The following is a 71,303-nucleotide window of genomic DNA, read 5'->3' as shown; positions in this document are numbered from 1 at the left end:
CCTCCCTTCCCTTCCCTTCCCCTCCTCTCCTTTCCCTTCCCCTCCCCTCCCTTCCCTTCCCCTCCCTTCCCCTCCCTTCTCTCCTTCACTCTGTGCAAATATTGAAATACTGGTGGAGGAGGTAGAAAAGAGAAGAACATAGATAGATAGATGGATAGATATACACAAAACATATGCAATGTAATTTCTTGGTAATAAGTACTAATTACTAGGGAAATTTTTTTAAAGACACATAGGAAGTAACATTTGAGTTGAATTTTGAGAGCTAAGAATTCATTTCTTTGAGTACATCTTATTTGTGCCTTTTCTGTTTATACCACAGGCAGACACTAGGATTCTAAGAAGCAGAGAGAGGTAGGGAGAGAATTTCATCCTTGAGCACAAAAGACAAGAGATGGAAATACACACACACACACACACACACACAATGGTAAATAGAACAGTTTTGATTGGCAAATAATATTTGTCAGGGCAAAATAATTTAGAAAGAATGATAGCTTGAGTCTAGATCATGAGGGCCTTTAAATGCTAAGTAGAGGAATTTGTATTTTGATCCTAGATGCAATCCATGGGCTTCTGAAGCTTCTTTATCAGTGATGTGATACTGCCATACCTATGTTTTAGTAATGTCAGTTTGTAGTTATGTGAAAGACAATTTGGAGAGGGCAGAAATTGGATTCAGGGAGACTAAGTGCAATACTCCAGGTAAGAGGTGATGATGTCCTGAAATAGGGTGGCAGATGTGTGATTTGAGAGACAGCTATGAGAAATATTATGGACATAGAAATGATAGGGGTTTGCAGATGACTTGATATGGGGAGAAGGCAAATGAGAGAAAGGTCAAAGATACATCCTGTGTTACTTGAAGGACAGTAGTATTCCACAAAGAAACAGAAAAGTCAGGATGAAAGATGTGTTTTGGAGGAAAAATAATTGAGATCTGTTTGGATAATGAAAAGGAAATACTCATGAGATACTGACAGAGATGTCCAATAAGCAGTTAGTGAAGTGGGTCTAAAGCTCATAAGGGAAATGAAGGCTGGATAGAAAGATTTAGGGCATCAGCATAAAGATGATAATAACCATAAGAGTTGTTGAGAGAGTAGAGGGAAAAGATAAGAAAGACAGAGACAGAACTTTGCCTTTACTAACACAGAAGATAGACAGGATTCAGCAAAGGATAATACGAAAGAATATTTAGACCAGGTGTAAAATTAAGAGAAAACAGTTTTAAGAAAACATAGAAAGGTTAGAGAATATACAGTTGACGTGTTAACTAATAGAGCCAAATGCTACAAAAAGTTTAAAAAATAAAGGATGAGAGTTGAGAAAGACTATTGATTTAAAAAATACATTTTGATGTTTTTGTTTTTATAAGAGTAATTCCCCACCTTTTATAATAATTAAGTAAAAATATCAGATATAGAAACCGTGTTTTACATTCTGCAACATTGTGTTCCAGGATTCCTATATCGCTAAGCCTTTAGGGAGTAGATTTGTTTCATTTTCTTCTTTAGGACCGTATTGCATTATTTTGTTACTCAGAAAAAGTTTCCTTTTGTGGTCTCTTCATTTATAGTGTTGTGTACTCAACATTAATCTATCCATGTTTCTCTGAATTCCTAATATTCGTTTCTTATTTCAAGATAATGTTACATTAATTCATCTACCATAGTTTTTATATTCCCCTTCTGGTTCTGTTGCTGGCTTTCAAGACATCACCACCGTGCCTCAGCTGCCATGTGACCTTAGGGCAGGGCTGGTGAGCTTTTTCCCAGTTTGAATGCCTGGAGAACAAATTCAAGCTGTCAGTGAGCCCAGGGATTACTGGAAAGAATGAAGGGAGAAACCGCTTGCTTTGGACCACTGGACAGAGGGATGGGGCACGCAAAAATGTCTTTGGGAGCTGGGAAGAGGGGGATTGGAGAGCTCCCCAAGTGACAGCTACACAGGTGTGCTTTGCCAACGAGTTCTTAGGGTTTCCTTCACCACCGGGACCTCTTCACCCTGGAATATCAAGGTACCCTGTTCAACTCCTCTTCCATTGGTGTGTTGCTCCTGGGATCTTCATTTTGGGAAGATTCCCAGGTTTGCCAATATTCATTGCCTTCCCATTATCCTTCTGACTTTCTAAGCCTTACTACCATTCTTCAGTTGCCATCTTACCCTGGATTCTCCTCAGCTTCTATAACCTAGTCACTTTGGAACATCTATCTTCCCTTGTGATCTTCTAAAACTAGAAGTGAGTTGTTCCTAGGATATTTATTTTATGGAGAGGACCAAGATGGCCATCCTTTATTCACTTCTTAGCTTTATTTCTAACTTTCCAGGATTCAGCACCTTGTTCTTCATGGGTACTTTCCCGCCTTACCTGCATTTCAGTTCTTTTTGGTGGTTGTCTTGCATAATTAGATTGTAAGATCTTTAAGGGCAGGGTCTATTTTTCTTTAGGCTTGTGTTTGTAATGCCATCACTGAGCATAGTGATTGGCATATCTTAAATGCTTAATAAATGTTTATTGCTTTGACTTTTTAACTATTCACTTTTAACAGGCATCAACTTGTTTCCAATTCTTTGCTACCATGGAGATGGTAGCAAACACTTCCTCAATTTTCTCACATAATTCCAAAATTTTATTCAGAATAGTTGAACTTTTTCTTAGTTCCACCAGTGGTACATCCATTAAAACACAGTCAGGATTGAGCTTGATGAATTATCTGAAAGTTTAACAACTTTTTAGCAGCTCTTGACCAGGACTTCTAGTGGAACTTAAAGTAAAAAAGTTGATTTGGTCTTTTTATTTTAGTTCATCTATTTCTAAGAGTTTAATACAGAGTAATCTTTGTCCTTTGCTCTTATGATTCTAGGATGAACCACAAAACTTGGCTGGTATTGCTAAGAGATTCCTTCATAACTGAGTAGCAGTTAAACTCATTTTCAGTTTGTTCGAATTTTTAGCTTAATTAAGCTTCATTTTTATTTATGATTTATACTTTGTTCCTGACTATATTTCTTTAGGATTCTTGGATATCAATACAGGCTCTGCCCAATGAGAATTAACAGACATCTATCTGCCTGTGTACATAGCATAGTTTCAGAAGTTCCTCAATAACTCACATGCTCCCCAATTTCCTACTCTCAACTATGGCATGGTGCTTTTCTACCCATCTTGGATTTTCCATCACAAGATATTCTTTAATATTAGATAAAAAAGGGTGATCACTGACTCCCAAAGGTCATTTAAACAAAAACATATGTTACTACAGTGAGAAGAAATGGTCACCAGAATGAAACTCTCTATCCCACCTTAATATATCAGCATACTTTTTCATAGATCAGATTATGTGATTAGGTAATTATTTTCTGAAAAATCAAACATCAAGGCCAAGAAGAAATCAGAAATCAAATAAATATTGCTGGAAGTTTGGGAGAATGAGAAGGTTGTCTTTATAGGTTGCCTGAATGAATCTGAGGTAGGCTATTTTGTACAGAATGAAGCTCTGTGGTTACACTACGTTATGGACCAGTTTTTTTCTCTATTACCATTTCACAATGCATTAAATTTATCCAAAGGAAGGCTAAGTTCTTTATTGTCTATATTTCTTCCTATTTCCCAGTTCAGTTAGACCTAGTCATTCTGCTATCTACACCTATATGCTCTTCAGTGTGTTTGTAGTTCTTATTCTTACTTGGATTGTTAAGTGAAAGAGAGATCCTGCTTAATTGGTAATGGTGGTTGGCAGGGATTTGGTGTAACCCAGCATGGCAGGGATGTCTCTTAAAGGCAAGAAAACAAAGATGGTGACTCTTTCTAGCCTAGGCCAGTACAAATCCTATCTGACTACATTTCAGTTTAATGAAGGTTTGTTCAGGAAACAGTAGGAAAGGAAATAGGTTGCAGGTGAGTCCTTATCTCTATAGGATTTAACTCAATCCCCTCCAAACTGACTTTTCAGCAGTTTCTTCTTTGCCCGGCTGCTCTCTCTTCTCTCTCTACCTAGGAAATCCCCTGCTATCTGTCTATTCCTAAACTAAACCCACACAAGTATTCAAGTCTTTAGGATAGAAGTAGCTTGGCATAGAAAAATGGAGTGCAGAGCGGCCAGGTCCACCTCTCTCCCTGAGGTAACTGTGGTAGTTCGATCAACTCCCTCCCTCAGCTTTGGTCTTCTAGGTTTTAGTAGGGTTCAGGTCTTGATAGAACAACTCACAGAAATGGCTCAGAAGTTTGGCAAGAGGTCAGAGCTGGCTCAAGGAGAAGCTTTCACTCCAGAGGCACACCTCCAAATCCCCTTTGCTCGCTGTTAGAACCCTCAGCACCCTCCTTTTTGGGATTCCAAATGGGTTGGCCTCTCACTCCATAAATTCACAACATTCTGTGACCTTCTATATCTCTTTGAAAAATTCCTCCTTTACAGGACTATATTTTATGTATGTATGTATGTATGTATGTATAAAATATGTATGAAAAAGACGTTCTTTTGGATTGATTCTTTGGATGATTGGTTTAGCATTTTTGCAATAGTTCTTCATGTGACCAGATAATAGAGAGAAGTATACCTGGGACAAAGCATGCCTGGGACAAAGAAGACATCTAATGTCAGATAAATTGATATTTCAAAGAAGGTATGTGGTGTTAGCCAAATGCATGTATCATAGAAGATATGCAGTATTGGCCACCAGATATTTTAATATTCTTCAATTCTTACCCAAACCTAACCAGTTAGACTTTGAAAAGAAGTATGATTAGAATTATGAAGGTAGATGGATGGTTAACGGGAAGGGGACCATTTTGGCCCTCTTCCCACTTGGTGTCACATTTAGGCTTTTTGTAAAAGAAGAAATTATTGCATACCTAACTATCTCATTTAAATTAACTTTGATGTTTAAATGTCTGTGCCTCAAGCTCTTTGAGGGAATGAAATCATAAATAAATCTAATGAAAACATAAAATACATATATATTCTATTAGTAAATCTAAAAAGGATGGTCCCAACCTCTGGGTCACAGTTTCCCAGGGGTCCAGAGAGTTATTAAAAGGGGTCCATCAATTCTTTGTCCCATTTTCTAAACTTGGGAAGCTGAAACTATGGGAAGGAAAACTGTGAATCAAGTTTATGTATTTCTGCGTACTGAAATGGAGCAGACAGTGGTTGAAATGTGACAGGAGAGGGAGTGACAGTTGGAGTGAGAGACGAGGATTGTGGGAGAAATGGCGAACTGAAGGGTCTTTTCCCTCTGAACTCGGTGGAGTGTGGAGCAAAAGACCTGGAGCTCTAGATCCCAACAGGGTGGAAAAGCCTTGTGGCATTTCTTCCTTAGCCGCCATTGGAGGAAGAACTAACAACAAAAGTGGCTGAGAAGGGGCTGATCCCTTAACTTCAGGGGGTCACCCTGAAGATCCTTTCATTCCCTTGACCTTCCCAAGAAGGACACTTGCCATGTGTTAAGGTAGGATAGAGACTGATTAGATTAGACCAGTGGTTCCCAAACTTTTTTGGCCTACCGCCTCCTTTCCAGAAAAAATATTGCTTAGAGCCTCCTGGAAATTATGAAACTATTTATTGAACTCCGAATGGAATGTAATACAAAAAAAGTGTGGCCATCACCGCCTCCCTGGATCTCTACAGCACCCACCAGGGGGCAGTAGCGCCCATTTTGGGAATCACTGGATTAGAAGGAGATAGATCAGTTGGAGCTGAGCCATCTTGGCTCAGCTGAAGAAAACAAAAAAAAACAGTAGGGTCTCCTCTTCCCTCAAACCTATCCCGTTTCTAAATTTACTGTAATTATTAAACTACTTGAGAAATAGAGAATCACAGTCAGATTCATATTGGAGGAAGAACAAAGAACTAGAGGCTGATGGCTAAGCACACCATTAGCCTAGGCCAGTGATAGGCAAACTATGGCCTGCAGGCCAGATTTGGCAGGGGGGGGGCCTGAAATGTTCTATCTGGCCAGGTGACATTATTCCTAATCTGATTAATACAATGAGTAATATACAATACAATGAAACTTTGAAAGAATTGCCATAGAAACAGACTGACAGATATGAGCATTTACTTTCTTTTGGTACCCTCTTTAAAAAGTTTGCCCATCACCTGCCTAGGCCAAATAACAAGAGCCAACGGTAACAGTCTGTGTGTCAGACAAGGGGAACACCTGGCATTCAACTATTAGTCAATCTTTGCCAAGTAATCTCCTCTAATCCCCAGAAGTTTAATCAAAAACACTGGTCCTGTTATCCTTAACCTAATCTTACCCAGGGGTACCTCTCTTGTGGGTGTTTGTGAGGGAAATTCAAAAGCAACCTCTCAGCCACAGCGGGTATTCCTCCATTTTACCTCTTTGGCCCTCCAGCCCTGCACCTCCTCCATTTCCTTTTCCCAACCCATCTTTATCACAATACCTTTCAAACTTTACAAAACACAACATCATTATTAAATGTCTCTATAACACATTAGTGCACAATTCAGTCTATAGATTTAATAAATATGTCTCTACATGTAAGAATCCCAATTTTTCAAATGTATATAGATGCATAGTGCTTAATTAAATAGAAAATTATCTAAAAGTGTTGTAGAAGTCATAGCAGCTTTTGTAATCATATATTAGTCAAGAATGGATAAGATCATACATGTCAAAAACCAATTAATTCACAAACATAGATCGAATGCCTAGTGTCAGTCACTGTGTTAGCCACTGGGGATACAGACTTCCAAATGAAAGTTTCTGGTCTCAGTGAACCCATAGGATAAGACAATATGTACAAAAATAAGTATATGCAGAATAAATACCAGGCTGTTCAGCAATGAAAGGTACTAACATTTGAGAGAACAGGAGTCTTCTTAAAGAGATGTATTTGAATTATGTGCTAAAGTATGTAAAAGCGTCAGCATTTCTATATATTTCCAACACATCTCAGCAGCAAGAGTTAGAAAGAGAAACACCATTTAAAATCACCCTAGACAATATAAAATACTTAGGAATCTATCTACCAAAACAAACACAGGAATTATTTGACAACAACTACAAAACACTTTCCAAACAATTAAAACTAGATCTAATCAATTGGAAAAAAACATTGCTCATTGGTAGGATGAGCTATATTATGGGGAAAACCAGGGGAGTTAACTAAAATATTATTTTGTGGCCTCATTGGCCACAATGAGGGAGACAGGAATGCCAGAAGGCAGGACCAAACAAGGTAGGGAGACTGGGTTTAACTGCTAAGGAGGTATCTGTTAACAGAAGTGGCAGTTAGGCCCCGTCACTCTGCACCATCTAGGCAAGGGGCCTATGGAAGCTAGCAGGCAAATGGCAAGAGTTTATGACAATTTTAATTAAGGAAACTATGGTAAAGGATGGGAATAGGGGTTTCTACACTTTCATACTAAGGGCAAACCACAGGGTAAGGGGAGGGACTTATCTACACTGAACTGAGACCTAAGCCAGGCAGGGCCCAGAGAATAGAATAGCAGGACTGAAGTGGGAATCCTCACAGCAGAGTCCAGACTCACTCCAGTGATGTTCCAGCTCCTCCAGGACCACCAGCAATGCTATTTCAGGTGGCTAGATTCTGGGAGCTAACCTAGCCCAAGTTAACCTGCAACTCAGGTTGGGATTAATAGTCTCTATCAAAATCTCCCACAAGTAGATGTCAGTCTTCCTTCAGGATCTCTGGAAATCTGAGGTCTCCTAAGGTCAGCTGCAACTTGTCCCAACCACCATGGAGTCCATCTCAGAGAGCAAAGCTCATTTCCTTCTTCCCCATTCCATTTGGAATTCTCCAGTCCTTCCTGTTAGGTCTCCTAACTATTAACTAAATAATCTTCCTCACAACAGCTAACATAATAAAAATTACCATTCTACCCAAATTAACTTACTTATTTAGTGCCATACCTATCAAACTACCAAAAAACTTTTTTACTGAATTAGAAAAAACTATAACAAAGTTAATTTGGAAGAACAAAAGAGGAAGGTGACCTAGTAGTACCAGATCTTAAACTGTACTATAAAGCAGCAGTCATCAAAACAATATGGTACTGGTGAAGAGACAGAAGGGAGGATCAGTGGAATAGACTTGAGGTAAGTGACCTCAGCAAGACAGTCTATGATAAACTCAAAGAACCCATATTTTTTGACAAAAACCCACTATTTGACAAAAACTGCTGGGAAAATTGGAAAACAATATGAGAGAGATTGGGTCTAGATCAACATCTCACATCCTATACTAAGATAAATTCAGAATGGATGAATGACTTGAATATAAAGAAGGAAACTATAAGTAAAATAGGAGAGCACAGAATAGTATACTTGTCAGACCTCTGGGAAAGGAAAGATTTTAAAAACAATCAAGAGTTCAAAAAAATCTCAAAATGTAAAATAAATGATTTTGATTACATTAAACTAAAAAGTTTTTGTACAAACAAAACCAATGCTACCAAAATTAGAAGGGGATCAACAAATTGGGAAAAAATCTTTATAACAAAAACCTCTGACAAAGGTCTAACTACTCAAATATATAAGCAGCTAAGTTAATTGTACAAAAAAGCAAACCATTCCCCAATTGATAAATGGGCAAGGGTCATGAATAGGCAATTTTCAGATAAAGAAATCAAAACTATCAATAAGCACATGAGAAAATGTTCTAAATCTCTAATAATTAGAGAAATGCAAATCAAAACAACTCTGAGGTACTACCTTAGACCTAGCAGATTGGCTAACATGACGGCAAAGGAAAGTGGTGAATGTTGGAGGGGATGTTGCAAAATTGGGGCATTGATGCATTGCTGGTAGAGTTGTGAATTGATTCAACCATTCTGGATGGCAATTTGGAACTATGTCCAAAGGGCTTTAAAGACTGCCCTTTGATCCAGCCATACCACTGCTGGGTTTGTACCCCAAAGAGATCATAGTTTGACTTGTACAAAAATATTTGTAGCCGCATTCTTTGTAGAGGCAAAAAATTGGAAAATGAGGGTATGCCCTTCAATTGGGGAATAGCCGAACAAACTGTGGTATCTGCTGGTGATGGAATACTATTGTGCTCAAAGAAAAATGAACTGGAGGAATTCCATGTGACCTGGAATGACTTCCAGGAATTGATGCAGAGAGAAAGAAGCAGAACCAGGAGAACATTATACACAGAGACTGATACACTGTGGTAAAATTGAATGTAATGGACTCCTGTACTAGCAGCAATGCAATGCCCTAGAACAATTCTAAGGGACTTATGAAAAAGAATGCTACCCACATTCAGAGGAAAAACTATGACAGTAAAAACACAGAAGAAAAGCAATTGCTTGAACACGTAGGTTGATGTGGATATGAATTTGGATGTAGGCTCTAAATGATCATCCCAATTATCAATAATATGGGAAAAGGTCTTGATCAAGGACACATGTAAAAACCAGAGGAAATGCACGTTGGCTGCGGAGGGTGGGGGATGTGTGTGGGTGGAGGGGAGAGTAAGAACATGAATCATGTAACCATGGAAAAATTTTAAGAAAGTAAAAAAATCAATAAAAAATTAAAAAAATAAAAAAGAATACTAGTAAAAAGAGAAAAATATGAAGTATATAAAAGATCCAATGAGATGAAAATTAGTAGATTGTTCATTCCAGGCCAAGGCAAAAGGCATAGAGAAGGAGATAATGTTCTGTGTGGGTTGCAGGGAGATGGCCAGTTTGTTTAAATCCTGCATAATATGGGAACACTTGTGAAAATATGGCCTTGCCTCCTTATTGACTTCTGGCCTCTGATGCTTCCTTCTCTCTCCCCTATTTCCCAGGGACAATGGTTAGGGACTCTTTTCCCAGTCTAGGTCACTCATCTACCTTTTGTCAGCTTCTCTTCTAGGAAGCCTTGAGTTGGGAAGACTGAGACAGCCTGAGAATCCTTTGTTTGTGTGCTCTTGTATGTATGCAGGGTGGGGAGGGGGAAAGGTTATTAGTAGCACATATTACCTGAAAATAGGATGTGTGTGGTGTTTTTCTTTCCATGTTCAAGTGAAAATGTATACTACAGCCCAAAATAAGCTGGAGCGTATATTGAATCTGGAAAAGTGAGTTGGAATCAGATTATAAAAGGCTTTAAAAAACAAATAGAAATGTTTGTATTTTATCCTAGAGGCAATAGGGATCCACTTGAGTTTATTGAACAGGAAAGTGACATGGTCAGAGTAGCAATTAGGAAAATCACTTTGGCTATTGTGTTGAAGAAGGATTAGAATAAGGAAGAGACCTGAGGAAGTGAGATCAATTAGAAGCCACTGCAATCAGTAGTCAAAGTGAGAGGTAATAAGTTCCTGAACTAAGGTGATCTTGTGTAAATAGTGAAGAGGAGATAGATGCAAAAGATGTGGAAAGATTTACTCTGTCAAATAATACCAACCTGTGGGCTGCATTCTCCTACAAATATGCACAACATACTGGCAAAGAGCAATTTCAATCTTAAAGTACAAATGCAGTGATACCCGCAAGCAGAGAATGCATGTGGCAAAGGCATAACACAAGCCCTATGTTGGAAGTCCTTCTCTCTGAAATTCCTAAGTATAGTCTTGGTCGCCAAAAGTCAGTGTTATGCAGATACTTCTACTTCTAATGTTCTGGTGAGCACTGCATTTACTGACACCATTCAGTTCCACTTGCTAGTGAGACATCTTGATCTTCTGATCTGCCTGGATATGCCTCCCTCCACATTACTGCTAGGTCACTTAGTAAAACCAATACAAAAGAGAGAGAGGTGGCTATGTGTTTACAGCTGCCATTGGTTGGGTAGGAGTCAAGGGCATCCATTCTTTCTCTACTTAGCTTCAAGAAATGCAGCTAGAGTAGTCCTGTCTCACAGTTGCAAAGGAATGAGATTGAAGAAGAAGCAAATTGCACCTTACAGATACCCACTGTGTTCTGGCTCAGGAAAACCTGAATCACCAGGTCTTTTGGCCCTGTGGCCAATAGGAAAAAAAAACGCTTTTGTCATCATATACTTTAAGTCCCTTAGTCACACATGGCTATAAAACCAGCTTCCTACCTCTTCCCTCCCCTATCCACATTTAATGGAACTAAGCAGGGGATATCTGCACATGTTCCAAGGACTGGTGATTGAGCACACCCAGAGGTAAAGAGCTCCATTACGAATCTATTTATGGTTCTAGAATTAAAAACACACAAAGGAATGTCTCTAATGGGATGCTTACCCTCAACTACTTTTATATGTAAATTTTAATTTGAAAATTATATCCAGTCTAACTCAAGGGGATTTGAAAGTTTTCTGTGGATATAGAAACCACCTAAAATGTTTAAAGTTTCCAAATTTGCTTAGGGAAGGGAAGTAGTTGGCATAAAGTGAGGACATGGTATAGTTTGTCTGACTTTCTTTAATTTAGGATGTTTGAAACATGTTAGAAATTAAACTAAATATTGCTGAAACAATATTGATGCTATACTTTTAGATTGATGAATTTGGAGACCTATGAGAATTATCTAATTCTAATTCTCATTCTAATTATCCTCATTTTAATCATGGTAACCTCATAACCCTTTAGCATAGATTTAAAACTTCAAAAAGCCTCTGCCAGTAAAATTTCAGTTGAAAGCTTTTCTGGCAGCCTCCCCCTAAGTATTTATCAACATTGCTATTACATGCAGTGTTTGGAGGCAAAAATTATGAAATAGACTATTCAGATAATTATTTAGTCCTTAAAATGAAATATCTGTTATAAGACTTCCCCTGAAACTTGTTTGAAATGAGCTTGGAATCTACAAGAAGCATTTCCTCATTAGAGAGAATTTCTTGATTAGGTTATAAATCAATAAAAAGTTTAAAGGCCCTATTTGTGACTTGGACTTCTAACTTTAGAAAGGCATTGAGTTTTTCTAAAATTTCCTTATCCTAGATCATTTCTCCATCTGATAAATATTTTGGCTTTTGCTAACATTCAAGGATACGTTCCTGATAAATGTTTAATAAATAGATCTCTGGGGGGAAAAGCGTACATGATACACTTTTAAGTTTAATTTGTGTTTTAAGCATTTTCTCCCTGACCTTTTAAAGTTTAGACAATTAACAAAACAACAAATCAAGACTTGATTTATAGCATTTTTCTATCCAAAATGTAAATGCTCACATCAAAAATTTAATAATCACAATAATCTTTAGCCTGAGCTTGCTTCAGGACACCTCTAATTACCCTAATTTATTGTGAAGGAGAAATTGTTTTGCTACTGAGGTAAGGGATGAGTGGAGCCTGTAGTTCTCTAAAGATTGTGTCAGATATGCCCAATATTAAATGTAGCCTAAACATAGCATAAACTTTTCCCAGAAAATAATCCAATATATTCATCATTGCTATTGCTCTACTTATGCCACAGGCGGTGTTAGACATTTTATAACAATTATTTTTTAAAAGCATATAGTTCTTAGTCCAAAAAAGGTTAAAGGTAGTATCTTAGAGTAGAAAGAACACTTGATTTCTAGTTTGTGAGCTGGGTTTGAATTCTGGTTTTGATGCTTACTCTCTGTGTGGTTACATAGCTTTCAGGTGGGGCTGGGGGGTGGGAGGGAGGGGAGGATTCAGAAATATACCCTCTTAGGGGCTTAATGGTCCATAGAAAGATTATTTGATTTAGTTAGAAAATCTGGATCTATATCCTGATTGTGATAATATGAAGCTGTGCGATATTGGGTGAGTCATTTAGGCTTTCTAGACTAATTTTCTTCAGCTATAAATGACTACATTGGATCATATGATCTTTAAGATTTATTCTAAATATACATGGTGTGGCTTGTAAAATTATAGATATAGAGTTAGAAGGGACATTAGAGTTTCACTAGTCTGATTTCATTTTATAGTTGAAGAAACCGAGGCCAAGGGAAGTGGCAGAGTTGAAATTTGATCACTTTGTAGAAGCAAATGCCTATATGCATATATTGTGGTATAAATTCTACAATGATCTTTAATAAAAGTAGAACATAGAAAAATAATAAAGAGAAAGCAACACATTTCAAAATGAATGGGGCAAAGTTTTATTTGAAACAAATCTTATTTGAAGCAAATTTCTTATAATAGTGTTGAAATTTTGCTAGGAAGTTAGGGAGTTGAAATATATTTATTGAATATTATTTATTTCATATCAAAGATGTTCTAGACACTATGTCTATATACCTGTCCTTCTACCCTTGTATGCTACTTGGGCTCTCATACCTCATTTCAAGTGTAACTTAAGACTAGGAACTAACTTTTATTCATTGCCTGGCTAAACTATGTCAGAGGATAAATGGAATATTTCCCAGGGGCACCTTTAGTTATCTTGTACTGCTTGCACATTTTTGTGGAAAGAGGGTAGCTGCTGCTCCTACATGGTACTCCCTACATGTTGAACCCTGGATAATAACCTGCTTTGCTTACTTTTAATACTGGCTCTACCTGCAGCATAATTTTTATACTTATGAATTAGCTTTAATGTCTTGACTAAGGCTAAGCTTAGAAGAGGATTAATACAGTTCATGATCTTGCCTTAAGGGATTCTCGGTCCCCAGAACTGGAGATTGTACCCAGTTCTTAAGTTGGTCAAAAAGGAGACTTAGAAGCAGAAACCTGTATTTTTCATGTACTGTTGGTTCAAACATATTTCTCATCATCATGGGAAGAAATTGCTACTTTGTTTTTTGTTTGTTTTTGAGACTGGATAAATCTTGACTAGACTCGGGGTATATTGGCTGCTCACAACCCAAACCTAACAATGATCAGTATGGAAACTTTGGTGTACTCCCTTTCTGAACATTTTGTGGCTCCTAGCTTCTGGGAGCTCACCATATTGATGTCAGATTTAGTGCCCAATACAGCCCAGAACTTCTTGACTTAAACAATCCACCAACCTCAGTCTCATACCTAGTAGGGAACTCCTTCTAATATACTAATGGACAACTTTAAAGAGGAATAACTTTCTTATTTAAATGTTCTAAATCTGGATCATTTCCCCCCTGTTATAAGTGTTATTCTTATCAAGTTTTTCTTTATCTTATCTATTCTAGGTACATATACAATATATTTTCATTGATTAAGGAAAATGGATGAATGGCATAGAAAAGAGAAGCTCAATTCTAATCAGAGGGTGATTTAGGACTGACATGGAATTTAGAATGAAAACAAAAATTTATATAGTACTTATTATCTATCAGGCACCATACAAGGTATTTTGCAATAATCTCAATTCATCTTTACAACAACCATGGGAAGTATATGCTATTATACCCAATTTAAAGACAAGAAAATTGAAGCAAACAGAGATTAAGTTATTTGCCCTGGGTCATATGGTTAGTAAGTGGCTGAAGCAAGATTTGAATTTGTTCTTTCTAACTCTAGGCCCAAATCTTTACTGCTATCACTTAGCTGCCTGTAATATGCTACCTAGAAAGACCTATGTAGCAAAACTAACTCCTAAAATGAGCAAGATTAGTATGGAATGACTTTTGTGTATAGTCTTTTCTCTTTCATTTTTCTTTTACTTGTGAATCAAAACTTTGAACTTTTGCTTCAATAAATGATGCTGGAGATCTACATGGATCATGGTAATGAGCTAAAAAAGAAACTGTAGGTTAACAATTTTGCTTATACATGGCAGATTTATTTTCATATAAAAAGGAAAATAATTGTTTATTTCATTTAGGTTTCACTAAAAAACTCCTTAAAATTGACAGAATTTGTTAGTTTTTATGTGCTCTTTTTATGAGTCACACCAATTTTGACATAAAATTAAGTTTCAGTGGAGAAAAAGCTTGTAACAAAAATATGAATAGTGGCTGCTGAACCCATGTTCAGAGACTCCATTATGGTATCTGCAAAGACCCCCTTTTCTACTATCGAGGGAAAAGTATACATAATTGCAACTTAATTGCAGAGTTATATGTAAAACTGAAATGATGTCCAGTGATGGATAATGAAAAGCATGACTCATGGAGCCAAGCAATCTAGAATTTTCACAATAACTGGCAGGAAGCCTTCTTGAGGAGTCTCGGCAAATAGCAATTTATCCCCTCTGTCCATTTTCAAATTCTGTACTGCCTCATTTGAGAATCATGCTGCTATTTGCACAGATTGGAAAAATAATTGACAGCCCTATTGAACTAAGGACTGCAAGCATCATTTTCATACTATACTCTAGTTTGACTTTGAAGATTCTGAAAGAAATTATTCATTAGTGATGTTTTTGGTATCAGGGAATACTGGAGTCATGTCATAATGATGTCCTCAGGGTCTTGGAAGCAGGACTTTGCTACAGATGAAACAGTCCTGTAATGTAGTCCTTCAGTACTTCCAGCAGTGAAGTTTTTTTGGCTAGGATTCAAAATGGGCTCAAATGAATGCTCTAAGGAAGTGTTCCAGAAAGCTCTCAGTTTGTGAAGAGATTCTACTGCCTTCCTTATACCAGAATCCTTATATTTTCCATAGCAAAGTTCCTTACCACAGAGTAAATTCAGATAATGAATAGGTTTAAAAATCATCAATTGGCCTTTTATTTCACCCAGAATTTCTTTAATTGAATATGCCTTCTTATTCTATCATGTTGGGTTCAATTGAGGTGATTGGCTGTGAATGCATTGTCATACAGTTTGCCCAGGCATAATCTGGACACAAGCAAATAGCAGTGAGGGGCTAAGTTTTATCACTTTCTATATCACTGTCAGCAACAAACTTATTTAAAGCATCTGTGTTAAAGCTACTGTACTAGACACTGAGGATACCAAGAAGCTTAATAAATGGTATCTGGAATAAATTATAATCTAATAGGATTACAACAAAATTGGAAAGACTAAACATAAAAGACAAAATGAATAAAAATACAAAGGAATGTTTGTTAAATGATGTAACAGAAAAAAATTGAATTAGACAAATACCACAAATCAGATAAGGTCCTACATCTCCTTATTTTCACTTCAAAGCATTAATTTTGGACCCATTGGGAAACTTCATAATTTTTCAAGATCCAATCAGCTCTATTACTCACATCTCATCAGTAACCTCTGACACTTTTTTAGAGAGTAAAGTCATAGATTCCTCCCTTCTAGGAAAGGGAAAAGAACTTATATCTCCTCATATATCTCTTCATTTCCCACTTAGCTATACTCATTTTGTACTTTTTTGGTTTGGAGAATCTATCTATGTATACCCCTGCCCCCTTGCTTTTCTGGCTTGTACTCTTTTTTGCTATGTCCCGAGGGTGAATCTCATAGTTCATCCACAGGGTGGGCATCATGAACTGAAAAGGTGAAAAGGAAAGGACTTTCTTTCTTTGCTCTCTCTTTTACCTCAGCTCTAAGAAATGGACATGGAGGTGTTTTGTTGTTTAATTTGTCCTCAGGTTTTGGTGCCCTTGAAGCTATGGAGCTTTGGTGCTAGTCAGGGTATTCATTATCTCCATTTTATAGATGAAGAAACTGATGGTTATAGAGGTTAAATACCTTGCCTGATATAAAATAATATCAGAATCATAGCTCATGTCCTCTCATCTTTAATGTTCTTGCTTCTATACTATACTTTGACTGATTCAAGCTCATTCAATACTAAACTACAAAATAAGTTTGCTTTTATTTTCATCTGTGGTTTTGACCACACATCTCTGATTTTCTCATTTAATACGTTTTCTTGATGCTGGAGGCATCACTAAAGCCTCTGCCCCTATTCTGGTGCTAACTCTTACTAATGCTTCAAGACATAGTTCACTGTCGCTACTTGATTTAACACCTTATTTTTCTCCTTGTAACACTGCTATTGCAGCTATCTGAGATGTCTTAACACCTTCCCCTAAGGTTAAATCCAGCCTTCAATTCATTTGCAAACATAGGTTAGCACTTTAACTGTAGAGCAAGGTTATTCTCAGGTATTTCCATTCACTGACTTTGATTAGAACAAATCTATAGAGCAGGGATTCTTAACTTTTTGTGTCATGGACCTTTGGATAGTCTATTAATGCCTATAGACTTCTTCTTAGGATAATGTTAATAACATTAAAAATAAAATATATCAAATTAAAAAGGAAAACAATTATTATAATATATAACCAAATATATCTTTTAGTTTATGAACACTTGGTAGACTCCTACTATAAACATAAAATACTGCCAAGCTTACTATAGCTACTATTAATAATAGCCAAAATTTACAAGAGATTTTTGCATCTCCCCAAGGATCATTGTGTTCAAAAGGAGATCAATTGAACAATATTGTAAACTAAAATGAGCTTAAGATTTAGAAATGTACTGTGTTCAAAGCACAGTAGGCTCCAAGGTCACAACAAACACATACGTTAAATAGTCCCTTCCCTCAAAGAATTTATACCCTATTGAAAAAATGTATACAAGTAAATAAATACAAATAGTACAATTTTGAAGAGTGAGAGAGTGCTAATAGGGCAAACCAGGAAACATCTTGTGCAGGAATTGACAACTGAAGAGAGCTTTGAAGGGACCTGGAAATAAAACTTGAAATTATCAGAGACATACTGGAACTCAGAATGTCTGACTTTGTAACTGGTATACCACAGCACATTGACAAAAGATGAAAAGAGGAATTTGGAATTATTGGAATGTAATGAATTGTAGCAATGTTTCTTTCAGATTTTGGTTGGCCTGAGTATGGAGAGGTCAGAACAAATATTAAAGATTTTTTGACAATAATAGCTGATACTATTCTCAAGGGAAAAAATGGAGAGATATATACTAAATGATAATACAATCAGATGGAATTAAAATTGATTAGATGGATGGACTCTAAGAATAGCTGTTACTAGCTCACTGTAAACATTGCAGGAAATTTCTAGTGGAGTACAACAGAGATGTTCTTGGCCTTATGCTATTTATTTTTTTAATTGATGATTTGAATAAAGCATTATATGCTTATCAAGTTTGCAGATGACATGAAGCTGACACAATAGATGTCAGTTCAGGATCCAGGATAGGGCCTTGGTCTGACTATCTTTAGATAAAATTCAATAGAGATAAATGTGTCTTACAATTGGGTACAGAAATTAAACTTTATAATCATAAGATGGGGAGGCATTTCTATAGAACAGTTGTGTAGAAAACAACACAAACACATCTGATAACTTTAGTGTTCTGGAATCTCCATTTGTCAAAAGTGTGATTTAGTAGCCAAAACAACTCATGGTCTTGATCTTCAGTATGAAATTCATAGAATATGGAAGATATAGTTTCATGGCACTGTACCCTCATAAGACCTTATCTGAAGTATTGTGCTTAATATTAAACCAATAGTTTAAGAAGGGCCTTGATAAGCTATATAATGTCCAGAGGAAGGCAATTAGGATTATGATGGGCATAGAGACCAAGGCATATGAAGACTGATTGAAAAAAATGAACATGTTTAGCTAGAGAAAGAGAAGATTTAAGGTATATGTAGAGGTGATGGGTATTTTGAAGAGTTGAAGTATTGGACTTATTTTGTTTAATCCCAGGGGACAAAATCTGAAGCAATGTGTAAATGTTAGGAAGAGATAAATTTGTATATGTTATTGAGAAAAAATGCCCTTACATTACAAAAAGATGTCCAAAAGTGCAATGACTTGCCTCATCCTAAGAATTTGTTTTGTTTTGGATTAGTTGGCTGTTGAGGTCCCTGTCAATTCTCAAATTCTGTTATTCCTTCCCTACACACTCATATACAGGGAAAAAGGAAAAGGCTTTTAGTTGGAAAATTGGGAAAGCTTGAACCTAAGCTATTCAACTTCAGAGACTGGAAATTATGATATTTATGGAATGGTTGGCATGTTAGTCACATCCTAAATTTATTAGATCTGTGGGGGAACTTTTTGTTTTAAATAATTTAGCCAGGAGCTATAAATCTCATCTTGGAAATTTTTAAGAATCTTAAGTAGCCCGGGGAATACGAGAAGAGATCCTGAAAGAGATACTTTGATCATAAGAAAAAGTTTTTTTTTCTTTGGATTTTCTAAAAACACCTAGAGAAATACTATAGATGTACTTTAGGAAGCATGGCAGAACCTAATCTGTGTATAGATAGCTATGAATGCCAGCTAAGTGTGGAGATTAAAATTAATATTCAATAACTCCAAATTATAATATTTACAAAGATTTATTAATATTTAACTAGAGAGCTAGAGAACACAGGGAACATTCCCCACTCACCTCAAATGGAAGAGAAATGGCGTGACAGAACAAACCCAAATTAGATACAGACCGAATAATGATGCACATATATGAAAGGCAAAAGGAATTATTGTTAATACAGAAAGGAAGTTTGAGTAACATAGTTTTAGGGATTCAAAATAATTTTAACTATACACTCCCTCTTGTCATCCTTTGGGAGATTAGTCTCCCTAGTGGATCATTTAAACATAACTAACATAACTTTAACTAGAGAAAGATACAATATTAAGGTTTCTAAAGGGAAATTACAACAACTTGGTGGTAAAAGGGAAATAAATGAGAAAAAGAACAAAACCAATGTTAGGTGCATTGACAATAAGCCAATTAGGGGGCAGTCCCCTTTGGCATAAGTGTCCATTCAAAATAAATGCATTCAACCCCCCAAAGTTCAAGTTAAACATATCTTGAAGTTCACTCTTAATCTTCTGGTGCAGCATGTGGTCTCTGCAGGCATCTTCATGGAGCCTTCTGTATACTGGGAGGTAGTCTTCTGTTCTAAATTAGAGTCAAATTAAAATAAAAATTCACAGCAATAACATATTCCCCCTCGAGGACAATAATAACACAATCTCCCCTGAAGAAGAAACAGTGATACATATAGGAACCACACAGGGATAGATACATGGTCAAGTCATAAGGTATATTGAATCAATTATCAAAAACATCAAAGAATCCAAAGAAATTTAAAAAAATAACCTCCAACAGAAATATAGAATATCAAAAACATGAAAAAATTCTAGGAAAAAGAAAAAAATATCACAAAGTAGAAATGTTTATGGGATCCATGTCCCATAAGCTTTGCAACAACAATCAATCACTAACCCAATTTAGCAGCCTGGACTACAGTAAGTTGTCACATCATGAAAGAAATAGAAAAAGAGACTAGATCTTGAAACAAATGGGAAATAGCATTTCCTGGTTCAATCCTTTTCTTTGATCCTTTTCTTCACTTTTCGGGACAATGGAGCCAGAAAAATAGATGTTGTGTACTTGATATAGAGTGTGGTACAAGGAAATCTACATCTTAACATATGTCAAGCATCACAACCTCGAGTCTCACAAGTGATCAAGTCTTTGCCCTCTTTTGCTCTTTAGAATGTCATCAATCCTCATAGGATTCGTTTGGTTTCTTTTAACATTTTGTGCTCATTTGGCACTTTGCAGGTCAGCTTCTGTGCTCCTCTGTGGTTCCCTTCTCCTTGGATTCCACATATTCATGGAGCAAAAGTCTCACAATATTTAAATAACAAGAGGCAGATTTCCATAGTCCACCCCTTTTTGGTTATGCATTTATATGCAAAGTTAAGGATTCCTCAGGGAAATCAGCAGAAAAGTGGCAGAAGCAGGGAGCTGGGGATTTGGCAGGAAAAAACTGTGCTGGAGGATTCAGTGGGGGAGCTGGGAAGCTTAGCTCCCCAGGGGATCTGGAGGGAAGGAAGAGGTAGAGGAAATGATGGAGAGAGAAGAAGGGAGAACAGGAAAGATGAGTGGGACAAGGAATCCAAAAGGCAGTAGATGGAGTGGGAACCCGGAGGGGTTTCCCGCCTTTTGCATGGGCAGGAAGCCTGGGAGATTGTTGGCGGGGAAGGGGAAGGTCTCTTACGTGTAGGTTAGGTTCTGGGGTCCCTTTGTAAAGTCACTAAAATGTGGAGATTAAAATTAATATTCAATAACTCCAAATATAATATTTATAAAGATTTATTAATATTTAATTAGAGAGCTAGAGAACATGAGGAACATTCCCTACTTATCTCATGTGGAAGAGAGAGGGCATGGCAGAGAGAACCCAAATTACATACAAACTGTAATGACCCACATATAGGAAAGGCAAAAGGAATTGTGGGTAATGCAGAAAGGAAGTTTGGGTAGTGTAGTTTTAGGGATTCAAGATAATTATAACTATACATAAGTGAGAATCTGGAAATGCTAGACTTTACAGCAGAGTAAGAGGAACAACTGTCTGCTTAGCAACATTATGAAATCAGGCTTTACAGGAACACCATGATGACCTTGCTAGAAGATGCCAGCATTATCAAAGTCACAAGTTATCCCTCCACACATATATTTCCTAGCCACACATATTCCCTATAGGCATGCTTTGCTTCTCCTTGTGTGTTCCCTACGTACATCCATCACTCCCTATGATGTTACATTTACAAAGCACCTTAAGTTTAGAGAGGAGATATTTTTGTTGCTACTTTGCTTCCTATGCCATTTAATTAATTAAATTCCTTTGCTTTTAGCCAGATAGGTCCCCTGTTTTATTAGTAAAGTAAATGGATCAGTAGGGGCTTGTGAGTAGCAGTGTCAGAGATGCAGAATGGTGGATTAAGTAGGTCTTGGGGTAGCCATACCCTAGAAGACCTGCCATGTTATATTTTGGGTCCTCTAGAGAGTTAAAAATATGCATACTTCTTGTTATATTTCATTTGTTGAAATAACAAAAGACTATTAAAGCATGGATAGCTGTTTTTCTTTTAACGTTCTCTAGTATCCTGATTTCTTCTGGAAGATATTGATGTGATTATAATAAAAGGAATAACTAAGACAATATTTTTCTATATCTTAGTTACATGTTTATTAATATTTCCCAGGGAAAATACTTGTATTGGATCTATAGAATGGATAAATCCATAATTCTGAAATCATTATTGCTTAATAATTGAGATTCAAGATTAATTTTTATGCTGTGCCCATGAAGGTAATTAGCTGATCAGTTGATTTTTTTTTTACACAAATACTGATAAAACAGAAGTCCGTGGTTTGGAAGGAATGTTTGGAAACCCTCTTCTGAAAAAAAAAAGTCTTTTCTCCAGTCTGATGTTTAGAATTTTATTAATATAACCATCAACAGAAACAATGCTAAGTGATCAGCATGCTGACCATGAGGTTGTTGGAATATGTTCATCATTCTTATGTTTAATGGAAAAGGAATATATATTGTATGGCTTCATTTTAATTTTAAGTGGACTTTTCCATAATTCCCTCTAATGATTCTAGGAACATACACTGATAGAACTTCTGAGGGTAGGATGTGGTTGCTAGCACATCAGGCTGTTTATTTGCTTGAAGTGATATTGATCTGCCTGCTGTGGGCAATCCTAAATTGGATGCAAAGAATTCTGTAAATGTTCCTTCCTATCTCGTATTGTTAGAGACTATTACTTTCAGCACTGGTTGAAAGTAACAGGAGGTAGACTTTTAGTTTTCCATAATGGTTTTTAATTTTATTATGCAGTTATTGAGGTGGCATTCTGATGTGTTCATGCTGAAAGACAATTCACATACCTTAGACTTCTCTATCAGCAGTTTGAGAATAACAAAAAAAATCTGGAAATGCACCTTTAAAATGCCAATTTCTCCAGTTAACCTCAGGTTTGTAGCCTCTAAACTACAAGTGGCTCATCTGTACTCTGTAATATTCTCATCTAAGGGAGAGGTATGTTATCTAGGACCCTGATTCAATGGAATTGCCATGAGCTGAATCAAAGTACTTACTATTCTTTATATCAGATTAGTTAGGGCAGTTTCAGAGCTGAGAAGCTGTAGATTTAATTCCAGCTTCAATTTCAATAACTTTATTGGCATTACACGTTACAAATAGGTTTTCAGAGTTAACACATTAAGTATCGGTGTCTAGGGACAGATTTTGTATCACAAATCTTCATGTCCCATTACTGAACTTTTTTTTTTTACCTTCTGATTCAGTCAGAGTTGGAAATTGTTCTACTTCAAAAGGGCTGTTTAACTGCCTCTCTTTTCTCTCAGTGTATAACTATATCGTCCTTCAGTTTCTAGATGGTGGTCTCTTTTGATTTCAATTATTTGAAGTGGTATAGAAGATATTAGGAAAAATACTTCAAGGAAAGCAAGATAAAAATTCAAGATTAAGAATTGAGAAAATGTACCTCCCTCCTTTTTATCACAGAGAAAGCGGGCTATAACTATGGAATATTATATACACCTTCAGCTAATGTGTTGTTTAGTTTTGCTGAATGCTTTTTTCTCTCTCTTTTTGAATCTTTATAAGAACAGACAGTTAGAGGAGTAGGGAAAGGGAAGAATATATTCAGATATTATGGTGAACTAAAAAATAAATTAAAAAAGAACCAGATTTATGCTTTCTTCATTTATTTATTTGAGGGATAAAGAGAATAGTGGAGAGAGTGACAAAAACAAATATACTCATGAATGATAGAAACTTTTATGCTATTTTCTTTCCCCCCCATTCATTGCATTTGTATTATTTCCAGTTATTTTGACATTACAAAGTTTCCATGAATATTTTCATACATACAGTTTTTTATCTTCTAAATAATGACCATATGGTCTAATCCTATGGCCTAATCATATGATCCTAATGGAATCACTAGGTCTAAAAAGAAAAAAACAAATTCATAGCTTTAGCAATGTACTGTTAGACTTGTTTCTCCATGTTTCCATCAGCATTTAATTTGATCACTTTAACTCATCTGATTCTCAGTTAGCACACATTATTACAACCATACTAAGCTAGATTGGTTCTTAGGTAGTAGATATACTCTGTCGCCAGAACCATACAATTTCCAAAGCCAAGGCTTTTCAGCTTGATCATACCAGTGGAGTTTTTGCTTCAGTACCACAACCCCTTAGGGATGCAGGATTATCTCCATAATATGATAAGTATTAAAGGAAGACTTTTGCAGAATATATTTCTGCTCTCTAAACCATTGTTGGCCCAACAGAAACTGCTTGGATCAAACACACACTTAATCTTAGATCTACTACTAACCTCATGCAGGGGTGTGTGTGTGTTCTCCAGATATCTATCATATTTAACTTATTTTAAGATTTGATTCTTCTTCTTAACTTCTTTATTGATTTTTTTAAATTCACATAGTTACAAAATGGAAAAATTAACATCATCCACTATTATTAGTTTGTTATCTATTTCCATCTGAATCTCATTTAGTTTTTCCTTTAAAAATATGGATACTATAACACTTGGTATATACAGGCCCAATAATGATAATGCTTCATCATCCATAATATCCCTACCCCTAACATAGTATATTTACCTTATTCATTCCTTTCAATTTTATTTATTTTAGTCTTTACTCTGTCAGAGATTATGACTGATCTCCCTGATTTCTCTGGATCAGATGATACATAGTATAGTCTGTTCTTGCCCTTCATCTTTGCTTTATATATGCCTCTTATTTTCAGTGTGTTTCTTGTTGCCAACACATTGACAGGTCCTGGGTTTTGATCCTTTCTGCTATCTATTTTCTTCTCAGGGTTGAATTTGTCCCAACACTTTCAATGTCATAGTCACTAGCTATGCATTCCCATCTACTCAGTTCCTCCTCACTGTCTGTCCCCCTCTTACTTTACTTACACCATATGCCTCCTCAGATGCCCATTTTCCTTTGTCCAATACATGTCCAATTCATACTCCTTCCCCCAAATTCTCCCTTATCCTCTTCTTTTGCTCTTCTAGTTCCAAATTGGTCCACCTTTCCAAAGATCCTTCCCTGCTCCCTTCCACCTTACTTTTTAATTGTTTTTCTATCAACCTTTATAAAAATCTCTTCTTTATCTCCACAACCATGCCCTTTGTCATATGAGTTTGATTCTAAAAAATTCCTCCCCATCTTGTCCTGAGTTCCTCCCTAACCTGTCACCTGCTACTTCTTGATACATACGCCTCTTCTCAATCCCTTATCCCATCCGCTTCCCTCCTGTTCTTATTTATATTAAGAAAAAATTTCCCTTCTAATTGCTTATGTTGTTGTCTCTTTATCCAAGGTCTGATGAGAGTAGCCCTTCACTCCCTTCTCCCCTTCTCTGAGGTAGTTCTTCTACTCATTCCTCCTCCATATGAGATACCCATTTAACCTTACCTCCTTCTGGTCTATTCCCCTACTATTTTGTCTTATTATATTATGCTTATCACAATCTCAAGCTTTCCACCATATATGGCCCTTCAAAATATCCAAGCAATGATGCGGTTCTCAGGAACCACAGATGACATTTATCCATACAAGAATCAAACACTTTAACCTTGTGGGTTAACTATGATTATCTTTCATTACTTTTGCATATTTCTTATAGATCGTTTTTCTGCTGAGTTCTGCGGAGGAATAGTTGAAATCCCTTAGTTCATTAAATATTCATTTTTTACCTTTTATAATTATGCTCATCTGTGCTGGATGTTTTCCTAGTTTGTTAGCCTAGTTCTTTTGCTCTTTGAAATGCTATGTTCCATGTCCTGTGTTCTTTTAGTATTGTGGCTGCTAAATCTTATGTATTGACTAGTTCCATAGTATTTAAATTGTCTTTTTATTGTTCCTTGTAGCATTTTTCTTCTTAAATAGGGATTTATAGAACTTAGCAATGATGTTCCTGCACATTTTCATCTTTGGCTCCCTTTGAGGTGGTGTTGGTGCGTTCTTTCAATTTCTGTTTTACCATCTGATTAAAGAATTTATGGGCAGTTTAACTTGATGATTCATTGGAGGATGGTGTCTAATCTCTTTTTTTAATCCTAACTTTTTGGGAGTTCAACTATTCTTATAGTGTCTCTTGATCTATTTTCCAGGTCAGTTGTTTTTGTGATAATATGTTTCATATTTTCATCTATTATTTCATTCTTTTAATTTTACTTTATTTCTGCTTGTCTTAGGAAATCATTAGCTTTCCTTTGTCTAATTATAGTTCTTATTTATTCCATGAGGTTCTATATCTCTTTTTCCATTAGGGTGATTTTTCTTTCATAATTTTCTTGATTTTCTTTTTCTCAACCTCTCCCATTTGGTTTTTGCTGTCTTTTTAAAGCTTTTTTTTTAAACCCGTGGTCATTTATTGTATTTCTTTGCTGTTTTTGAAGACGGGTGTTTTTACTGTCCTCTGAGTTTGAGCCAAGGTCTTCTATTTCCCCACAATAGCTATCAGTACTTGGATTATTTTACCATTGCTTGATCATTTTAATTTATTTGTTTAAAACATTTTTAGCAACCAGGCCAGTAGATTTAACTATAGACTTTTTTTTTTTACTGGGCTCCCAGGTTTCCTATTATGCTGCAATATATTACTTCAGGTTTCATGATTTCTCTTGTGTTTGTTTTTACTTGAGTCCTATTTAGTTTTTATAATTCAGGGTCTACTTAAACCCCAGTCTGTGATTGACTTCAAGTGTTCCATAGCCCATGTATAGTTCTGTATAATTGGAAAATCTTGAACACCTAAAGAATGCATTGCCCAGAATTCCTTTCTGTATTACCTATAATGCTTTTCATTTTGTTTACATTTGTGTGGTCACATTTTTTTTTAACCCTTGTACTTTGGTGTATTGTCTCATAGGTGGAAGATTGGTAAGGGTGGGCAATGGGGGTCAAGTGACTTGCCCAGGGTCACACAGCTGGGAAGTGGCTGAGGCCGGGTTTGAACCTAGGACCTCCTGTCTCTAGGCCTGACTCTCACTCCACTGAGCTACCCAGCTGCCCCTGTGTGGTCACATTTGTATAAGTTCTGAGGCTCTGCTTTGCTTTCTTTCTTTTGCTCCAGTGAGTGAGCTGGTTAGTACCCTTTTAGTTAGTCTCTTTTGTTAGTTTATTATTAATAAAGTTTTATTAAATATAATACTCAGTTATTAGATATGAATTTTAAAATCTACAGTTCTATCACTGCAACCATAAGCAGTCAGTCTGGCTCTCCCTATGGCAGCAATCAGAGGCTCCAATCTCATAGGAGTGGCCATAGCTGATGGGACCTCAATCTCTCAGAAACCACGTTCACCAGTATATGCTCCTTCCTTACCCTTCTTCTCCTGTTATCACAGCCTGGGACAGGGAGGTATCCAGTCTATGATCCTCATGTCTCCAAAGTTCTTTACAACCATAATAACTCAAAGGGTGATTATTGTTTTTCCTATATTTTAAAATCAAAATACTTATTTAATAGTTTAAAAATTCTTAGCAAAATTTTGCTTCTGAATTATGCATCACTATGAGATATTTCCCCCACATCAATCTCATTTGGAGATGAGAAACAGCAAATGAAAATAGGAAATAAGCAGGAAAAATTCAATAGAACACAGAAAAGAAAGGAAGGAGAATCATGTGCTGTTTTTAAAGTGAGGGAAAAAAGCTATGTTTTAGTAATGTTTCATTAAATGACTTCTTACAGGCATGGCTTCTATCCCAGACTAATCTACCTCTTTGCTTATCTTTCCTGGTTGCATTTGGAAAAGAAATGTCAAAAGATGTTATTAATATCTATCATAGTACTAGTTCAGAACAAAAGAACAATCAGTTAATCTGTATTAAAATATTTTTGCATATTTTGTGTATCCTGAGAACTCTATGAGGTAAATGTTTATTCATTTGTTCATTCCTAATCTCTTCATTTTCAAGAGTTTACAGCAGTTCCTGTAAAATTGAAATGACAGTGTTGTGGTAGCTCACTATGACATTGCTTTTAGCCCAAGTATCTAAGTATGATAACTTTGCTGTTTTAAAATTTGTTTCTACATGTCTAATCGATTTTAATAATAATTTTGACATTTTGTGATCTGTATTCTCTTTCTTTCTCCCTCTTCTCACTCCAACACTGCAAATAATATGATATATGTTATACATATGTTATCATACAATACCTATTTCCAAATTCATCATGTTGTGAAAGAAAAACATATCTCTTACACCAGGAAAATTTGTGGAGGAAATAAAGGGAAGAATGGCATACTTCAATCTGCATTAAGATTTTGTCAATTCCTTCTATGGCAATAGTTTGTTTTTGTTTTTGTTTTTTCTCATGAGTACCTTGGAGTTGTCCTGCATCCTTGAACTGCTGATAGTAATTAATTCATACACAGTTTATCAATATGCATTATTGCCTTTTCTGTGTACAACATTCTCTTGGCTCTGCTCACTTCACTTCCCATCACTTCAAGTAAGTCTTTCCAGACTTTTTTTAGTTATCTTGTTTGTCATTTCTTATGACACAATAGTATTCCATTATAATCACATGCTTCAACTTGTTCAGTCATTCTTTAATTGATGAACATCCCTTCAGTTTCCAGTTCTTTGCTACCACAAAAAAGAGCTGCTACAAATATTTTTGGACAAATAGGCACTTTTCCCCTATTTTTAATCTCTCTGGAATACAGACCTAATAGTGGTGTTGCTGGGTCAAAGGATATGCATAATTTTATGGAGCTTTGGGAATAGTTCCAGATTGTTTTTCAGAGTGCTTATAGTAATTCAAAGCTCCACCAACAGTGTATTAGTATCTCAATGTAACTACATCATTTTCCATTTTTTTTGTCATTTTTGTCAGTGCCAGGTGTGAGTGACTAATTAATAGTGATTCTGAATATTTTTTATGACTTGAGAATTTAATTTCTTCATCTGAGAGTTGTCTGTTCATGTCTTTGACCATTTTTCAATTTGGGAATGCTTTGTTTTCTTATAAGTTTGACTCAATTCTCTATATATTTGAGAAATGAGGCCTTTGCTAAAGATTACCTTTGATTTTAAAAAAGGAAATAATTATATTTTATTTATTTTAAAATTCGTTTCTTTAAAATTCTGAGTTTTAAACTCAGGAGAGTTTAAACTTCTAGTCCTCTTGCACCCATGGAGAAGGGAAGCAATATATCTATTATACATGTGAATTCATGCGAATAATAAAGGATGATACTTTTGAGAGATTAAGTGTCTAAGACCTGACAAGATACACAGAAATGTCTACTTCCAAGAGTAACTTTCTTTTTATTCAAAGAGTATTAGAATGAAATTATGTTTAGGTACCTTTATTCAGAGTCTCCAGAATATGCTAAGCACTCATATAATTGAAAGAGTTCATCTAAGTCCCGATTAGTGTGAATAATGAATACTATGAAGCTATAACATCATTCAAATTTGCACAATTTCCTTTAGGCTGTAGCCAATTACCATTTTCTACATAATCGTAGTTTGATACAATGAGAATTTGAAATGTGATTCATCATTTGTATTAATTGGAACTTTATCCTTTATTAATGGAAAAATCTTCAACAATCAAGTATATCATTTTGCAGGGAAAGAGAGAAAATAAATAAAAGAAAAAAAAAACAAATACACCATTATATATGCCTAAAATGAGATAGGGGTTAAGGGAGGTCATATCTGCCTTGTTAACATGTAGTTTGCTAAAGTGATTTCATAGGACATTCTATATCTAAGAAAAGTGGTATTTCTCATTAATGGGATAGATAAAACTAACAGGACAGTGCACTGGTTGCTTTCTTGTCAGTAAAAAAAAGTTAGATGAAGAAAAAAACAAAAATTTCAATTAATTTACAGCAACAGCTGAAGGGGAACAAAATCAATGAAAGGAGCATACTTATTAGAGACCTCCAGTTGCCATAAAAGTGAAACTAAATCACAGTGACAGTGTCTGAACTTCAGATAAATTGCTTTGAATTCAGAATGGGAGCCTGGAGAAATAATGGAAATGATATTGCAGCTGGTTGGAGGAAAGGGGATAAGACTTTTTATATGCATCCCTTCTCCTGATCTCCCTGATATTGTTGGGATCGAATGTTGATTTGTGATCTGTATTATTTTCTGTGGAGGGACTCGTATTGTTTATCTAGCAGATAATGAAATCTTCTGAATGCTACCAAGGAGTCCAAAGGGAAGAGAATTATTTTGTCCTGGGAATTAAAAGGCTATTTTTGCTGTTAACCAAAACCAAGGTGACCCTCAGAGAGTTATCAGCTTTCTCTGAAGAGAAACAGAAGATACAGAGGATGAAGTGAAGGGTCCGTTCTCTCCTACTTTCCCCAACAGTTCTGAAATCATTAAAACCATAGTTATTTTTCTAGGAGATCTTTCTGATGACCATTTTGGGAAAGAAGAGTTTTAGTATTTTTTCCCATTATTATTTTTTTTTTTTACTTTCCATGAGTTTTACATTTCTTTAAAAAAAAAAACACTCGTCTTTAGTCTTAGAATCAATATTATGGATTGTTTCCAAGACAGGAGAGGTAAGGGTTAGGCAATGGGTGTTAAGTGACTTGCCCAGGCTCACACAACTAGTAAGTGACTGAGGCCAGATCCACCTTAGACCTTCCATCTCTAGGTCTGGCTCTCAATCTGTCCTCAAAGAGTTTACATTTTATTGGGGAGGGAGATATAAATATTCACAGGGGGACAGATATAGAAGAGCAGAAAATACATTCAAGTCATTTAGGTGAAGAAAATAATATCGGCTAGAGAAATCAGGAAAACTTCTTGAAGGATGTGGCACTAGAGGTGAGAAAGAGGTAAGGAACGAAAACAATTTAGCCATGGAGGAGGACATGTAAAAATACACAATTATAAAAGACATAGGCATATGTATGTAGAATTATTTTGACTAGCATATAGAGTTCATGCAAGAGAATAATGTATTGTTAGCCTAGAATCTAGGCTGGAGTCAGACTGTGAATGTCTTTAAATACCAAGGAGAGACTTTCTAGGTCATCTGACCAAAATGGATGAGGACTGGATATTTTCTATAATCCTCATTAACTCTGAAAAGTTCCAAAAGAGGAATTATGTGCCAAAGGAAAAGCAATTTCATTTTTTCTAAAGCCTAAGACACTAAAAAGCCTTAAAATTTTAACAATCTCATGAATTTATAACTTTCACTCAGAACCCTCCTTCTCCTGCCCCTAATTTCCTTGATAGTACTTGTCCCCTGCTTTGAACTCCCTATTCTGTGGCAATAAGCAGAAATCCTCTACCTTTCCCAGCTCTTTGAGGAGGCATTGGGAAAATACAGAGAAGAGAAAGAATGTTGCCAGAGCTAGCATTGTAGCACTTAGCCAGAAAACTGAAGAACAGAGGGAAGCAGTGAAATAAATCAGCCTGTACTGAGGAGTGCACCAGGCCTGATGGAAAGGAGACCAACATTCATCTGAGATCATTCCTCTTTCTCCACATAATTAAAACTGATAAAAAGTGAATTCTCTAAATAGGTAGAAGCTAAGATAACTTTGAGGTCTAGCCTGTAAGGGGATCCACTCTCAAAGAAGTCAGAAAGGGAGGATAAGAAAGTATAAGCAAAAACAGAATAACATTAATAAAGATTTCAAGAGGAAAAACATTTAGTTAAAAATCTAAAGCATAAAAATCAATTAGAAAAATATTAAAATAGAAGAGGATGACCACCAAAACATCTAAATAAGTACAAAATCTTAAAACAAATATTTTGGGACAAAGCTAATTACAAAAAATCCAAAGATAATTAAAGTCTAAATGAGACAGAATCATTTGGATTCCAAGAACCACATCAGAATGTTTCTGAATGGCTGATGAGAAAAAAATGGAATCTTGAAAGAAATTAAAAGGGGAAAATTGCAGAATTTATGTTAATTACAAAGGAAAATCATTAGTTGGATAGAAAAACTTGAAGCCATGGTGGCAAGTCTCATTAGATAATCAAAAACTCTGACAACTGACTGTGAATACAAATATACCAAAGTGAAAGATAATCTAGGAGAGAAGTAAAAAGTATTAATGATAAAAGAACATATGATCTCTATACAGGCAGTGTATAGATATCAAAGAAAGGCTGTGGAAAGACAATTGAAGGATCAAATTACCCCTTGCACTAGCTCATCTTCCATTTAGCTTTCATCCTCTAAAACAAAAGAGGGCATCAGATTAGAAAATATCAACTGTTGTTTTCTTTTTTCTTTTTTATTAATCAATTTATTTATTTAGAATATTTTTCCATGGTTACATGATTAATGATTTTTCCCACCCTTCTTTCCTCCCCACTCCCTGAGCTGACAAGCAATTCCAGTGGGTTATACATGTATCATTGTTCAAAATCCATTTCCATATTACTTATATTTGCAATAAAGTGATCTTTTAATGCCCAAACCCCAATCATACCCGGTTACTGATTATATGTTTTTCTTCTGTGTTTCTACTCTCACAGTTCTTTCTCAGGATTGGATAGCGTTCTTTCTCATGAGTTCCTCCATGTTATTCTGAGTCATTGCATTGCTGCTAGTAGAAAGATCTGTTACATTTGATTGTGCCACAGTGTATCTGTCTCTGTGTATATGGTCCTCCTGATTCTGCTCCTTTCACTCTGCATCAGTTCCTGGAGGTCATTCCAGTTCACACAAAAATTCTCCAGTTCATCATCCCTTTTAGCACAATAGTATTCCATCACCATCAGATACCAAAATTAGTTTAGCTATTCCCCAATCTATGGACACCCCTTCATTTTCCAATTTTTTGCTACCACAAAGAAAGTAGATATAAATATTTTTGTAAAGTATTTTTCCTTATTATCTCTTTGGGGTACAAACCCAGCAGTGGCATGGCTGGATCAAAGGGCAGCCATTTTTTTCAAGCCTTTTGTGCATAATTCCAAATTGCCCTCCGGAATTGTTGGAATAAGCTCCTGTTTTCAAGAAATAAGTCTAAAAAACAAAGACATACATATAGAGAATGAAAACCTAAGTGTAGAACAGAATTTAGTGTGAATAAAGTAAATCTATAAAAACCATGAGTTGCAATCATAATATCATAAAAGGGAAAAAGTAAAAGTTTGCTAAATTAGAGATAAGTAAATTACATTATGTCAAGAACCATAGAAAATAAAACCAGATCAGTATTAAACTTCTTTGTTCCAAATGCTATAACATTTAAATTTATAAGGGAAAATTTAATTGAATTATAAGAAGACAGTATAAAATAGTAACAATGAAGAGTAGCATTTTGCCATTTTTATTGTAACCTTGGCCTAACAATGAGCAATGAATGTTTTTCCAATTGTTTAGATATAACTTTATTTGTATGAAGTGTTTTGTAACTGTGGTCATATAATTCCTGTACTTGTCTTGACAAATAAATTCCCAAGTATTATAAATTGTCTAGAGCAGTGATGGGCAAACTACAGCCTGTTGGCCAGATGTGGCCCCCTGAAATGTTCTATCTGGCCACCGATATTATTCCTAATCTGACAAATACAATGAGTAAGATACAACACAATGAAACTTCGAAAGAGTTGCCTTAGAAACATACTGACAGATGAGTATTTCCTTTCCTTTTTTGCCCATCACTGGTCTAGAGTGATTAAAATACAATTTCTCTTTTTAACTCTTACTGCTGAACTTTGTTCGAAATACATAGAAATACATAGATTTATGTGGGCTTATTTTGTATCCTGCAACTTTGTTAAAGGTATTAATTATTTCACATAGCTTTTTAGTTGATTCCCTAGGATTTTCTAAATACGCCATCATATCCATAGAGTGATAATTTAGTTTCTTCTTTCCTTTCTTTAACTCCTTCAATTTCTTTTTCTTCTCTTATTGCTAGAGCTCACATTTCTAGCACAATATTAAATAATAGTGGTGAAAATGGGCATCCTTGTTTCACTCCAGATCTTATTGGGAAGGCTGCAAATTTATATAGCAGAAGATAGTTGCTGATGGTTTTAGATAAATAGTACTTATTATTTTAAGGAAAGGCCCTTTTATTCTTCTGGTTTTTAGTTTTTTTTATAAGAATGGGTATTATATTTTCTCAAAGACTTTTTCTGCATCTATTGAGATAATCATGTGATGTCTGTTAGTTTAGTTATTGATATGGTCAATTATACTGATAGTTTTCCTAATATTAAACCAGTCTTTCATTTCTGGTATAAATCCCATCTGGTCATAGTGAATAGTATTTGTGATATATTGCTGTAGTCTTTTTGCCCAGTTATTTAATTTAAGATTTTTTCATCAATATTCATTAAGGACATTTCTTTGTAATTTTTCCTTCACTGTTTTTGGTTTTCTGGCTTGGTATCAGCACCAAATTTATGTCATTAAAACAATCTGGTAGGACTCATATTTTGATTATTTTGCCAAATATTTTATATAGTATTGGGATTAAATGTTCTTTTTAATGTTTGTTAAAATTCACTCATGAATCTATTTGGCCCTTAGGAATCAGTTGGCCTTGATGAACTAGGAAGTTGATTTTGACTTTCTGGGACCTTAATAGTATTTACAATCCAAGCACAAGCTTGATCTTAAAGTGATTGGATTAGCTAGGCTTGATTCCAAGATCTGACTACATTAAGTTTGTCCTCAACAAGGTAGGCTACCAGCTTAGTGAGTAAAGGCTGTCAGAGGCTTGTCGATTTAACAGGGTTCATTGGATAAGTTGAAAGAAAGGGAAACTGGGAGATGGGAGAGAGGGAGATAAGAGAGCCCTATTTAGCTTTAAATCTATAATAAGTGTAATAAATTAGGATGACATATAAATATAGATTTGGCCTAGGTGCTGAGTCCAGGGGACTTTGAGAGTCTCCCCTGGCTCAGAAGCTGTTATAGATTTTCAGAGATATTAATGATGAAATGTTGATGAATAATCTTGTTAGATGTTTAAGACTTAGCTGCCTTATCAATAATGAAATGATTGATAAAATTAGTAAAGTAGTCTGAATCCCGCCTGTCTATACCAATTTATCCTCCTCCCAGGGCCTGGACAGTAGACAACCTCCTGCCTCCCTAACCCAGAGAAAAGAGAGCCCAGAGGCTGTTCAGGTCTCAGTATTTATAGAGGATCACCAACTGAAACTTGGCATGTGCCACCTCCTGCCAGCTGGCTGGGTTCTTTGTTCCATGGTTGGTAAACTGTTGTTTGCAATTTTAAGATGGCTGTCATCCTGACAGGCATAACACTTGTTCAATTTCTTTTTCTGAAATGGGATTATTTTATATGTCATATTTCCTCTTTTGTTAATTTTGGCAACTTATACTTCTGCAAATATTCATCTATTTCACCAAGAATGTCAAATTTATTGTCATATAATTGGGCAAAATAACTCCTAATGATTGCTTTACTTTTCATTTGAAGCAAATTCACCCTTTTCATTTATGATACTAATAATTTGGTTCTCTTCTTTTTCTTACAAATTAAATTAACCAATGCTCTATATTATTTGTCTCTTTTTTCATAGAACCAATCTCTAATCTTATTTATTAGTTAAATAGTTCTACTTACAGTGTTATTAATTTCTGCTGATTTTTATAATTTCTAATTTAGTTTTAATTGGGCATTTTTAAATTGCTCATTTTCTCATTTTTTAATTGGATGCCCAATTTATTGATTTTCTTTTTCTCTATTTTATTGATATAAGCACTCAGCTATATTAATTTTCCCCTAAGTATGCTTTGGCTATATCCCATAAATTTTGATATGTAATCTCCTCATTGTCTTTCTCTTTAATAAAATCAGTGATTGTTTCTATGATTTGTTCTTTGATCCACCTGTTTTGAACAATTTCATTATTTAGTTTCCAATTAATTTTATGTTTCTATGAACCCTTATTAATTATTTTTTTATTAAATTATGATCTGAAAAAGTTGCATTCATTAATTCTGCTTTTCTGCAGGTGGTTGTTAAGTTTTTATACCCTGGTACATGGCCAATTTTTTTGTATGTGTCATGTGCCACTGAGAGAAGGTATATTTCTTTTTATCCCTATTCAATTTTTTCCAGATATCTATTAAATTTAAATTTTCTAAAATTTCTTTCACTTCCTTTAATTCTTTCTTATTTATTTTTTTGTTAAATTTATCTAGTTCTGAGAGGGGAAAGTTGAAGTTCCCTGTTAATATGGTTTTCCCTTCTATTTTCTCCATAAATTCTTATTTTTTTAAAAAAAATATGGAGACTATATTTTTGGTGCATATATATTAAGTACTACTATTACTTCATTGTCTATACTACCTTTATCTCAAGATGTATTTACCTTCTTATCTCTTTTTTTAGTCAGATTTATTTTTGCTCTAGCTTTGTCTGAGATGTTGATTGCTACTGCTGCTTTTTTTAAATCTTAGTTGAAACCTAAAAGATTTAGCTCTATCCCTTTACCTTTATTCTATTTGTGTCTATCTGCCTAAAATAAGTTTCTTGAAAATAATATATGATAGGATTCTTGTTTTTAGTCCACTCTGCTATCAGTTTCTATTTTATGGGTGAGTTCATCCCATTTGCATTCAGTTATGTTTTATCATCTGTATATTCCTCTCCATCTTGTTTTCCCCTTTTAATCTTGCATTTTTCTATTTCTACTCTGTCCCTCCACACAAGTGTTTTGCTTTTAATCACTTCCTCCAACTTCCTCCTCCTTTATATTACTCCCCTCCTTACCACCCCTTTTCTTATTCTTCTTCTCCTTCTCTATAGGGTAAGATAAGATTCTATACCTCAAAGAATCTAGCTATCATTTCCTGTCTCAGACAATTCCAAGGAGAGTATGGTTTTATCATCCATAACTACCTTCATCATTCCCTCCACTGTAATAGTTCTTTTCCCCCCATGCCTCTTTATATGATATAATTTATTCCATTTTACCTCTCTTTCTATTTCTCTTAGTGCAATCCTTTTTTACAACCCTTGATTTTTTTTTGCATATCAGTCTAAACAGCCTACTACCAAACTATCTATGTATACTTCTTTTAACTACCATGATAATGATAAAAAATTTAAGTTACAAATATTATCTTTCCATGTAGGAATAAAAACAATTTGACCTTATTGTGTCCCTTAATTTTTTCTCTTTCTTATTTACCTTTTTATGCTCCCCTTTTATTTTTGTATTTGGACATCAGATTTTATGTTTAGGTCTGGTCTTTTTTCAAGAATGCTTGGAAACCTTCTATTTTATTAATGGTCACATTTTCCCCTGAAATAATATAGTCAGTTTTGATGGGTTAATGATTCTTGGTTGTAAACCCAGTTCCCTTTCCTTCTGAAATATCATATTCCCAAACTTCTAATCCTTCAAATTATAATCTGCTACATCCTGTGTAATCCTTAGTAGGACTCAATGATATTTGAATTGTTTCTTTCTGGGTACCTACAGTATTTTCTCCTTAGCCTGGGAGCTCTTGAGCTTGACTGTCACGTTCCTGGAAGTTGTCATTTGGGGATTTACTGCAGGAGGTGATCTGTGGATTTTTTCAATTCCTTTTTTACCCTCTTTTTCAAGAATATCAGGGTAGTTTCCCTTGTTAATTTCTTGTAATAAGATATCTAGGCTTTTAAAATTTTTTTATCATGACTTTCAGGTAGTCCAATAATTCCAATATTGTCTCTCCTGGATCTGTTTTTAAGATAATTTGTTTTTTTCCAATGAGATATTTAATATTTTCTTCTACTTTTTCATTCTTTTGATTTTGTGTTATTGTTTATTGATGTCTCATAAAGGCATTAGCTTCTATTTGTCCAATTCTAATTTTTAAAGACAGATTTTCTTTTATGACATTTTGATCTTCCTTTTCTACTTGGTTGAGTCTACTTTTCATGGAACTATTTTCTTCATTGAATTTTTGTGCCTTCGTCTCCCTTGCCCAATTTCTATTTTTAAGCTACTATTTATCTTTTGCATTACTTTATTTCCCTTGTTTTTCTTCTACCTCTCTTATTTGGTTTTGAATTCTTTTTGAGATCGTCCAGTGCGTGAGACCAATTCTCATTTTTCTTTGAATTTTTGCATGTAGTTGCTTTGCTTCACTGTTCCCTACTGAATTTGTGGCTTGATCTTCATTTTTTATAGGTTGTTGTTTTTTACTGTTTGCTCACTTTCCCCGTCTGTTTTTTTCTTTTTCTTTCTTTTTCTTTCTTTTTGCCTCTGTGCTAGGAATGCTGAAAAAATGGCTGACTCTGTCTTCTCTGTTAATGGGTTGCAAGACTCAGAGCATTGTGAGCTATTTTGCCCTGGAATAGGGTATTCAATTTAGGCTTGAAAGGGCCAAATGCTAGGGACTTTGGGGCCTCACTGGGGCCCTAGTTCCAGGGCTTTGGACTTCAAGTGATAGGTGTAGGATGCTCTACCTTTAGCTGAGACAGGATTCTAGGATTCCAAAGATGACATATGCCCAGGTTTGCAACCTAGTGCAGCAAGTGTGTGTGTGTGTGTGTGTGTGTGTGTGTGTGTGTGTGGTTGGCCTTCATTACTCTGTGTAGTGTTTTACTTCCAGTTCCTCCTTATCCCATGACGACCAACTCTCTCTGCCTACCTTTCAAGTTGTTTTCTACAGGAGAGCATCCTCACTCTGTCTCCTTGTTTTTTCTGTGACTTCAGTCATTTTTTTTTTACATTTTTAAAGCCTTAAGTTCTGTGTGTCCTAGGTAGAAGAGTGGTAAGGGTGGGCAATGGGGGTCAAGTGACTTGCCCAGGGTCACACAGCTAGGAAGTGTCTGAGGCCGGATTTGAACCTAGGACCTCCCGTCTCTAGGCCTGGCTCTCAATTCACTGAGCTACCCCAGCTGCCCCCGAATTCAGTCATTTTGAGGAACTATTTTAAAATTGCTTAGGGAGTATTCCCAGAGTAGTTCTAGCTTTTGCTGCTATTAAGCTTCCATCTTGGCCCTGACTCACTCTGGTCTTATTATCAATTATGCCAGTTGTAAAAGACCAGATCTGACTAGATCTAATAGTTAAAGTTCAATATTGGAATGAATTTACATACTTATAGATAATCTAATAGTTATAAAAAAAGAGGTTTACTTTGGTTTAACAATGAAAGTATACTCAGGAATATGCAGCAATTACCTATATATATATATATATATGTATATATATATATATATATATATATGTAAAACCTCCCTTGTCTTATGTGGTCTTTGGACATCTTTTAATCATAAGGGCCCCAGGTCCATGAACGTGTGCCATTTTTATGGCCTTAAACAATAAAGCAGCCAAATTAATATGGCCTCCAGGAATCTACATTAATGGTGGTAAAACTTGAAACATGGGTTCAAATCTTGAGGACAGTTTCTTTTAATTTTAGGGAAAGAAATCTTCTAAATTTCACAGCAGAATAAAAAATAATGAGTATAAAGTGCAAAGAAGAAATTTTAGATTTGATGATAAGAAAAGACCTATCATCTATAGCCCATTACCTGAAAGGGGTTGATGGAAAGTGCTGATTATTATTCTCTCCAATAGGAGGGCATGAAGGATCATTAGGTGAAGAAGTGAACATTCTTCATAAAAGGAGCTAGGTGGTATAGTGAATAGAGTGCTGGTCTTAGAGTTAGAAAGACCTGAGATCAAATATGACCTTAGATAATTACTTGCTTGGTAACGCAAGGAAAGTGAATTCATATTCCTTGATTTTCTCAATTTTAAAATAGTGATAACAATAGTACTTATTTTACTAGGTTGCTTTGAGGATCAAATGAAATAATATCTGTGATGTGCTTAGCATAGTGCTTAGCATGTAGTGGGCATTTAATAAATGCTTATTCTCTTCATCCTTCCTTGCTCCAGGGAGAGTAGAGAGAGGCAATGTGGATTCACACCAGCTATGATCTAATGTTAAAGAAGAGTGAATTGGTCCCACAAAGCACATGCATAAGTATCATCATGGACAATTGAAGTTTTGGCTGGCTTATTAACCCACTTAAAAAGTGATCTTCTGGAACAGAATTTTCTTTTTGTCTGTATGTGCCTATAGGCCATACTCAGGGATATGGTGAAATTATTTCCTTTATGCTCCTCCTTGCCTCACTCACTGCCTGGTCAAGTGACCTTGGAAATTTGCTGCTCTATTTGAGCTTTTTAAATATGCCTTATGTACTTTTATGAGAAGTTTTAGATAAAATTAAACTGAATTTTTGGGTTGCATTCTGAGTGAGTGTTTGCTATAAAGTAGTGGATTATGCAAGGGAAGGAAAGTCAAAAGGAAAATTGAGACAAGTTGTCTCAGAATTAATCATGAGCCCCTATTAAATTCTTTTACTGACTATACAAAGAGTATCTTCATATTCCTAAGTGAAATGTGCTCTCTAAGGAGACAATTTCCTTTTATTGGAGGTCTTCAAGAAGGTTCTGGATAACGATTTGTGGAATATATTATAGTGGGAATTCATTTCATTATTTTGCCTAGATAATTTGGACTAGTTGATCACTGATATACTTTTCTATTAGAAAATTCTGTGACCTTGTGTTTATGTGGACATTGTCTCATCCTTTTCAGCTGTCAGAACTAATACTATTGGCTGTCAATCAAATACTGAATCTTAAGTGTCATGTGAAGCATATAACGTTAGAGGGCACTCTGGGGAAAACTATCAAACTCTCCATGCATCTGATTATCAAAAATGTTGGCAATAACTCACTTTGGCTGCCACATTTTGTGAGTTGTGTTAGTGTTCCCATAAAATAGTAGTTAAGTCTGCAAATTCCCATTAGAACAATGGTTTCATCTTAATTATAATTCTCCTTAGGAAAATTCTTCTATTTTTCTCTTCTGTTTTATTTTCTTCTTAATTAAAAAAATTATGATGAGCTTAACAAACATCAATAAACATGAACATCTTCATATACAAACAATAGAAAAATAGTGACTTGAATTCATAAATCTCCATTTCATGTGACTTCGTTTCTAAAAAGTATATATTAAATTCACAGTAGTAGTAAAACTGCTCTGTTTCTGTGTTTTCTGAAATTCCTTCTTTTCTCTTCTGTGTCTTTTAAAAATAATTTCACTGATGCTCTTTTCTTTGTTTTCTACTTTACTTTTGAATCACAATCACCCCATCTTCTTACTTCCTGCAACTCTCTGCCCCAAGGAAATAAAAATAGAAGCCTTCTGTTAGAACAAATAAGTACAGTCAAACAAAACAAATTGACACATTAGAAGTAATTGAAAATGGGTGACTCATTTTGCACCTCTAGTCTATCATCTCTCTGCCAAGAGGTGGGAAGTATGATTTATTATCAGGCTTCTGGAGTTATGACTGGGGATTGCATTGATCAGAGTTCTAAAGTCTTTCAAAGTTTTATTCTATTACAATATTGTACTCATATAAAATCTTTCATGTTTGTCTTTACTTGATATTGTATCAATTCATACAGCTCTTTCCAGATTTCTCTGAATAATGCCTTTTATAATTTCTTATGATAAAATGACATTTAATAAATAAATAAATTTATTCACAAACAACAATTTGTTTAGCCATTTTTCAGTTGATGAATATCCCTATAGTCTTCAGTTACTTCTACAATAAAAATTGATGTCATAAATATTTCTCTCCCCATGTTTTTTGAACTCTTCAGAATATATGATTAGCAATAATTTAATTGAAACTGAATTATTCCCAGTGTAATGATTTGGATGACAATCCCAAATTGATTTCTGGAATGGTTGGAAAAATTGAAATCAATCAATATTGTTTCAGTATGCCTTTTCTTACACTGCCTCTCCTACAATTGCCAATTTATGTGTTTTTATCTTTGAGATTCTAATAGATATGGGGTAGAATCCCAGAGTTCTTTTAACTGACAGGATTTCCCTCCCATATAGCTTGTTCCTTCCTTCCTTCTTCCTTCTTTGAGAAAAAAAATTATTTATTATTTGTCCATTTTGTCTATTGAGAATGATTTGTTTTTGTACATGTAAATCAGTTCCTTGTATTGTTGTTTAGTTCTTTTAGAGATAGCTGACTCTTTACGGCCTTGTTTTATAGATACCAAAATGGTTTGCCATTTTCTTCTCTTATTTTTATAGATGAGGAAACTGAGCAAACAAAGTTAAATAACTTGCCCAAAGGTGCATGGGTAGTAAATATCTGAGGCCACATTTGAACTTAGGAACTTTCCTGACTTCAGATCTAGCTCTCAATCCACTGTACCATCTAGCAGCCTTATATTCCTTGGATATTGAACCTTTATCAGAAAAATTATTTAATAAAGGGAAGCATCTAGGCTTTTATTTAGTCTTAATTTTCAACTTGAATGATTTGTAAATTATATCTCTCCAAGTTAGTCTTAGTAATAATCTTCTGACTATTTTGTTATCTAATTCAATCACTTGTTTTGCTCTATTTTTTTCAGGGACTCCACTTCAAGGGTAAGATTGTCAACCCTCTTTTTAAGCTATTTAGTCCCTCCATTTTTCCAGAGTTCTAATTTCAATTCAAGTAGCATCTTCATCATCATTATTATCACTTCTTGTTTCATTTATTCCATATATACTTAGTATCTAAGCAATTAATTCTTTTTCCCCACTGTGGGATTATATTTGTTCATTTGAAGTTAATCTAGGTTTACCTCTTGGATGTCTCTTAACCTATAATAATGTTTCATTGTGTATAAATGGAGATTTTGAATCTTGGACTTCATGCCCCATAAGTCCCTTAGTATTTCCCAAAATTCCCTTTAATCTCTCCTGTGCCTCTACGTTTGTGTGGTCATGTTATTGTTTTATAGGTTCTGTAGCCCCTTCCTCTTGCTCTCTCCTTCATGAGCGAGGTTGAAGTTATTTTAATACCTTTTCACTCTAACTTTTTAAGTTAGTTTATTATTAATAAAAATTAATAAATTATAAGACTTAGTTATTGGATATTAATTTTAAAATCCACAATTGTGTGCAGTGTCTTCTTTCTTTTGCTTACATCTCCGGTTTCAGTGTCTAGATTGGAGATTTCCACTAGGACCAGGTTCTTCTCCATCTTACTCTATGTGATTGGCTTGTCCTCTTTGATCCTATCCCTTTTGTCATCTAGATACCACTGTTACAGCAGTTTTGGATTTGGTAGTTGGATACATCTTCTTGTATAATCTCTGGTTTCTGCTTCAGTTTTCTGGTGGTTTGATGCATGTCTTGGTTCTTAAAAGTCTTTTTTTTTTTTGTCTCCTTATCAACCTGGAGTTGGTTTTATCCTGCTATGTCAATGTTGACAATTACCTTTATCAAAGCCTCTTGAAAAGCTCTTGGAACATTATTATTTCAGTAGTTGGGTTTGTCTTATCTCTAGATATGACTTTTGTTGCTAGTAGGTATACACTTCCCTATTCTTTCATCCTTGTCAGAAATTTTGAGGGGCTGTCTGCCCCCAGTGACATTCTCAAAAGCTAGAGCCACATACCACTCTGGCTTCAAGTCCCTATTACCAGAACTCACGTTGGCTTTCCCCTCCCTCCAAACATTCCTACTTAGAAAGCCCAAAGTGATTAACTAGAGCCCACATTAGAGTTAATTACTTATCCTTTGTCCAAAAACTTTTTGCCAACTGTTTATGCATTCCTACACTAGAGAGAAACTCATTGCTATTTCTTGTTATCCTTGCTCATCACTTGTAATGTTGTACTTTTAGATATGTTCCCTGGAGTAAAACTCAAAAAGTTAAGCTCCTCTATGACATTTCAAAATCTCCTTCTCAATCAGAAGTTCCTCTACATTTCTTTTTTACTTATGTCTTATAAAAGTGACTTTAACACTTGTATATAGACTTTAAGAATAATAGTAGAAATTAATCAAAGCTGTTTAAAATGAGTATTTCCAGTGTTCCTTCCCAGATCATGACCTTTGCTATTTCTATATTATCTCCTCAATGTCAGACAAGCCAAAATACTAATGCCAAGGTTATTGCCCTGGGTTATTCATCTCACAACAAAACCACCAGCATACATCAATGATTGTTGCTACTATTCTGGAATTCTAAATGTTTGCTAGGTATTACAAATTGAGCAAACTAAATGCTGTACACATTATAGTTGCTTCTAGTTGGGCACACCCCTTTTTCTCAATCCAAGGTGTGTCCTTTTCATTGTATTTTTTCTTGTAAGTTTTGGAGAGGGTGGAATATTTCCCTGTCCAATGAGGTTTAACCTACCTTATCATCCCAAGGTTTGTTAAACAGCCAGAAAGGAAGTTATGAGCTACTCCACAGAGAGCACCATTTTTCTGTTTTATCTCCTCACATTCAAATCTATTCCAAAAACTAAAGAAAAGAAAACATTTAAAAATGAAAACAAAACAACAATAATAGCAATACCTGTCCTTGACTTTCTCTGTTAATAAAGGGCCATGCTGTTAATAGTATGGTTGTGCTACTCCTATCTCATGCAGTTCTGTTGAGGGTAGAAAATAGATTCATATTTGCAATAACTCCCTCAGAAAGTTATTATAAATTTTATATAACATTTGGATCAAATTACCATTTGCATAACACTTTCTCCTCATTGATGAAGATTAATTATTCAATGTCCGGAATTCTTCTTGCTTCCATCATTGAGACATTTGATTCCAACTTCTTTTTAGGTCATTGAAGGGAAAGAAAGACTGGGAAGAAACTGCTATAAGAGGAACTGGCTGGCAGTCTCTGGTAGCTAGGTGGTGCAGAGGTTAGAGTGCTAGGCCTAGAGTAAGAAAGGCTTGAATTTAAATTCAGCCTCAGACACTTACTGGTCTTGTGACCTTGGGAAAATCACTTAACCTCTGCTTACCTTAATTTCCTCAAATGTAAAATGGGGATAATGTAGTAGTTACCTCCCAGAGAAATTGTGATGATCAAATGAAATATTTGTAGCCATTAGTACAACACTAATAATAATATAAATTTTACATAAGTTATATAAAATTCTAGTAATGGTGATAATGACAATTTCATATCCCCAATTTGCCACAACAGAGGCTTTGGGGAATTTCCCTTTGGATGAGATATGACTCTTTCTCTTGATTGAACTAAGTAACTCATTCCTATTAGAAAGTTCATTTACTCTGTATTGTCAGAAATATATGTATACACACACATATACATATATTTTCATTTGAATGCTTACTTTGATTTCTGTTTTGCTATCAACTTTGATAAATGGGTTTCTTTGCTAGATTGTATGTTCATTTTGGAACTGGGATATGGTGGGGAGTCTAGCCTTGGATATAAAGTTTGGAGCTCTCTCTTCTCATTAAGAAATAATGATCAGGAGATTAGCTTGAATGTAAATATTATGTATTCTAGACTAGTAATAATTACAGGAAGAAATAGATATAATACTGGCCCACTACTCCATCTCTCCAAGGAGAACAGACGGGCCAACCTCTGCCCCTAAGCCTCATTTCTTTCTGTCAGGAATCAAAGTCCGCTTTGGGGAAGGATGGTAGGAAGAGAAGATATCTTTGACTATTCTTGCCTTTAAGTAAGTTATCTCTAAACCTGCATAGGCAAAAACAAGAAAACAACACATACCCAACATCTTAAATTTGTATGAGTATTCACATTTGTTGTTATTACTGATTCTCATCTGATTTCAAGTTGGCTCAAATATATATTTATAAGAATTGCTTGGTGAAGTCGGAACTGGTTTCAATTCATTCTCCAAATTCCTATACCCCTCTCATTCCATTTGTTTGGCACTTAGCATTTGTTGCCTTATTTTTTTTAACTATGTATATCCTTTTTTTGAAAGTTTTTTGGGCGTAGGTTCAATATTTTCAGTTTTATTTTTTTTTCATAACATCTAGCAAACTGCCTTGTGTTTTCTAGGTTTTTAATATGTATTTGTTGATTGGTTCTCAGCTTCACAGCCAATATATGAAGCCTGGAAAAATACATGTAATGGGGCAGCTTGGTGGCTCAGTGAATAGAGGAAAGCCTGGAGATGGGAGGTATAATTATCTAATGAATTGTGCAGCATAAGCTTTTAAAAGGCTTGCTTGAATTCAGAGATTTTTCAATTACAGCTAGAATAGTCAGGGATAACTCCATAGAAGTTATCATATATATCATAATATGTATAATATATATTATCTTTATTATGTAATATTCTTTAATTCCCTGGAAATGGGACTTGAACTGATTTTCAAAAAAAAGAGTAGAACTTTGTTAGATAGAAGGAAATTAAGGGCATTGCAGATGAGAGTAGCAATGATCATAAAATATTAAAAATGGAAAGATCTTTAGGTATTATCTAGCCCAACTTCTTCATTTTACAGAAGAAACTGAGGATTTTCTGTTTCTTTTCAAAGTAGGTAAAATTAAATATTGGAACTAGTTGACCTCTAAATCTGGGGTTTTAAAAAGAAGTTAGCATTGCCTTTTTTTTTTTTAAGTCAGTGATTAGGGACTGGACCTGCGAAGTATTTGGTATAGAAAAATACTGGTGAGGAACTTCTTCTGCCAATGAAGGTCAGCAATTTTCTTGCAACCTTTACTTTATTAGAGTAGAACTGTTAGAATTGAAGTGGCAATGCTCCCAGGTGCAGTCCTAAAATAGCTTAAAATTTAATTTAGAAACATTTAACAAAATAGATAAAAACACAATAAAACAAAATTTTAATATGTGTTTTTTTAAGTCAATATGCAGCCATCATCAGCAGTATGATTTAGTGACTCATATTTTTATTTGTTTGATGCCAGTGGCCTAGAGATGTGAGAGGTTCAATCATTTGTCTAGTTCAAACAATCTTGAGAGAGGCAAGATCAAGGTCCTTTTGACTTTGAGACCAGCTCTCTATACACTATGCCTTACATGTTGCTTCAAGCATTGAAAATATTTTAGCACTTTACACAGATAGAGCCTACAGATTATATATTTGACTCTGATTGGCTAGATGGAAAGTAGAATGGATCCCCAATTGTTTTTACTTTGTGTTCTGTCTACCTCACAAATATGAACATAGAACCTGGAAGTTTCCACGAACCAAAAAATATAGCAAATTCTCTTATTCTTGTACATTCACTAAAATCAAAGATTGTAAAACCCCCAATGTTGTATTCTATTTTAATTGTACACAAGGGTTCCAAGGAAATGCTAAAAAAATTAGTTTTAGAGGCCTCTATGAGGCCTGGTGGTTGGGGCTATACTCCAGGTTGGGAGCTTTCTGGATAACTTTTGACCAGTATTCCCTACCCTAGTCTCTCTCACCCCTTATCTTTGGCCCTCCCAGGGATTCAGTGGGATGAAATGCCTTTCACTCCTGTCTGGCTCAAGAGGACAGAGGTAGAAGGAAACTCTACAGCTAGAGAAAAATGGAGAATCTGACAGCCCTGCTAACCTGGAGATGGCCCTATCCAAAGACCCATAGCCCTGGTTCCAGGAAGATATGATGACTTTGTTGGAATACATGAAGAATAATCTGCCTTTTAATGACAGCTCCAAGTTAAAAACCACAAAGTGACACATAGATTAGTAGAAATTTACTTTTAAGGACTTCTCTAGGGATAAGTGCAAAATCAACTGGGTGGAGATCTTCAGTAAAATGAGGAAATTCCATACATTGAGAAAACTCGTTCTAGAGGTTCAAAAGCACATTAAGAATCCTTAAAAAAAACAAACTTCAAGAAATAGCTGGATGAACAAAGGAGCCCCTGACCCCTTATTTCTGCTTCTTTATAGAGAAACTGGCTAAGTATATGAAATTTCACCCAGAGATGAGTATTCTGGATCTGATGAGTCTTGTCTAAGAAGTACAAGAGTACAAGGACTTTTCTGAGAAGATGAAGTACATTAAAAATTCAATAAGGAAAAACAAAAGTTTAAATAAAACCTGGCTCAATTCAAGGAGGATCACCCCAACCTAATCTAGAATACTAAGACATCAGAAGTGAAAAACCCAACTGCCCCCAAGCAGTTGTGGTATATTCATGAAAAGAAGGTTTACCTGAAAGTTTTTCCTGATGCTGCTATGAAGGAGGTGAAGGACTAGCTGGGGATGTAATGACCTCATCCCCCAAACAAAAGAGGCTGAAATGGATTGATAGGACCCTGGAGTAGAGGAGAGAGTATGAGGGATTACCTCCAGAAGCATCCTGAGTTCAATATCAACAATGAAGGCATCATCAAGAACACTTTTACAAAGGCAGAATATCAGCTTAAGGATAGATTTGATGAGCGATCCACCAAACCATCTCCAAAAAGTTACTTTTGTATGTGGAGCTGATAACCAATATGAAAGACATAACAAATACAGAAAAAACAGTGCTTTGTAGCCGGCAAGGGAATCTTTTTTCCCAGAAGGAGAAAGATGCCTCCCCCAAGACATGTGACTAGGAAAAAAAGATTATGAGATTGAATTTCCAAATTTTTTGGAGAGTCCTTCTGAGGAAGAGGGAAAAAATTTAAGCATCAATAGAAAGCAAGTCACTAGCCCTGCCTCTAAAAAACTTTCTCCAGACAGTAGAAAGCATAGAGCTAAGAAACTCAAATGGACTGACTTCTGCCATGTTCATCTTCTTAAAGGAAAAGCAATGCCAACTTCAGGAGGAGCTGCCTGAGCTATCAGAGAAGGGGCTGACACAGCTTTTGTTGTGCATATGGAATGACCTGTTGGAAAAGAAGGCCAGGTGTACAATGAGGGAGTTAGCCCTGCAGGCAGAGTCAAAGAGAAAGCAGAGGTCAAGAGAAGGAGAAAATGGGAAAGTTGCCAGTCATTCAAGATCTCAGAGATCATGCAGCAAAGAGTCACTGGAAACTGCCTGGCACATTTCAAGAATTACCAGGTGAAAGTCCAGAAGGATATGGAGGTAACCTGGAACAATAAATAAAAGGAGAGGCTCATGTGGATTAAGAAGGCAGCTGAGTACTAGAAGAGGTATGAGAGAGCTGAGTGAGATATGGACTCCCCCAGCAGCTGTCAGTTCCTCTAAGAAGATGAAATACCAGGGGAAGCCCAAAAAGCCTGTCATGAATGGTTACCCGTTCTCTCAGGAGCTGTTGTCCAATGAGGAACTGTACCAATTGCCATTGAAAGAGAGGGTGGTAGAGATTGGCAACCAGTGGCAGTGGGTTTTCCAGGACCAGAAGGAGATTACAAGAAGAAACTATAAGAGGAACAACAAAAACAATACAAGGTATCCTTGGACCTTTGGGTCAAGAATCTGTTCCCGCAGGACTGTACTACTTATAAAGAATACATCTCTACTAAATATAAAAACATACCCAAGCTTCAAAAACCCTAAATCTAAGTCCACCATGCAGTCGAAGTCAGAGGAAGATGAAAATGATGAGGAGAAAGAGGAAAAAGATGAAGAGGAGAATGATGATGATGAAAATGGGGGCTTTTTATCTGATAAAGGTCATTCTTCTGAATCTAGTAGTGAAGATGAGAGGAAAGGTGGAGATGAGAATGACAATGATGAAGGGTATGATGGTAAGGACAAGGATGAGGATGAGGATGAAGTTAATGAATTAGAAGGGAGAAGCTCCAGCTCATCCTTGTTCAGAGACTCATCTGACTGATTACAACTGAACCCTGGGGGGAGGCCAGACTTGCCTCTTCAAGGCTTCTCCCAGAAACCTAAGAAAGCTTTTGGAGTTTTCAGGAGGGCTCCCCATTCTGGACCATGAACCTTACTACATTTACAACTCTTAGCATGGACATTGGCAAGGAGCTAAGGGGAAGGAGGGATATATAGGGTTTGGAGTGGGTTTTTGGAGGGAGGAGGTTTCTACAGGTGCAATATGGCCCTTATCCCACTTTCTCCCCCCCAATGCCTTTTGTAACTTATTGCCTTTGGATCTAGGAGTATGGGAACATTTGCAGTGAATCCTTTAAGAAATTGTAGGTCCTCTTGCCCTGGCTAAGTCCTTTGCAGAAAGGAGCTCCCCACCTGTCCCTTAGAACTGCAGTCTTCTTTGTATATATGAATATGTAATTATTTTATTTAAGGTCTGACCTGTCAAAAAGATTTTTCTACTGAGAAAAAAAAGAGAAAAATAGTAATAAAAAATTTCCCATTAATTTGGGACATATTCTTCTACAAATACACATATTCTCAGTGAGAAAAGTAGACATATATGGTCTAAATTCATGCATGGAGGAGCATATAACATGAATAATATATGTAAATAAGGAACATACATAGAGGGGAAACATATGTTTTTCCATTGCATATGGAGTTTTTAATGGATATTTCTCCAGTGGAAACTGATACTTCCCATGATTCTCTGCTGGATGTATAGTCTCTAAAAGAAGCTTCCAGGTTTGACCCTGTTGGCCATCTGGTAATGGATTTGCCTCCAGCTTCTAGCTTTAATTGAAACCCAGTATACTTTCTTCCTCCTAATAAAATTGAGCTCTCTTTATGTTTCTTCTAAAAAAAAAGCTTCTCTCCCAGTCATGGACCATAGTTGTAGGACAAGAAAAAGCTTTTTGTTTTTTTTTCTCCCCTTTATGGAGTGATCTGGCTTTTTTATTTGCCTATGCTGCTTTAGATCTTTAGATGAAAATTCTGTGGTCCCAGGAGAAAGCTCTTTAGAGCACCGAGCAGAGATATTCTTTAGTAAGGCTCTCAAACTCAGATCTGTCTTTTCTTTGGACTAAATTTCCTGGTTATTGAGCTTGGGAAAGTCTTACTATGCGAAACACACACACACATTCAAATATGCAACGCCCACCTAACATGCACATTTATGTTTGCATATGTGCACATATACATTTACAAATGGGCACTATATACAGACACATGTGTGCTGTATACAACCATATATACATATATTACTGCAATATATTCCTACATGTATACTTACACAGTTATACATACACACATATGTTTGTATATCTATATATGCTATATGTGTGTTTGTGCATAAATATATTCATTATACAAATTTACATGTTATAGATTACTTTTTTCCTATTCACTTCTATAAACATATAAATATAAAAATAATAAATTTCTTTGTAAAATGGAAATAAGCTATATGAGTGTATATATGTATATATGATATATAGATATATGGAAATGAATATGCATATATTTAATATGTATGTACATGTAATCCTTGTACCTTCTGAGTCTTTTCCTTCAACAGGCTAAAGTGTAGTATTCCATCTCTGTTCTTGAAGTTGGAAGCCAGATGCACCCAACCAATTCAAAGTTTCAAGAATCTTGAAGAAGGCTAGAAGAGAACCCAAACTCTCTAACTTTTGCTAACCCTACCCTGTCCCTCATGCACAGCAGAGTTTTCTTTTATATCTTAAGGAAAGAGGACAGAAGTTACATTCATAATGAGTGATTAGTCCTTTTATGGAAAATAACAATCCACATACATACACAAATAGATAGATTAATTTCATCTGAAAGCAAGTAAGTATGAAATAGGTACAGAGGTCTGGGCTTCCCAGTTTTCCAAATTTAGATATTTTCAGTTCTCTTAAGTAGAGGGAAAAAGGCAGATATAAGGCTCAACCTAGCGGGTTAAGATAATTGTCCCTTTTCTCCATTTAGCCACTTCCTGTGAACTATGGCCAGGATGGAAGGAAAAGGATTGGACTTCACTCATATTGATGAGAATGATATAAAATTGATCATGTCAGAATTAAATAGTTCATATATATAATGTCAATTATTAAAAATTAATTAAGGAAGTATGATAAAGATCTTATACCTGCCAATTATTCAGATATGGATATATTTAAATATATATTTTTTATTTGTTTCCCTTTTACAATATATGTTGTGTGTGTCCTGGTTAACATTGGGTAAATTACCCACACAATTTCTATAGCAACAAATATGAAAAATGCCATTAATGCAGATAGCATTGGTAAGTTATTTCTTAGCACAAATAACATTTCCTCCCCTCTCCCCACCAAATGGAACTACAGATAATTGGCTCATTGACTCCTCACTTGGAATCTGGTTTATGTCAGATAGTGTATGAAAGGACGTGTGAAGATTATAAACATTTGTTATCAGCATATTGTAAAAATGGGCCAATTTTGAGTTACTGGTGACTCAGAAAAAAAAAAACAACCTTTCCATTTCTCCAAGATGAATCATGTATTATGCAGCCACAGTGAGGAATCATTTACTTAGGATGACAGTCGTTTGCATGTGTGGTGTGGGGGTGGCTGTTGTGGTTGGTCAGAGTTTGTGCTCTTTCTTGCCTATGTTCTAGAAATTACTTATTGAGTAAGTGTCCTGCCCAAAGTCATTCTTTTTTAAGCAATAAAGTGTACTCTGCAGTAACTGGCTATATTTTTTCATCCAGATACAGGGCATTTTAAAACAATTTCGCACTCTAGTTATACTTCATTTCACAACTCTTCTATATTCCTGGCAAGATTTTCTCAAAAGTCATGGAAGAGTAAATATGCATATTTTATCCTCTTAAGAGTCAGATTGTGGTGAACTTTGAAAACATATTTGCCAATTTGCTTTCCTTGGGCTTTATTCCCAAAGAAAGTTTAGTTGAATTTACATACTGGTTGTGATGTTTACCTTGAAAGATATCAAGTCTTCCTAGAATTTGCTAACAACACATTCACTGAATTTCCCCAGGAGAAACTTATTCAAGGCACACATCCTAAACCAAGCTAGCCACATCTTTCTTTTAAACTTTTCTGTAGGGAAAAGCTCCTTTCTTTTTCCATCTGGAAGACATTGCGAAGACAATTCAGAGCAATGTACCCTTATTACATGTATCAGCATTCTGGCATACAATGCACCCTCTGGATTGATTTCATCGAAGGGAATTAGGGTTAATGAAAAGATAAATTCTGAAACCAGAACACTTCCTGACTGAATTTCACCAATCTTCTAGACATGGAGAGGAAAAAATAAAGGTTTGAGTTAGGACTACATATTGAAGTTTAACCTTGATATTAAAGCTTATACCAAAGGATCCCACAGTTCAGATTGTTTGTTCATTAAAATAGAGATCCAAAAATAATGGACTCAGTCTTATTCTAGAATAAACAGATTTTCTATATGATATTTTTTCTACAATGTAGGTTGTCTCTTCATAACTAATTGATTCACTCTCACTCTCTCTACTGAGTTTAAATGTATATTTTAAGAGAAAAATATAAACATCAAAGAAGTATATGTTTGTCTTTCTGTCTCTACCTCTCTCTCTGACTTCCTCTCTCTCATGCCTCTCTGTTTTTCTCCTACCCCCTCCCATTCTGTATCAGAGGTACTGTGTTCTGGTGACCAAGGTCATTTAGCCATTCTCATTTCCCCCCACCTACTATTTATTCATTATCAGTGTTTCACAGTATAAATGTGCCTTTTTTTGCTCTGAGAATATTATATTAAAGGATCTATAATTTTATCTTTTTTTAGTTCCTAGACCCCAGCCAAAGTCTGCAATGTGGCAAAACATCCCAGTGTTATATCCAGTTTTAGCTCTTTTCTGGAGATGGTTTATTATTAATAACATTTGATAGCAACAGTATTGTATTAGAGAACTTAGCTCTTTGCTTTAGCATTGCATTTTCTCTTTAGGGCCATTTTCATAAGGAATAGCTAATGACAAAAAGAGGGGGAAGAAGGACAATGCAGCTTACAGATTGGAGTGTCTTGGACAGACTTTGCAGTGCAAAAGCTATTCTGCACCTGTTTCCAGCTGCTAAGAATGGGTTGAATAGGACCATCCTGTTTGACTTTGGCTTTAACTTTGGAGATGCAATTTAGGGAATGGGCAGATGATCTTACTTGGTTTTAGCCTCTAAGAAGTTAGGATTTCTCTTTGATTTGGCTTTTCTTTGGTTGGCCTCTTACTGCTAAACGTCATCTAGTGAAAGACAATGATATAAAAAGAGAAGTCAGATCTTCTCCCTACCCCAGATGAACATGTGGTCCTGTGAAATTGGACTTTGTGAAAATTTGAGTGGTCTTTTGTGATGGTGTTCTTTTATTTTAGGTAAAGGAGATTAAGTTGTAGTCTACAATCACATATAATGAAAGGGCAAGAAAGAGCCTAGTTTCAGAATTCTAGGAGTTGAGAGAGCTCAAGCTAGATTTTGCAGCTAGCTCCCTAGCAATGTCCAGAGGGATGAAAAGTAATTTTTGGGACCCAGCCCATAAGAAGCAATGATGCATTTGGATGTGAATGTTTGGTATGTATGCTATGTACAAACTATACTAAATCTGAGTGCACTTTCCTTAAATATTGAAGTGGGATGGGGAAGAATGTACCTCCAGGATATAGGGGGAAAACGTTTCTACTTCTGTTACTGTTATGTCTTTAAAATAAATAACCCTCTTAAAAAGCTAGTTGATAAAAACTGCTAAATGGAATTGGGACATTAGTCACTGGTGGCTAATAGTGGGGCCAACATATACAGATAAATGTTGGCAAAGATACTATATCCTCTTAGGAGTATCCCTGGATCCCTGAAGGCAGATATATATTTGACCTTGTTTTAAGAGAATGAATCTCTAATATTTGAAACCTAAGGAAACTAAAACAGAGAAGTTACAGGAATTGTTCAGGGTCAAATAGCTAGTTAATAACGGAAAATTCAAAGTTAGGTCTCCCTAACTTGAGATATCGAACTCTATTCACTCCCCCATTGTCCTCTCCCCAGATGTCTCAATAAGCATATACAAAGTTTTAATTTCTTTACAAGGTACAAATTGCTCCACTCAAAATTAAGAGGGAAAAACCTTTGTATTTGTTTTTTGTTTTTTTCTTAACTCACTTGCTGGTGAAGGGGCTTGGGTCTCCAATTTAAGATTATACATTATCTGTTTGTTTCCTGTGGCTAAACTATAATTAATTTCTGATTTAGTTGGACTAGAAACAAATTCCAAGGATCTCAGGTCTGGGGTTGCCCTGCTTTTGTCTGTTCTTTAATCCCTTCTACTCTTATTTTATTTGCAATTGGGGGAGAGGGAAGCAGAAAAACAAACCTAAGTGTAGGGGGAAAAATTGCTATCATTTGGGCATATCTAGCCAAATTCTGGCTTTTAGTGTTAAAACATACAAACAAATAACTACACATCAGGGCTTCTGACTTCCTTAAACTTCTTTCTTTTTGAATCCCTAGGCTTATATGTTCTCAGAAACTTTGATGAGGTAATGTATTTCTAAAAATAAACACAGAACTAAAGTTTGTTTTATTTTGTGGCAGCTTGAAAGAGGGGATTATGCTGTTTGACACAGTTTTAATGTATAATCTGTATAATATAATAGGGTAAGCATATTCCTTTGGTGCTTGGCCACCAGATAGATGGAGTGATGGACAGATAAAGCAAGTATTAAGCTCTTACTATTGGGTAGGCATTGTGCTAAGCCTTGGTCATTTTCAAAACAGATATTATTGCTGATCTCTCCCTCAAAAAAGGAAATGTATAAATACTATGCATTGCCCCACAGGCCAACCAGGAACATAGCTAACTGTCCTCTAAATCTGCCAATTTCACCTTAATAGAATCATATATTTGAAGCTAAAAAGGATATTAGAGTGTATGATGTCTTGTCCCCTCACTTTTCAGATAAGGAAACTGAGGCCCAGGAGTTAAGTAACTTGTCCAAGGACATACAGTAAGTGTCCTACATCAAATTTAATTCTCCCCAGCTCCAAATCTAGTACTCAGTCTCATCTTCTCAAGCAACAGAAATTATAAATATTGAGGACTGGAAAATATATTAAAAACCATCTCATCTAACTGATGAGAAAACTGAGATCGGAGAATTTAAGTAATTTGCTTAAGGTCAACATAACAATGCTTCTATGCCTTTAGTAATACACAAAATCCAGAGTTTGACAGCTTTCATGGATGGTCCCAAGGGAAAATGAAAATGTATTATTGGTTACTCAGAGAAACTTATAGTAGCCTTTATTATTCATTTCTTTGCTTTTAGGCAGAATTTATGGGATTGATCCAGGAATGTGACAGTAAATATTTAACAAATAATTCTCTGTGGGGAAAAAAAGCTCTCAGGATATATATTTAGTCTGCATTATTAACATTTTCTCTATCATTTTCTTGAATCTTCATAATCCACAAAAAGACAAATCAAACCCTGATTTGTAGTTTCTGAGATGTAAATTTTTACACTCTAATGCCAGTTCAAATGACTAGGTCCAGCCAAACCCTGAACTAATCTCAACTCTCTCCCAGTTTATCTGACACATTTTCCCTACAGATGACATAATGACGGTTTAGAACATCCCTCTCTTCTCAGACTTTCCTCTCCCTATTCCCCATTATGCAGAGAGACCCTTGTAAATACTTTCTTCTTCTGAATTTGTCAGTCTTTTTTATAGTCTAAGAGGAATTCTGCTGAGATGAGAGTGCAAATCTACCTTTCCTCAATTATTTTTCTTTGCTATTGCCTTTTTGCTGCATATATGCTCAGAAGCTTTAGTGAATTGCGTGTTTCTATAAATAAATATGCAAAAAAGATTATTTTTATAGTAACAGAAAGTTTCTGCATATCTTTAAGACTCAATTGGACATTCCTGTGTTGTCCCTCTGATAACTTTTCATCTAATTACAATATATCCCTCTCAGGAGACCTGTAAAGGAAAGGCTTTTCTTCAATGTGAAACTTTTTCAAGGTTTGGACCTGCATTTAGATGGGAGATGAGAGATTTTGAGATTTCATTGCCTCTAGCCTCAGGCTGTGCTCTTCTCCAGGGTTTAAAATTCCCAATGGGGACTCAGCAGCAGACGGTAATAGGAAATTCTTCCCCTTCCCCACTAAAATTTTGGTAGTTCAGGAACAAAATGCTCAATTTCAACTGGATGTTGAAGCTCTTTCCTCACACAAGAAGTAACCTAGAACTCTATTCCACTTGGACCTTCATAACCATTATCCTTATAAACAGTTGTTGGTCAGAAATATATGATCACACTATTGGCATGAGCCTGGAGTCACCTACTATAGTTTTTTAAAATTAGATAGTAAATCTTGAGGCTTTATAATCTTCCCTGATGCTGATTCCTGAGGCTTTTCCAAACCACCTAGCCCAAGACAATGCCATTTAATCTATTCTTGAATCCTAAGGATTGTTGGACTTTGTCCTATTGTTCCAACCTAAGGACCATTAGAACTTTATATAGGCTCTGTGATTGACTCATCCTATATGTATTGTTTCCACTAATTAAAGCATAATATCTTTTGGAATAGAGATTGGCTAATTTCCAATTTGTATTATTAGCATTTAGCATATTTCTCTGCACAAAGTGAAATAAAATTGTCTTCCCAATTACATTATGTTTGAAAAGCATGGCTGATATGGTATATTAGAGAAGGATAAGGAATGAGGTGGTGACGAAGGGAGGCAAGTGCCATAGCCCTATTGGCAATTTGTAAAAAATTTCAAATGATGTAATATTTGGGGAAGACATTTTAAAAAATGCTGGCGAAGATATAGAGTGAAGTGAAACTTCATTGACCTCTTAATACACTCCACAAACAACCAAAAAATAAGCAGACAAAATCAATTCTAAAAATAGCAAAAGCAGACAGGAGTTGACAGAAAAATTAGGGAGGAAGTTTAAAAAATTATTCAAAGATATTTTATTTTCCTAATTACATATAATAACAATTTTCAATTAAGATTCAAATTATCTCCCTCTTTCCCTTCCCTCCCCAGTCTCTGAGCAATTTGATCTGGATTACATATGCATTATTATGCAAAACATACTTCCATATTGGTCATTGCTGTAAGAGAATACTCATGTACAACCAAAACCCCAAAATAAAACCACAAATAAACTAATGTTAAAGATAATAAGCTTTGATCTTTGTCTGACCAGAAGGAAGGTTTTTGATTTCTCTAACCCCAACCTCACAAAATTGAGCAAATAGCTGGAACCAACAATATAAGCCCTAAGGACAAGATTAGAAATCACTCCCTGTTTATTGGACTTCTGACAATACACCAGGAATACTTCACTGGAATCCACATCCACAGGTTAAGGAGCAGTGGTGGTAGCAGTGGCACTAACTGCAGTAACTCCCACACCAAGACTTCTGGCTGTCAGCCTGGGTGCTGGACCCAAGGGCAGGATATCAAACCTTGCTTCAGACAAGCCCTGAATGGCTGCAATCTGGATGCCTTTTCTCTCCCAGGCTTTGACTGTGGAAGAGCAGCAGTGAGAAGCACTGGTGAGTGTGGTTGCTGAGGGACACATCAACTGTGATCATACCCAGGGGGGAAGAGACCCTGATTTTCATCACAGTGGGAGGTGCTCAATCTGCTTTGGGCTGCTGGGGCAGAATTCACCAAAGACTGTGTTTGGAGCACTTGAGATCAATAATGGAATGGGGCTGAATAGGTGACCTGGGTAATACATCAGACACTGGGGCTATAAAAATGAGAATAACTAAATAGGGCCTGGAAAAAAAACAAATATAGAAATTCCTAAAACCCAAGATAACATATTTTAGTACTGTAAGAATCCTGGGAACCCAGCAAAAAGCCAATAACTAAATCTTTTGACCTAGTTGCTAAAATTTTAAAAGTTAAAAAAAAAGTGCAGACAAAGGAAAAAGAACCCAGTTATCAATAGCTACTAGGAGGACAGAGAAGAGCTCAGCTCAAATTCAGAGCACAATGAAATAAAAACACTTCAAAAACACCAAAAAATTACAATAAATGTCCACAACCTCAAAAAGAGCTTTTGGAAGAACTTATAAAGGACCTAAAATTCAAATGGAGAAGAAATTAGGGGAAAAATAAAAGTTATGCAAGAAAATCAAGAATATTATGAAAGAAAGATCACTCAAATGGAAAAAAGATATTTAGAATCTCAAAGAAGAAAGTAATCTTTGTTAACAACTGGAATTGGGCAAGGGGAAACTAATGGTCTCTTAATACATATTAAGAAATAATAAAGCAAAATCAAAAGAATGAAATAATAGAAAAGAATGTAAATCATCTTATCACAAAAACAACTGACCTGGAAAATAGATTAAGGAGAGACAGTATAAAAATAGTTGGACTTCCCAAGAGCTATGAAAAATAAAAGAACTTAGACACCATACTCCAAAAAATCATCAAGGAAAACTGCCCAGAAATTCTCGAATCAGAGGGTGAAATAGAAATTGAAAGAATCCATCATTCACCACCTCAAAGATTCCCTAAGAATAAATGCATAGAAACATCATTGCTAAAGTCCATGGCTCCCAAGTTATTGAAAAAATACTACAAGCAACAAGTAAAAAAAACCCAAATTTAAATATGGTGCGAGTTTACAGTAAGAATAATAAAAGACTTAGCACAACCACAACATTAAAAGAACTCAGGGCATAGAATGGTCTACATTTCACAAATCAAAGGAACTGGGCTTATCACCAAGAGTAATACATCTAGCAAATCTGAACATAATTATAAAAGACAATAAAAGGATATTTAGTGAACTTAAAGGAATTTTAACTATTCCTGCAGAAAAAATCTAGAACTCAGTAGAAAATCTGATCTTTAAAAAATATATAAAGATAATGATGAAAGACTAATCATAAATGACCCAAAAGGTCAAAATGTTTGATTTTTTTTGTATGGGAAAATGTTATTTAGGCTCCTTGTGAATGGCATTATTGCCTGGCCATTTTGAAGGGGTGTGTATAGATAAAAATCCTGAATCAAGATGAATTCAATGGAATGAGCCAAAATGGTAGTAGAGTAGATCAGGGAAAAGGTAGGGTGAAATGGCTATCTCAAATGGAGGAGGATTGAGTGGAGGAGCTGCCATGAAAAGAGGGAAAAGTGGCTAGAGGGTGGATAGTGCTAGAACCCTACTCTCATCAGGTCTGTGATAAAGAAAGAGAAAACAACATACAGAATAAGAAGGGTAAAAATCTTCCTAATAATGTGCAGAGAAACAGAAGGGAAAGGTGAGGGGATAAGGAAGGATCTGGGATAGGATAAGGGAGGGATCAAGCAAAGGAAAGGCCCTTAAGGGACTGAGGAACTAAAAGAAGAAAGAGTAGATTAAGAGAAAGGAGGGCAAGGGGATAAGAAAAGAAAGGGATATTGAGATGGGAGTCCATATCAAGAAATAGGAGGTCAAGCTAAAGAAACAAGAAAGGGACTCAGAACAGCAAAAAAAAGAAAGAAATAGAAGGACTAACAGTGTGGAAAAACAGAGTGGAGGGAGATACACAACTAAGAATTATGAGATTGAATGTGAATAGGATGAATTCATCCATAAGACAAAAATGGATTAGAATAGAACAAAAATCAAAACTTGATAATATGTTGTTTACAAGAAACACATTTTGACATGAGAGACATATAGAGTAAAAATAAAGGACTGGAGAATAATATACTGGACCTCAGCTGATACAAAGAAAGCAGGTGTAGCAATCATGATCTCTGACAGTTAAAGTTAAATTAGATATTATTAAAAGAGAGGAAACAGGGAAATTATATTAAAAGGTACCATATACAATGAAGCATTATCCATTTTACATCCATATGCACTAAAGATTATAGCATCCAAATTTTTAAAGGAAAAATTAAATAAGGGTCAGATGGAAATAAAAGATAAAACAATAATAATGGTGGACTTTAACCTCCCCTCTCAGTACTAGATTGAATTAAATAAATCTAGGAGTTAGTTTTCTGAAAAAAAAAATTAAAATGATTTGTTTTTGGTTAATCTAATAAAAAATGAGAGAAAACAAAGTCATTACCATTAATACCTCCAATTTCCACAGCATTACACGGCTAATAAGGGTCTGAGGCTGGATTCAAATTCAGTTTTCCTTACAAAAGATTCAGATCTTTATCAACAATGCCACATCACAGCTTAATCTTACAAGAAGATTTCATAAGATCTTATGAGATGAAATTTAATAGAGATAAATGTAAATTCCCATATATAAGTGTATAATATCAACTTCATAAGGAAAAAGTCAAGGTAGACAATAGTTTCTGTAAAAATGATTTGAGGGTTTTTAGTAGATTACAAATTCAATATAAGCCAATCAAGTAATATGATGGTCAAAGATTTCTCTTTTTTTATTCAAAGATATTTCATTTTCCTAGTTATATATAACAATAATTTTCAATATGATTTCCAAAATCCTCTACCTCCCTCCCTTTCCACCCCCACTCAGAGATGGCAAGCAATTTGATTTGGTCCGTATATGTATTATCCAGTAAAACACACTTCCATATCAGTCATTGCTGTAAGAGCACACTCAGACAAACCAAAACCAAATAAAGAATAAAACCATACCACAGAATAAAACCACAGAGTAAAACAATAAATATACTGACATGAAAGATAGTATGTGACTGACTCAACAGTTCTTCCACTCGAAATGGATAGCATTTCCTTCAAAATTGTCCCAGATCTTTGTGTTGCTTAGAGTAATTAAGTTTTCACAGTTGATCATTGCTGTTACTGTGTACAATATTCTCCCAGTTCTGCTCATTTCACTCTGCATCAGTTGATATAGATCTTTCTAGCTTTTGCTGAAATCATCTTGCTTATGATTTTATTTAATAAAATATCATTTATGTATTTTTATTTTATATATTGTATATCATTTTATATATTTTATATTTATATTTATTGTTTATGTTGTATATTATATATTTATTTTGCATGTTTATATATCATATATAATATGACATATTTATACATAATCATATAATAATACATACCACAATAATATTTCATTATCAACATGTACCACATTTTATTCAGACATTCCCCAATTGATGGACATGCCCTCAATTTCCAATTCTTTGCCACCAGAAAAAGAGCTGCCATAAAATTTTTTGTTCAAATAGGTCTTTCCCCCCTTTTTATTATCTTTTCTGGGGATACAGACACAGTAGTGGTATTATAGGATCAAAGGATATATTCAATTTTATGGCCATTTGGGCATAGTTCTGAATTGCCCTCCAGAATGGCTGGATCAGTTCACAGCTCCATCCAAACATTCATTAATGTTCCAATTTGGCAAAAATATCAAATGCTTTCTTAGGTTATATTAAGAAGCAAAATGGAGAAAGATGAATTCCATTGTACTCTGCTCTGGTCAAACTACATACAAAATACTATCAAGTTTAAGACTTGTCTTTTCCATAATGGACCTCTCAAGTATGACTTAAAAAAGATAATGGTGAGACAAGGATGTTTGTTTTGAGGAAATTTAGGATTTCTAAATCCTGTAGAAATTGTGTCTGAACACTAGAATTGCATCAAAAAAGATGGAAAGAAAGACATTTGCAATAGGATGGAAAGGAATATCCTGAGGTTTTCATGAGTAGCTGTGGATGAAGAGTCATATATAAGTCATAAGTCATGGGATGTGGGTACAGAGTAAATGTTGGAACTGTGGTTCATCAGCCTCTAGAGACTAAAGAAGATATCAACCCAATAAGTCATCCCCATGATATACAAAGACTGGTTGAATGTGTAGCAGGCAGAATTTAACAAAGGGCAGGATGAGGCAAATAGCTATCATTTATCAATAAGGGCATGCAATCTATTAATAAAGGAAAAATCAATGGCATACTTCCATTTGTGCCAAAGACCTAAAGTGAGTACTGGCAGTTTCTTTTATATCCTAAGTGTCTTCCTTCCAATTGACCTGATCAGTTGGACCTTCCCAGGCAAAAGTAAGGCAGCTTTAATTGATGAACCTTTTAATGAGGAGATAAGCCAAGTTGAGTCATAACTTCTTCCCCCATTACTTATTTGCTGGAAGAGGAAGAATTGCTCCTTAGGTGGGCAGATCTGTAGAACTTCATTATAGCTGGGGAAAATGACTTTCAAATGTCACTGACCAAATGCTCTCTAGCAATGAAGAAGTGAAATGCTAACTAGTTTATAAAACTCAGCTTCTTCTTCTAGCAGTCTTTGAATAGAAAAAAACAAACATAAGCTATATTGGTCAGGGTTTAACTGGCATAGTTCCCTCTTTTGTAGACCAGTCACCCCAAATCTTGATAAGGTGAATAGTAAGGACAAAAAAGACTTGTGCTCTGGGGAAGGCCTTGTTCCATCTGCCTTTTCTTTATAGAATAAACAAAAGTAGGGGTCCCTAGCCACATAGATGTAGGGGGATGGTGCTGCTAGTAAATTAGTAATTTCTTCCACTAGAAAGGACGAGGTCTCTTCTGAACTATGCTAAGAGATGTAGAAAAGGTAATATTACAAGTTACCACCAAAAATACAGTATTAAAACTAATTTTCCTCAAAAGAACTATTGAAGGAGTTATTTCCATTCAAACTCTCCTTAGTTTTCAGTTTGTTTCCTGCTATGTTTTCCTAGGTAACTCTTTAGGTATACTTGAATATTTAGAAGGAACTGTAGATTTAGAAAGTTTTAGATGTAGAAAGAAAAATTTTTGAAAGTTCTGCCAGTGATGGAGATTACAACTTCTCTGTTTTTCCCAATCCTGCAAAACTCTTGTTTATCTTCTATGAGTTCATCACAGAGTTCTACCCTTTGTAACTGATCTGATGAATAATATTACTGCTTAACTACTACTTAAAGCCTTCATCTTTTCCAGCCTGGATTATTATTTTACCAATTATCTTCATTTAAGTTTCAGATAAAATTTAACCTTTTGTAGAAGTCTTTCCCTCTCCTTAATGTTAATGCCTCACTTCTGAGATTATTTCTAGTTTATCCAATGTATATCTTATTTGTGCATAGTTGTTTGCATGATGTCCTAGTTATTAGGAAAGGAGTTCCCTGAAGACAGGAACTTTTTAAAAATTTTCTTTGTATTTTTTGATTTTTAGCACAATGTCTAATTTTGGCACATGTGGTAGGGATAAATGCTTGTTAACTTGAGTTGGGCATCCTACCTCTTTTCCCCTCAGTTTAAAACATATCTTCACATGATTGCCCAAGTGAATTCCCTAATGTTATCCTGCTGTGATTTTCACTCCTCTACTCAAAATGTTTCAGTTGCACTTCAGGGTCTAGGGAATAACTGTATATTTTTATTGACATGCTCGAAGTCTTTTAAATCCTTTCTACAAATTAATATTTCTACAAATTAATAATTCTACAAATTAAAATTTCTACAAATTAATATTTCCCACCATTCTTCACAATGCTCCATTTCTTCTTAGACCTCCCTTTGCCACTGAAATACTTGTACTCATTATTTCCCTATTCCTGTAATAAATCCCCCATTCTTATCTCCATCTTTTGAAGTATTCTCTATCTACCTTCAAGGACCAACTCAAGTGCTACCTCTCCTATAAGACCTTCCTTCATCCCTCCAAGTGAAAGTAATTTCTTGCTTTTAAAATTTTTCATTAGACTTTTTCCATATTTTTCTCCAGCTTTCTCTCTCTTGAATTCTAAATATTTCTGTACATTTCTTTCTCCACTTTTGAGAAATAGATTGAGAACACATCTATTTTTGCATTTCCTGTGTTGTATGTGTTTAATTTATGTGTTTGTATGCATTGTATGTGATGCTTAAAACTGATTAAGTCCATTGCAAATAAGGCTTAAACCATTCCTTATGTTGTTGTTCAGTCATTTCAGTTGTGTCTGAATCTTTGTGACTCCAATTTGAGTATTTTTGGCAAAGATACTGTAGTGGTTTGCCATTTTTTCTCCATTTTCGCCATTTTATAGATAAGGAACTGAGGCAAACAGGGTTAGGTGACTTGCCCAGGGTCATAGAGCTAATAAGTATCAAAGACCTGATTTGAACTCAGGAAAGGCTTGACACTCTATCCACCCCACTACCTAGCTGCCCTCATTCTTTATGTTAGAACATTCTTATAAAACTAGAGTTGCTAGGTTTCTCTTTTATTTAGCATGTGTAGAACTCCCTTCTAATTTCATTGAGAGGTCTTTGCAAGACTCTGTAGGGTACAGCTTTCAGAGTGGTCATTTTATTTTTTTCCACAAGAGTGCTTCCAGTTAGAATTCTAGATCTGAATTTCAAGAAGAAAGCATCTTTTGCAATCCTCTCTAAGGACTTTATAATTCAAAACACATAAAACACAGAAAGACCCTGCTAGTTATCATTATAAGAATATTAAGGCTGGGCTATTTAATCTGAGAAATAATTGAGAATGTCTGAGTGACTCAGTGGAATGAAGGAAAGATTTGGAGACAGAGAAGCTGGCTGCAAATTCCACCTCCAGCATTTGCTGCTTGCAAAAGCTACAACATTTGATTATTTTTATGGTCTGTTTCTTCCTATGTCAAATGAAGGAGTTAAATTAGATAACCTTCCAATTCTTTCTATGATTTTATACTTAAAGCAAATATTTCTGCACTTTGTCTCTGTGCAAGAAGAAATCCTTCATCTTCCAGAAAGATTTCCACTTTGAGCTATGGGGCTAGATATCATTTTCCACACATTATGAAAGCCTTGTGTCTTGATAAAAGTGCAAGAACAGTGTATTTGGCATAAGATATCATTCATTAGTAGGAACATCTGGATCTCTTTGGACCATTTATATATAAAGAATTTATCATGGACAAGGCTTGCCCCAGCCATGTTACTGCTCTTAAAAACCTTGACACTGACTCAATCAATCTGGCACTAAGAGGACAATCCTATTTCTAAAGTGACAGAAACTATTTGAAGCAGTGCATTCAGTTAGGAAAGCTGACTATGAAATATACCAAGTAAGAAGAGGTGAGAGGCAGAGATATAAATTTTTTAAGGACCTGGAATGGCTCAGATTGTTGAACAGAACTACATATAGTACTTTATTCTTAACACAATGGAATACAGTTTCTTTGGAGATAACTTTTCATTCATAAACCAGTAAAAGTCCCAACTTTTGACTCATTGCTTCAGCTGCTATCATCAGTACTGAATGCTGAGAAAAGGACCTACGTAACATGTGCCCAGTGTGTATTTCAAAATATTTGTTCCAGCTGATAGGTTTAGCATCTATTTCATTGCATCAATAGTGGGTAGTGAATATTAGGACAAGGTTTATATTCTTTTCAGTTTTAATTTATGTTTCTGGCACTATATAAAAATGAAAGATGTTTAATACTTGTTTAGGGTCCAGGAAGATGAAGCACAATTAAAGATTAATGCTTTAGCATGAAAGGCTAAGATTGCTAGGTTTACCTTGAATTTAGTATGTTTGTAACTACTTCTTGTGAAACCCCTTTTAATTTCATTAGAAGGCATTGTCATGAACCTATAGTGTATAGTTTTCAGAATGGAAAAGTTTTGTTTATATTTCTTTTTTACTAGAGTTCCACAACTAAAGACAATGTATTAATTGCTTTACATATATTTCATTTTGTCCTCACAACAACTCAGGAAGGTGATTGATATTATTATTTTCATTTTATAGTAGGAGAAACTATAGACAACACAGGTTAAATGTATTGCCCAGATTCACATTATATAATAATTATCCGAGGCAAGATGTAAATTTTGTTTTTCCTGACTTCCTTACAATGTTTTACCCTCTATACCTCATCTATTATTATTGTTGTTGTTGTTATAATTATTAAAAATAATATGCAATACAATAACTAATTGTTACATATGATAATGATTCTTTCCAATTTTTATAATCCTTTATGATTCTAGTATTTATAATTTTTCTAAGTATTGTAAAACCTTTTGATATTTGTTAATATGTTGAACTTGATGCTCACATTTGAAATGATTTTGGAAACTTGGCTAAGTAGGTAGAAGACAGGACAGAATCTTGGGACAGAGTATAAGAGGGTTTATTTATCCACAAAGTTCAAATGGAGCTAAAATATTTCATTTTTTAAAAATCCTTACTTTCCATCTTAGAACTGATACTAAGCAGAAGAATTGTAAGGGTTAGGCAATGGGGGTTAAGTGACTTGCCCAGGACCACTAAGCTAGGAAATCTGAGGCCACATTTGAACCCAGCACCTCCTGTCTCCAGGTCTGACTTTCTATCCACTGAGCTACCAAGATGCCCTCCCAAATATTTCATTTTTATTACCAAACTACTGTTACATCATCATGTTTCAAAGTTACTTTGAAGTCAATATTTTCCATTTTCTAATCCTTTTAATTTGTCTTTCACTGAGCAGATTTCTTGATGAAGTATGAGATAAGGAATTTTCAGCAGAAACTTTATGGAACATAATTGTTTCTTATAATTTAGTCCTTTATATTACTGAGCTCCTTTAGAGTATAATCAATTTGATGTGGCATTAGTAGTATCTGCCTGGGAATTAGTCTAGTTAAATTTGGAAACGCCTATGCTAAGAAGGTTTGCTACCAGATAATGAACTTTTTGGTCCACAGCATGTTATAAGGACTATCTCCCCAGGAATAGAAGGGTTGTATTCTATAATGCTAGAAGTATGCATACCTATTGTTTTCCCCAAATAGAATACAAACTCCTTGCTTGCCTCAGTTTCCTCATCTGTAAAATGTGAGGAAAATGGAATGGCAAACTACTCCAGTATCTTTGCCAAAAAATCCAAAGGGTGTCAGGAAAAGTCAGACATGACTGAACAACAATGGCAAGCACTTGATAAGCACATGTTGATTGATTTAAATCAGTGGTTCCCAAACTTTTTTGGCCTACTGCCCCCTTTCCAGAAAAAATATTACTTAGTGCCCCCTGTCACATACTATCACCACCCCCTTACAGTTATTTACTGCCCCCAAATGCACCTGTGGCCATCACTGCCTCTCTGGATCGCTGCAGCACCCACCAGGGGTCGGTGGTGCCCACTTTGGGAATCACTGATTTAAATGAATGAAACAAATTTCTTTTGATACCTTTTATCCTAGGCTAAGGGGTGGCAAAGCTGTCTCTAATCATAGTCCTTCATTTTTTTGAGGCTTACAATAAGCTGAAGAACTTATACTTCATTTTCTTACTCCATTTTCCAAACATATATCTCCTTGGTACAAGGGGCAAAAGGGGGCTATATTCAAAATGTGGAAAATATTCCTTATACTATACTCACATGATTGTTGAGAGAAAAGTATTTCATTAGCCTACAAACGTTAAGTGGGAGTATTATTATTTCATTTAAATGACTCTAAAAAAATTGTTGCTATATTTCTACTCAAATGTAAAAAGAGGGGTGTACTAAACCGGTTTGGAAAAGCATTTTAAGGGATGAGAAAAAATGTCTTGGCGTTTGGACTAGTAATGAAAAAATTTTGGTGAATAACTTTGACCAACTTTGAAGGGTATGATAGACCCAGCATTTCCATGATGCAACTTCTTTTTTGTATCTTACTCACAACAGGATGAAACTTTACCTAACAAAAGACAACTCTGCCTTTAGGACCTAGTTGGCCCCACTTCCCTGATGCAGCTTCATGGTCATCTAAGGTCATAAAAAAACTCAAGTAACTTGGAGTCAAATTTCCTAAACTTGGCAGGTTTCTGAAGACCACTCAGGATGCGATGTGTCTTTAACTAAATGCTGCCTTGTTGAACTGCTGAGTTTCCACATGAAGGAGGTGTGGTGCTTCCCAAGAAGCTAAGTCTCACTCTATTTTTGCTGGATATCTTAAGTATGTCAGGGCGAATTTAACCACCTTTTGTTAGCTGTTTGAAAATTCATGATAAGGTAGTGCCAACTTTAGAATACCCTCTAAGGAGGACAACACACTTCTTCAGAGACTTTTAGAGAGGATTAAATTGTGGTATAATTATTTAGTTTGTCCTCATCAGTTTAAATATAGTTGAGGGAAGTACCATATTTCGCTCTATTTCAATTTGACAAATTTTCCCATATTTCTTTGGATACCTAACACATCTTTTATTATGGTAAAGATTTTAATTCTTGAGTTAGTATTTCTTAATTTCAAAATAATTTTTAATTGACATTGAAGACATTCTTAGATTGGCCTCCCTTCACAATCTAAGTAGGCAGATAGGCAGGCACCCAAGAACATGAACTTCTCTTGCATATCTCTCTATGTAGCCCTTGAGCTCATCACTCAATCCTTCCACTGGTCATAACAAGACTTTTCTGTTTGGTAAATAGTCACTAAGGAGGTGGACTTAGAAACCTCAACTCTTCCCTCAGCACTTCAACACCAGAGTGAAGAATTTTTGCTTTAATCCAGAAGACACCAATACATTCAGCCAGATTGGTTGGACTTGACATGGCTGCTAGAGCTTGCTGGCTTCCTTTAATTTCTCCAGTGGGTCTGGGTTTACTCTGTCCTTAATCCTTTTTAAGAGCTTAACAAAAGAATACATTTCATACTCTGGGGAAGAAACTGTTTCAGTCTGTCCATAGAATCAGACTGTTATTAGGGGACAGGACTAAAGAGAAAAATATTTCACAAAACAATTCCAATTCAATATTAATTTTTCATATTATAGTTGATTGCATTCATACATAAAAGGTTGTTTAAAAAAAAGCTTTCCTACCTGATGGACATTCATATTGCTTCCAGTTCTTTGTTATTAAAAAGAATGCTGCTTTGATTATTTTGTTTCTATTTTTGAATGGAGGAAGTCACATACTCAGTTGAAGAATCATTACATCAAAGAGTTTTGACAGTTTCAGTAGATTTCTTGCATAATTCCAAATTGATATTTAAGATAATTCCATTAAGATGCCTTGATCACCCAGGTATGTTTGCCTGTCTTCATACAATGCCACCAACATTAACTTTTCTTATTCACTATCATCTTTTTCAGTCTACCAGTTGAAAGGTAAAATGTGAGTTTCCTTGTAATTGCACTTTTATTTTTATAAGTGATTTAGACTATGTTATTAAGTGGTCACTTACAGTTTTTCTTTAGAAAATAGTTTGTTCATATCCTTTCAGCACTTAATGGAAAACGGCTCTTAGTAGATTTTTTGTATCAATTCCCTATATATCCTGTTTTATCAAACTTTTTCATGGATATTTGATGCAAATGATTATCTACCACTCTATAATTTCATTTCTAATTCTATCTTTATTGAGTTTATTCAAGCAAGTGCTTTTTAGTGTTATGTACAAGCATGATGCCTATTACATTATAAGGATGTAACAAATGTTTTTTCATTATATTACACGTAATTAAAATTGTCTGTTTTTGTCATTCAGAGTTACCTTAAGATTTATTTGGCTAAAAATTCTTTCCCTACTCAGAGCCATTTAAGGAACTTCTTCTACACATGTATGTTTAGATGCATCATATGTAAGTTTTTGTGGATACCCATTATATATTTATATACATGCATGTATGTGTGTATACATACATATATCCAGAACCATACATTTAAATAGTCTAATAAATATATTTAATGTTTCGACTTTTTATATTTAGGTTCTATGTCTATTCAGAATTTATGGCATATAACATAAAATTTTGGTCTTATCCTAATCTTTGCTCAATTGCTTTCCAATTTTCTTCAGCAATTCTAATTTCAAAGTAAGCTCTTTCTCCAGTAATTGATATTCTTAGGTTAATCAAACACTGAGTTTTCAAATTCTATTGCTATGTGTAATAATTATCATTCTGAATAATTTTTATTTAATTTATTAACTTTGTTATGTTGTACAAATACAAAACAATTTTCAAAACTATAGCTTAATATTATAGTTTGAAGACTGTTAATGCTGTGTGTGCCCTCTTCATTTGTACATATCTTATTATTACTCCTATGATTCAAAGCCTTTATTTTGCCAAACTACATTTTAAAATTTATTTCATTTAGTTCTATAGTTGGTATAGGACAGAAACTGTATGTTCATTTAGAAAGTACTGATATTTTTGTTGGCATTCATTTGTTATTATTAATATTTGTCCATTTATCTCTGAAAAATGTGTTTTGTAGATGTATAAATGTAAATGTTATGTTTCATCTAAGGTAGATTATACATCCTGTAGGTATTTCTAATTGAAATTCTTTCAAGTTTCTGTCAATATTTTATAGAGATATTCAGAGTTTAACAGAATCCTTAATATCCAAATTGGATACTAGGAATAAAGTTAAATTGTTTTAGGTTTAAGAGGTTTATGGAACATGTCCAGGTTGCAGAGGGTAGGAAAGAATTCAGCACCATGTTTTGAGGAACTAAGTTTGCATATTTGTGACTTTATAAGTTGAAATGAATACTCTTTTGTAAACATTAATCTAATGGTTAGTGACTAAATAGAGTTAGAATATAGAGTTTTTTCTTTCCCTTTGTAGGGGTTATAACCATTTGCAAAGAACTTAAGACATTGCAAATTCCCTTTAAGGTAAAAAAAGAATCCTGAGGGAGTTATACAACTGGAATTCAGGCAGTATGAGACAGGGAAAGCCCTGTAACAAGTATTAATGAATTTTTTTTTTGTCATATGGAAAGTGCTGAATAAGACCATGATGATGGAGCAGACAGAGTCTTATGGTTTTCATTTAATTAACTTTTTAAAAAGTAAAAATTATCTGAGAGGTATTTGCAAGGGGAAATCAAACATTAATGAACTATAAAGATCTAACTCAAATTATATAATCACAAAGATTAGGAGAGTAGGTAAATTATAAAAATGAATTCGTGTTTCTTAAGAAAAAATTCACAAGATACAACAAATCTAACAAGACATAGCTTTTCATGTGTTTTTTGCTCAAGTTTATTGTTTTTATTTTAAATAAATAAATGTGTATACACACACGCGCACACACACACACTGACACACACACTGACACACACACACACATACACACACACACACATATATATATATATA

At 35.1% G+C, this 71,303-nt stretch overlaps 1 pseudogene; it reads left to right on the top strand.

The window, feature by feature from the left end:
- Positions 1-20,703: 20,703 nt before the first annotated feature.
- Positions 20,704-49,194, top strand: LOC123250761 (annotated as a pseudogene).
- The last annotated feature ends 22,109 nt before the right edge of the window (positions 49,195-71,303 follow it).

The sequence above is a fragment of the Gracilinanus agilis genome, chromosome 1 (genome assembly GCF_016433145.1).
Source record: "Gracilinanus agilis isolate LMUSP501 chromosome 1, AgileGrace, whole genome shotgun sequence".
NCBI classification, from domain to species: Eukaryota; Metazoa; Chordata; class Mammalia; order Didelphimorphia; family Didelphidae; genus Gracilinanus; species Gracilinanus agilis.
Note: the sequence above shows the minus strand (reverse complement) of the source record. Positions and strands in the feature narration are given on the sequence as shown.